This window comes from Nelumbo lutea, chromosome 5 (assembly GCF_056320005.1).
Source record: "Nelumbo lutea isolate HS-2025 chromosome 5, American lotus-T2T, whole genome shotgun sequence".
Taxonomy (NCBI): domain Eukaryota; kingdom Viridiplantae; phylum Streptophyta; class Magnoliopsida; order Proteales; family Nelumbonaceae; genus Nelumbo; species Nelumbo lutea.
The window spans coordinates 75,338,552-75,410,640 of record NC_142688.1 but is presented as its reverse complement, the minus strand read 5'-3'; the positions used below and the strand labels follow the sequence as shown (position 1 = coordinate 75,410,640).

Here is a 72,089-nt window from a genome sequence, read left to right as displayed (position 1 = left end):
ATCATAATAGCAGGCCTCACATGATCACTGTGATTACACGTTTTCTTTGTCACAGCTTGGAGTTTACAAGCTGGCCCCCGATTGGACTTTAGGTGACCCCAGTTTGCGAGAAGAAGCTGGGGCCGATTCGAAGACCCCTTTAACTACCCCCCACCTCTTGAGCCTTGTTTTGGACACAAGGGGGGTCTGACAAGGCCTCTACGTAAGACTCAAAAACAGCCTTAGGATGAGGATCGGATGGTCCTTTCTTGTCAAAGAAAAGTAATTTGGTACTCTTCTTTTTCTCTACCCAACTATTGGACTCCCATCGCATTTGACTGTTTACTGCACTCAACCAATAAACAGCCCCCACCTTATCTCCCTTGTGCCACCTCATCATCTTCTTCCTCCATTCCCTTCCAGAGTTTGACATCCATTGCTGAGATGATTCAAGATTTGTACACTACACCCTCTACTCACACCTCTACCATGCGCAGTACATTCTCCATCTTTACCCCCAACAGCTTAATCAAAACCACATGAAGATTAAAGGTGTTGAGGTCTGTCGTCACAGCTCCGCACAACAGAACAATTTTCTGGAAGATCGATTCAGTCCAAAGGTGAAAGGGTAGACCTACGATCTTCACCACAGGACTCTCGTCAAGCTCAACTAAGTTAGAAACTAGGCTCCACCTTCGAATATCAACAAAGCCTTCCCTGGTCTGGACTTGGATTGCATAAACATCTCTCAAGGGGACCTCAAGGTCTAATATCGCCAAACAGTCTTGGAAAGGCTTAAGTATTAGACCTCCTTCAATTTTTAGTTTCACCCTTAAATCTTCGGCAAGTTCCTTCCAATTAACAACCTTCAACTTGGTGGCTACAACAAGTCTTTTGTTCCATTGATCTTTTGTAACAGATGTCATGAGTTCGGGTGCTGTTACGCAGCAAGGCATCTGCACTTTTTCCTTGTCACCACCCTTCATGAGATTTTTTTTCTTCCCTGAGTGTTGGATTCCTTGTTGGGTTTTCACATTTTGCAGGACTGAATCCTTCCTCCATCTTCAGGGTTCAAATCTTAAGACCACCTTGAGAATTAGCATCAATTAGGAAACAAAAAATAGTATCCTACCTTGCCAAAATCAACGGTCCTGAATTCTAATTGTATCCTCTCTAATATCTACTCTCGAAGAGTGGGAAATTCTGTATCACTATCGCAAACTCAATAAGAGCTTACAAATTTACAAGGAAACTTCATGGATGTTGAAGAAAGAATACAAACTTAGAATAGAAAAATTACTCAAGTGTTCAGTATTAATTCTGAAACTTAAAGATGCATAGATCATCTCACTAATAACAGACATTGATTCCTTGATATCGCTACAGTAGCCATGTTTTCACTTCATCAGCTCAATCAAAGCATGCAAGTTTTTTGCTCTATCATCTATCATCTATCATCCACGCATTTAATCTTGTTTATGGAATTTTAAAGGAATGTCAAAGCAGAATAGAGAATCTAGATAATATAGTTTATAGATATAATGAAATAATACCAAAAGCTAAAGTGTAACTCTCTCTTTTCCTATTACTATTTAAAAGAAAATAAAAAGTTAGAAGGAAGATCAGATAAAACACATAAAATTCCCATTGTAGATTTGAGGGCATACAAACAATTTCTATGCAAATTTGCATTGGTTTCAGTAGATCAACCTTCACCTTCTTAAGTCCAAGCTTCTCTAGGTTCCAAGGCAATAGGAGCTACATGAATTAAAAAACGAAACTAATAACAAACGCAATTGAAGAGTAACATCAAAAATGAAGAGAAGAATTGTAAATCCAGTGACACTAAAGCCATGTGAATGAGGGACAGCTACTGAACTAAACAACAAAAATATGATCAAAGATTCAAAGAACAAAGTAACTATTTATTGGAATCATAAACATACGAAATAAAAAATAAAAATTGGATTACCTTTGCAGGATATGACCTAAGGATCTTCAGTTGAGAATTACATGGTTTAGTAACTACAAAGCGATTAAACTTGAAGCAATGAAGAACAGCAGGTAGTTTATCTGTTTAATAACATTTATTGTTATTATTAAAAAAAAAAAAAAGTTTGTAGCGAGAAAGTCCTGATCTTAACTCTAACCACAGTAACTCCATATGATTTCAATTGTTCTTTCATATAGATGAGCATGGAGTTGATAACTCTTTGTTCTCTTCTTAAAATATCAATTCCTTCAAGTTATTTGATTTTTCAAAGGAAACCTTCTATGTTCTATTCATGCATCCAACTGGCTAATAGAATATATTTTTGTTTATTAAGTGGGAATGTGATCAAGCAGCACAGGCATGTCTCCATGGGCATTAGAATCCAACTACCATATTGGAACCCAGTCTTCTTTTCTTTCCTTTTTTCTTTGATCAATACTTCCTTTTTTTGATGAATCATGAAGTATTTTATTAAGATAAATAAATAAACTGACAAGTGGATACAAAACAGAGTTCCCCCAGAAGGCGTGAGTTGCTGCCTAAAAAACAAAGTAAAATTACATTTGAGCCCAGAATAAGTGATCCCTATTCACCCCTTGCTTAGCTAGTAGGTCAGCCCATTTGCCGACCTCCTGACTCTCACTGTGAGATTAGAAGTAAGCCATTTGAATCTCCTCATCTCTCCCCTAAAAGACCAAGCTACTGCCTCTGGTTCTTTCCCCCTAACCTTTGGCGTCACAGGAGAATACCACACTTCTTTAGCAGGAAAAGAGACATACACAACAGAAGGCTGAGCTAAGGCATTGATAACAGAGGAACAAGAGAAAGTCCATAAAGGAGATTCTTTCCAAATTCTACTGTCTGGGCAAGAAAGATCTAGGAAAACTGAACTCAACACAGTGAACAACTCATCTGCATATTGTTCCAGGACCCTTCCGATACACCCCTACAGTGGGTGTATCGGGGCCTACAGTGGGTGTATCGGGGGTCTGACCGGTTCAGGGGTGGAGGAGCCCTAAACCGGCCCCCCTGAACCAGTTTCGGAAAAAAAACAAAAAGTAAAAAACAAGGTATCGATTCACCCGATACGCCCCTACCGGCATATCGAGCGTATCGATATTTTGAACCTTGCCTCAAACACACTAAGTGAGGAGATGATTTTGAATTTATTTAGGGAAAGAGAACATGTAATCAGGAATCTATCCTCAAGGGAGGGTGTTCCCAAGCCAAAGATCCTCCCAAAAGAGAATTTTATTACCCAAGCACACATCAAATCTGATGAAAGGCCGAAAGGAAGGCAAGAACCCAACAATGGCTCTCCAAGGGGAGAAATGAGAAGCCCTAGGGTCGACGCCAGCATCCCATCCATGTGACAAACGAACAATTAATAGAATTTCATTGATTTAAGTCCCAACATGTTGGGATGAATTGACTTGCATCTAGGAACACAAGACCACTAGATGTCATTTGGAGCCCTCATAACTTGTCACATCACATGTCATCTTGGGAACAGACCTAGGGTCGACGCCAGCATCCCATCCAGCAATGGCTTTCCAATGAGAAGCCAAATATCTGTCATGTGACAAGTTATGAGGGCCCCAAATGACATCTAGTGGTCCTATGATCTTAGATGCAAGTCAGTTCATCCCAACATGTTGGGACTTAAATCAATGAAATTTTATTAAAGAACGAAAATTATTAAAGTTGGTCCACTTCTTTCTCATCCTCCTCTGACGATTTAAGTCCCAACATGTTGGGATGAATTGACTTGCATCTAGGGACACAGGACCACTAGATGTCATCTGGGGCCCTCATAACCTGTTACATGACAGTCTCAGAAGATGAAGACTGAAGCAGAAGACTTCTAAATCTAACACACAACAATAGACTTTAGCTACAAATATAAACAAGCAAATAAAGAAGAGATAATAGAAGAGGAAGCAAGAAGTAATTCTATTATAGTGGCTGGCTATGGCAGAAACAGTAAAGAGAATTCTTTATTTAATTGAATGGAATAAATTGCTCTATACAAAACCTGTTGATGCCCTACTCCTACTTAGACTCCAAGACTCTACTGTGTACTTGTATTCAAACTTCAAACAAATGGTATAAACTTCCTTTTCAAACTAGGACACTATAACTCTCTACCCCACTAAACATAAGAAATTAGAAGTTACTAAAAATAGTACCTCATCTTTTACTATAAATGGTAATAATGACAAGTGCTATTTATAGCAATGACAGTTATGAGGGCCCCAAATATGGAATAAATTGCTCTATACAAAACCTGTTGATGCCCTTACTCCTACTTAGACTCCAAGACTCTAATGTGTACTTGTATTCAAACTTCAAACAAATGGTATAAACTTCCTTTTCAAACTAGGACACTATAACTCTCTACCCCACTAAACATAAGAAATTAGAAGTTACTAAAAACAGTACCTCATATTTTACTATAAATGGTAATAATGACAAGTGCTATTTATAGTAATGACAGTTATGAGGGCCCAAAATGACATCTAGTGGTCCTGTTAACTACAACTTTGACCACAACTTGCAAAACGCAAAAATCAGCCAATTTAAAGTCTTTTATTGGGGCACTTCCACATGTTAGTCTTGTTAGATTGAGTTGAAATTTCCAAGCATACTTAAGTGCCACAAATTTCAGCCAAATCAAACAAGGTTTGACTGGTCAAATAGTCACTTCTTTTCTGGTTGATTATGCATTTACAGGTCTATTATTTGAGTCTTTTTCTTAAATTTCCATCTTTGAGACCCACCACTGGATAACTCCTACCTATGAGAGGGCTTGCACCAAAAATCAGCATGATCAGATATCAATGCACAATCTAATGCATGCATCATTTCAGAGCTTTCAAATATAAGTCTTATGATTGTTCAATGGGGAAACAAATTACTTCCATTCTCCTAAAGTTTAGATAAGTCATTTTTTTAGTGGAGGGGGAATTTATAATGCATATTTTCCGGTTATGCCAAATGACGAGGGATGTTGTTTTCTCTTGAATTTGGAGTACTAAATTACTGATTGTAATGAAACATCTATTGTGTGGATGTTATTCATGTTTGTCTACAAAGAAAAACGGGTTTTCAACCTTGGTAATAAATAGGATAAGAAATTGAAGCAGAAAAGAAACCCTTGTTCAGGCAGAATATAACTCCTCCAAGATGCTTTAGATACCTATTTCCTAAACTACAACTCGAAAAGACCCAATCATATTCAACAACTTATCATGAACATACACATAAGAATCTATAATTAGTACATTCATCAAAAAAAAGAATCTATAACTAGTAGTCAGTTTCTATAATAATTCAAACAACTCCTTTGATGAAAGGGCTGATAAAGAAAAACGAAAAGAAAAAAAACCTCCTTTAATGAAAGGACGACTAAAATTATCATCTTATCAGTAAGTATTCCAACCTAGACTGGAGGAACAAAAAATAACACATGGGAACCCACTTTCTCCTTGAAAAAAAGGAAAAACTGCAATCTCGTTTGATAAATTACTCAGTTAAATTTCTTTCTCAATTTTTTCTTTTTCATTTTTTTCTTTTCAAGTTTACCAAAAATCTCGGCATGAACATAATCCATCTTTGAAATGATGAAATCGCTTGGCATCTCGGATGATGAATTCCCTGCCAACAAGGTTTGACATTATCTTCAATGCATTATGGCAATCCCCACAAACACGGAGATTCTTGATTATGCGAATTTGGGAACGAGCTGCACTGCTAATGAGGCCATAAGCAACAGCAAGTCTCTCACTGTGGGCAAGAAGGGCATCCTCCTTGCTTTCTTGGTCTATGTCATGCAACACGAACCTAGTCTCGGGTATATAACCAGACTCCCTCATTTGTGTGGCCATTCCTTTCAGCAGTGCATAAATCCTATCCTTTTCTGGGTGGGATGTATCTCCTGCCCTATACTCATGGACCCTACTCCTAACCTCTAGGAGGTTCTGTGCTGACAATTTCTTCTTCTCTTTTTCTTCTGCAAGATCAGAAGGTTTTACTGGCACAAGGCCTACCTTCAATTCATCTGTCATGCGAGAGGGATCTAAATGCCCAACAAGCTCAGCACAATGATCCCCAAGTTCCATGTGCCCATGAACCCTAGAAAGATTCATCAAGGTTTCCCAAACATCTATACTAGGCTCAAGTGGCATCTTTTCTATGAACTCCATAGCTTCATCCAGATATCCTGTACTTCCCAGCATTTCCACCACACTCACATAATGGTCCATGGAGGGCATGATACCATAATCTTTACTCATTGATTCAAAGTGCAGCATGCCCTCATCAATGTCACCTAGGACACCACAAGCATAGAAGACTCCAATAAACATTTGACCATCTGGCTTCAATCCTGCTTCCTTGAACCGAGTGAACATATCAATGGCGTCTTCTCCAAGACCATTTTTTGCAAGCCAGAAAATCATGGTGTCCCAAGATGTCAAATTTCGCTCTTGCATTTTTTCAAATAATTCATATGCATTAGACATGGAACCACACTTGGAATACATCTCCAGGATCTTATTATTAATACTTACTTTGACATGCCCCCATGATCTTGTGAGATGCTCATGAACAACTTTTGCTTCTTGAAGAGCTTTAAACTCTCCACATGTTTGTATCAACTGCAAGTACCTTTCCAAGTCAACATTAATGTGTTGTTTCTCCAACAAACCGAGAACCTCTACAGCTCCCTTCATCTTACCCTCTCTGCATAAATCATCCAATTCCTCAATAGTACCACTATACTGACTACTTTCAGCGGTTTCAACTGACCCACCTTCAGGTTTCAAACTATTAACCCCTTGAAGATTAATTGTTTCTCCTTGAAATCTACTTGAGCTCAGCTGGTGCTCTCCAACACTTTGTCTGTAATACCCACTTGGACCCTGCTGACAGCCTCCAAAATCTGATCTGTAGGAAGGACCACCACTCCCCTGATATGTTGAAGGACTTCCTTGGTAAAACCCGGTTGGCTTCTGTTGTGTTTCTCTAACTTCTTCCCTGCGAGACCCATGTAAATTCTGTTGATAATTATTTTGTCCGTAGTATCCACTTGGGCCTTGCTGGAGTGTATTAGAACTCTTTGAATAAAATCCAGTAGGATTCGTTGCCAACTGTTGAAAGTATTTCCTGTAAAAGCCATTGAAGTTCTTGTTTTGCTCAACAGGGTTCGGCTGAAATACTTCTTCTCTAGGGTTTTCCCTATAAAATCCGTTGGGATTCTGTCCACGGTTTTCCCCGTAAACACCACCAGGGCATTCTCTATAAGATCCATCTAAGTTCTGACTGGGTTTTTCTCCGTAGTGCTCATTTACATTGCTCTGAACCCAGCTAGGATTTCTCCCATGAGACCCACCAGAGCTAGGGTTCTGCTGAAACTCCCTAGGCTTTTGTGTTTCTTTGTAAAACCCATCAGAACCCTGCTGGAACTCTCTAGAGCCATCTCCGTAAAACCCATTAGCACTGCTATGATAATCAAACGAAGTTTCTCTGAAAGACCCATACCCAGTAAATTTATGCTGAAAACCAACAGCGTTAGCGCTTTCTCTGGTGCCATGGTGCTCTGCTTGAAAATCTGCTCTTTCGGTGGCATTGGTGCTGATTTGCTTCACTAAAGGTAGGGTTTTAATGGAATCCACGAAGCCATTGGAAGAGCTCAATTGAAGGTGGGAGGAGTGTACTTTGGAAAGAGTAGTTGCAACAGATTTGACTGCACGAAGCACAGATCTCTTTCTCGACATGGTAGCTTGTCTACTTGTTCGTTGATTCGTTTCTCCTCAAAAGGCCGACTAAAACCACTCAATCTCCTTAAACCCTCGCCCTCGCACTGATATCCCTTCTTTAAGAGTACGGAGTACAACGGCTGCGAGAAAAATGCATTGAAAACAGTCGGGACCCGTGCTATACACGGATTTTATTAAGAAAAATCGAGGAAGGAGGCAATATGATATTTCCAATTTTTCAAACATTATTTTTTGGGTTATGTTTAATTTATTCAATCACAACCACATTATACTTTAAATAAATTTATATTATTTTTATATCTTAATAATATTTTTATCAATTTTTTATTTTTATTGATTTGTTATTAGTTTTATATTATTGTTTGGGTAAAATTATAAAAAACCCTCCTCTTATAACAATTATATAAAGGGATCACCCTTGTGTTTTGATCTTAACAAAAACCTTCTCTATAGTATTGAATAAAGAAGTGTAAATACCTCCTTTTTCTAAGCTTTTCCATAATAAAAACGCTAAATTTATCAAAATACACTTATCATTATTAATTCCAACTTCACTCTCCACTAATTTATTTTATTGAATAACTTTTAAAGAGTAATTATCTCTATTCTTCGTAGACAAATTAAGGTCAAAAGGTTGAAGTGAAGTAAAAGAGAAAAATCCTTTTTACAAGGTATTTTAATAAATTTACAACTAAATGAAGTTGTTGATGGGTAAATTTAATATTTAAAAACTATATATTGCATTACATCACCACTTTACATTTGAAATGCTAAGGAGATATTTGCATCTTTTTTTTTTTAAAACAATATGGGGAGATTTTTTTAAGGTCAAAACATAGGGGAGGTTCATAGGATTGTTGGAAAGCCTAGGGAGGTTTTATAATTTTTCCTATTTTAAATGAAATTTAAATTGATTTTAAATTAATTAAACTATACTTAAAATTAATAAAATTTTATTATTTTTATTTTTACTAATCCTTACTAACTTTAATTAATTATATTATGATTTTATTTTTAGTGGAATTCAAGCTGGTTTTAAATTAGTAGAAATTAGTTATCAACTAATAATTGTTAGATAATTTTGTATTAGTTTTATGTTAATTTTAAATGGATATTAGTTTTTAATTTATCTCATTACTTTTTATGAATTACTTTATTTTTAGCATCTTATAAAAACATTATATCAATAATTACAATTAATAATTATTTTTATTTTATTTAAGCAATAAATTATTTTTACTATGGTCAATTAATTTTATCATTTTTGAATGGAATATAAATGGATTCTAATTTTTATGTTGTTTTATTCTATGTTTTCAACTCGTCATTGACTTGGATAGTTGAACTACCCAATGTTTTAAGACTTGGACCAAAAACAAAACTAGAATGTATGTCAGGTCACAAGTCAAATGGTTTGACCATTGGGTCAAACAGTTTGATCGTGAGTTGCAAATTTTCATAAAATCAATGATAGAATAATGGTTTAGCACTTATAGGTATAAGTTTAAGGTAGTAGGTTTAAAAATATATAAACTAGGATTAAAAAAAATGAAATGCCTTTCGGTTCCTTGATTGAACGGTTTAACCACCCACATTGGTTGAACCATTCAAATTGCGACTCTGCTCTATTTATAATTCTAGTCTTCTAGATTTCCTAAAAACCCACTATTTTGTTAAACAATGTTGATTTGGTGAAAACCTATTCGATTTAGGTAGTTGAACCATTCAAGTTGAACATACCATTACGTATGGGTTCCCAAAGACACTTTTAGGAGACCAAACGTCTCAACTCTTACACTCTTTCATTCTTCTCTTTCAAACATCTTAAACCCAACTCTCACACCTTTAAGAAACTAAAGACACCATTGCATGTACCAAACATCTTAGCCATTGTAGGTTTCAAATGTTTTAACCATCTCAGGTTTACACAACCTCCTTTCGTTCTCTTGTCATCTCATTTTTTACTGGTGGTTTTCTTCCAAGTTCCAATCTCTTTAAAAGTTGCAGGTTTTTCAACCTTGAAGGTATTTTTTTGGTTGAGCATATTCAAACTTTTCCAAGTTTCAAACCCTTCTAAGTTTCAAACTCTTCTAGGTTGCAAATGTTTTAGTTGTACCGACTATAACTATAATAATAATAATAATAATAATAATAATAATAATAATAATAATAATGATGATGATGATGACGATGATGATGATGGTATTAATAATAATTGATGGAGCACGATTTGACCCGACCAATGAAACAGTGACACGTGGACACTGACTCAGCATGAGCGACAGCTCAGCATTGTAGCCTACTGCGACCAAGTGATGGGCCCATAAAGCAGCTCGCAACATTGTAGCTCACAAAAGGAGGAGCTCACCACAATGCGAGCTCTAGGTTCCCCGAACTACCTTTGAAGGGATACTCCAAGGCAACTTTATTTCGTGAGCTAGGGGGAACTAGCCCACCCGAGCTCCCAAGCAGACAAGTCATCCCAAGGACCAATTCGATTAAGGGTAATCCTGAAGTATTCCGAGCTCGCTACAAAGTAGCTCGCGGATGAGCCGCGTGAGCACTCCTCAGGAAGCTTCTATCTGACAAACCGTACCGATCGGACTGCGCCACGTCCCTTAATGATAGCGCAGTCCCTGTCCTTTCGATAGTCTGCATCCACGTTTCTCAGCAGGCGAAGGCATGCCTGCCACTTTGGAGACATGTCACTCACTCGGGCGAGAAGTATGTCACAACGGCCACCTATGCAGCCCTGGCAGGTAACGGTTGTGGTAAGAGCCCAATGGCGGTTATGCCCGACCTGACAAGAACGTCACTATAAAAGCCCTCAGGGCAGAAGAGAAACTTCTTTTGGAGACTTCTAATCTCTCGAGTATAGTGACAAAGCGCCATCTGCACTCTTAGCCTCCGTCTTCTCCTTGCTTCTCCTATAAAGTGCTAACTTAAGCATCGGAGTGTTCCCGCCGGGTAGGCCCCTAGGGATTCTTCTTCATCTTCATCTCAGGTATCTTCCAAGAGCCATGTGAGTGCCAGGTAGGAGTGACCGGATCGCGCTACATCATTTGGCGCCGTCTATAGGAAACACTTCAAAAAGCCTTTCTCTAAACCTTCACAGCTCTTTCTTCCTCAAAAACTTGACACTCATGGCTTCCTCGAGCAACATCGGACGAAGCATGGAGATGGATAACTCCAGGGAACAGCCCCGGCTTCCTATTGTCTGCATCGGAAAGTTCACTGTCCCCTCTCAGCGGACGGGATCCCTAGTTTGAACGTGCCTCTTACGGGGGCACTCGGCTTCCTATTGTCTACATCGGAAAGTCCACTCCCTACTACAGTCGGAGCAACCTTCACCAAACCTTCGGTTGTGCCCCCAGCGGCCAACCCGAACCAACTGGAGGACTTGGTGCAGTGCATGCGGGCCATGCAGACCCAAATGCAACAGTTTCAACAGTTCCAGCTCTATTAGCAACAGGTGCTACACCATGTTTCCTAGTACCAGTATCAACAGCAATTCCCTCAGCTGCCTCAACCTTAGCTTCAGCAGCCGCAACTCCCTCCTCGGTACCCAGCCTCACAACGAGCTAGGTCTAGTCGTCAGGAGGAGCACCTTTCTCGCCAAGGAAAGGCCCCACCAGAACCCTCCTAGGAGCCAGGCCTCCTCCCGCTACAGACAAGAAAGACCGGCCACTCCAGTCTCACCGCGGGCAGTCAGGTCGGAAGGACCTCAGCTCGCCCAAGTCCACGTCGCCTCAGCCCTCCAAGCCCGATACCCCATTCCTAGAGAACCGGTTCGAGATTCTGTCCGCAGTCATCACCAGCGGCCTGAGCTACTTCCTGCACACACCATTCCTGACAGCACAGAGGTGAGTAGCACAAACGCCAAGCCCGCCAAGAAACAGAGACGTCGCCGCCAAGCTCGCCGATTTGCCACCCACGGCCTGCCCGAGCTCGAAGGCAAAGAAGAGGTAAGCTCGGGCGAAGTCAAGGCTCCCCTCCTTTCAGTTCAGTCCCCCTTATCTCCCAAGCTCCTAGCAGTCCCAATGCCTAAGGATTTCAAGTTCCCCCCTCTTGACAAGTACGACGGGTCGTTCGACCCAAATGACCACGTGGATGCCTTCCAGTTGCAGATGCACCTGGCGAGAGCCAGTGAGTCGTGCATGTGCGTGGCCTTCTCCACCGCTTTCAGAGGAGTAGCCCGCACATGGTATCGGAACCTGGCGCCCAGATCAATAAGAAGTTGGGCGCAGTTCGTGCAAGCCTTCACGTCCCACTTCTTTACCAGCAAGCGGTGCCCGCGGACTGAAGAAAGCCTCCTCAACATAGTGTAGAGAGAGGGAGAATCCATCCGAAGCTATGTCAAGCGGTTCAACAATGCTTGCATGCAGATATCGCGCCTGGACCCCGCCGTGCACCTCGCAGCAGCCAAGAAAGGCGTGACGCACAAAGATTTCAAATGGCACATGGTCATTAACCAACCGGCGACCATAACCAAATTTCTTATGCTCGAGGACAGGTTTATAGCCACCGAAGAAGAGATCAGCCAGAAGGGCGGGGGTGCGCCCGAAAAGAGGAAAAGGGAAGGAGAGCCTTCCAGTCAAGGGGACAATCAAAAGAAAAAGGATGTAGCTTGGGAGGCCAAGCCGGGTCAGTCGTTCTGAGCTCCTGTAGTGGACCGAACTGATTACACCCCACTGAACATGAAGCAGTTTGAAATCCTGATGGCGATCAAGGATGCCCCGTATGTGAAGTGGCCACCCCGTTTGAGGGGAAACCCCAATGAGAGAAATAAGAATCTGTACTGCAGTTTTCACAGAAATCACGGTCATAGTACCGAAAATTGTAAAAACCTCCGCGACGAGATTGAGGAGCTCATCCGTCACGGATATTTAAGGAGCTTTGTACAAAATAATAATAATAATAAAACATGTCAGCAAGGGGAGCACGGTAAGGATGCTCCCGAGTCCAGTAGCAGGCTAGCTGAACAGTCATAGAGGCAACCTCCGGAAGAGAGGCCGGTTCGGGGCACCATCCACATGATAGTGGGAGGTTCGATCATCACGGGTTGTACTTCAGCAGCAGCTCGTACAGAAGAGCCAAGTTTCTTCACAGAGGATGATGTGCGAGGGGTCCACTACCCCCATGATGACGCACTCGTGATAAAGCTGAGGATCAACGATTTCGAGGTCAAGCACATACTTGTTGACTCGGGCAGCTCCACAAATATCCTCTTCAAAGCCGCGCTCGACCAGCTTCAGTTGTAGAAAACTGACTTGAAGCCCGCGAACACTCCTTTGGTGGGCTTCAGCGGAGAAGAAGTCCGGCCCCTTGGAAAAATAACAGTACCTGTGGAAGTCGGCACATGGCCCTACGTAGTCAGACTCAACCACTAGTGGTCACGACTCCCTCCCCATACAATGCCATAATAGGTCGGCCGATCACCCATGTCCTATGGGCGGTGGTCTCCACCTATCATTAGGCTATGAAGTTCCCTACAGACTTCGGTGTAAGGGTAGCGCGGGGCGACCAACTCGAGTCCCGCAAGTGCTATGTCAAAGCCCTGAAGGGAAAGACCGAGGTGGCCGACGACCTCGAATTGGAGTGGCCTATAGAACAAGGTGAAGAACGAGCCGCGCCCATGGAAGAAATAGTCGCAGTCCCGACCTCAGCAGCAAACCCAGCTCAGACGTATGCTAGCTTTTCTATCTCTGGATATCTCATCTCTGCTCCCTGCAATACTTTACTAACATAATAGATGGATCGTTGAACCCGATCCACTTTCTTTATTAGTACCGAACTGACCACTTTGTCGCTTGCCGAGAGGTACAGTTCTAAAACATCGTCCTCCTCGGACCGGGTTAAGTTCGGCACGCTAGCGAGGTACTTCTTGAGCTCGTCAAATGCAAGATGGCAGTATTGGGTCCACTCAAACCCTTTGCTCTTAATTGCCTTAAAGAACGGCAGACAATGGTCCATTGACTTGGACATGAAGCGGCTTAGGGCGGCTATGCGGCCGTTCAACCTCTGAACCTCCTTCAACTTCTGGGGTGGTCTCATATCTAAGATGGCCTTAACCTTATCCGGGTTGGCCTCAATGCCACGCTGGTTGATGATGTACCCTAGGAACTTACCCGAAGTGACACCGAAGACACACTTGTTTGGGTTTAATTTCATGCTAAATCGACGCAGAATTTGAAAGACATAATGCAAATCTTGTATTAATTCATGCGAAAATTGTGTCTTGACGACCATGTCGTCTACTTAACACTCTATATTTGTGCCAATTAAGAGTTGAAACAACTTATTCACAAGCCTTTGAAATGTTGACCCAGCATTTTTCAGTCTGAAGGGCATAACCTTGTAGCAGAACATGCCCAACTCGGTTATGAAGGCGGTTTTCTCCTCGTCGGCCAAGTCCATCTTGATTTGGTTATAGCCCGAATAGGCATCCAAGAAATTTAGCAACTCATGCCCTGAGATTGCGTCCACCAAGCGGTCAATTCTGGGGAGCGGGAAGCAGTCTTTTGGGCAAACTCGGTTTAGGTCGGTGTAGTCGACGCACATACGCCACTTGCCGTTGGCCTTCTTTACCAGGACGGGGTTGGCTACCCAGCTCGGGTAATGGACTTCTCTTATGAAGTCAGCTGCAAGGAGCTTCTCGACCTCCCCGTTGACCACCCAACAAACTACCAGTTGTTAAGGAGTGAAAAACTCATATTTGTCCATATAAAAAGATCTTTTACTGAATAACAAGAAAATTTTATTAATAAAAAGAAAAATGGACCAAAAAACTGCTTTTTATAAGGCTCGACTTAACACCCACACAAGAATGACATTGTACCAAAGCTATCTTAAAAATAAGAAAGTATCGTTATTCTAACAAAAACTAATGAATGTATAGCAGTATCATGGATGTATACAAGCAAAAGATATCAAATGAAAAATGTACCAGTGAAATTTAGGAACAAATATAATGTCTGATAAGAAATACCAACCAAAAATTTAAGAATGTTAAGAATCCTAACTAAATTGATAACCAAGAAGTCATAGAAACCACAACCTTATATAGAAAATGGCATAAATTTAAGAATGTTAAGAATCCTAACTAAATTGATAACCAAGAAGTCATAGAAACCACAGCCGCATATAGAAAATGGCATGGGATACAGAATTGCTATTAAACCTCTATTGCCATCTTCAACCATAGTCAAGAGCATGAATCTCCCGTACTTCCAGGCTCACATTGTAATTGTCCTCACCGACAAACTTCTGAGGCAAGTCTTACTTAAACTTGAGGTCTCTGGTCGGTTGACGAAGTGGGCCATTGAGCTCAGCGAGTACGACCTCCAGTATAAGCCACGAACTGCCATTAAGGCCCAAGCCTTAGTAGATTTCATCGCCGAGTGCACATTCAGCTCCGAAGTTCCCAGGCCGGTTGAGCACGAGGCTCCCAGCTCAGGTGAGCCCGAAGCTCCCAGGTCGGTCGAGTCTGAGCCCTGTGAGGTAGCAGCCCATGTGGCATCTCTCCTAGTTTGGCCAAGCGTGAGCTGGGATGAGGAGCCCTGGATCCTTCACGTAGATGGCTCCTCGAACCAACAGGGCAGTGGAGCCGAAATAGTTCTGCACGGCCCCGAGTAGCATGAAACTGGAGTACGCATTATGCTTCGAGTTCGCAGCATTTAACAATGAAGTGGAGTACGAGGCGTTGATAGCTGGATTAGCTCTAGCCAAAGAAGTAAAAGCCAAGTACATCGTTATCTGCAGCGACTCCCAACTCATGGTCAACCAAGTCACTGGCGAGTACGAAGCTCGCGAGCTAACCATGGTCGCCTACTTAGCCAAGGTCAAAGAAGCCCTACTCAACTTTCAGTCACACTTTATCAGGCAAATCCTTAGGTCGAAGAACGCTGAGGCTGACGCTCTGTCCAGATTAGGCAGCGCCAACGACATCACCATGAGAATCGTGTACATAGAGAACCTGCCTCGGCCTAGCATTATCGGGGGGGGGGGGGGCAGAGGAGGTCGCTCGCTCCCATCGTTCAAGTAGAGCCGAGCTGGATTAACCCATTCGCGAGCTTTTTGCTACATGGGACCCTCCCTGCAGATTGTAATGCATCCAGAAGGGTGCAACGCCAGGCAGCCAAATATGTCATAATAGATGAACGGCTATACCGGAAATCCTACATGCTCCCCTACCTGTGTTTCTTGCAACCTACCAAAGCCGAGCTCGTACTCTGCGACACTCATGAGGGGTTGTGTAGCGGGCACTTGGGGAGCAGGGCCCTCGCCCAGAAGGCACTTTGACAGGGGTATTATTGGCCAACAATGAAGGCAGATGCTATTGAGCTCGTTAGAAAATGTGACAAATGCTAGAGGCACGTCAATATTCACAACCAACCCGCTGCCGACCTTAAGCATCTCACCAGCCCGTGGCCCTTCACATAGTAGGACATTGATCTACTCGGGCCATTCTCGCCAGCAATGGGTGGGAGGAAGTTCTTAGTTGTAGCAGTGGACTACTTCACAAAGTGGGTAGAAGTTGAATCCCTTGTAACGATCACAACTTGGAATGTCCAAAACTTCTTTTGGACATGGTGGGGCATTGAACATCGTGTGCCGCTTCGGGTTACCTCGGGTATTGATTTCTGACAATGGCAAGCAGTTTGAGGGCATCAAATTCCAAGACTGGTGCCAAGACATGAGAATCCGACATAATTTTACTTTAGTCACACACCCTCAAGTAAATGGTTAGGCAGAAGTCACAAACAGAGCCATCCTCCGCAGACTGAAAGTACGACTGGACCAGGCTAAAGGGTTGTGAGCAGATGAGCTACCCAGTGTTCTATGGGCCTACCGAACCATGGAGAAGACCGCCACGGGAGAAACACCCTTCAACCTCACCTACGACACCAAAGTAGTTATCCCCGCAGAGATCGAAGTCCCTACACTATGTCTAGAAGCATACAGTGACCAGACGAATGAAGATGAGCTCTGTACCAACCTCGATCTACTCGACGAAGTAAGAGACCTCACATACATCAGGACTGTAGCTTACCAGCAAAGATTAGCTCGGTACTATAACGCCAAGGTCAAGAAGCGGAACCTCTGCGTCGGCGACCTGGTCCTTCGCAAAGTTATGGTACCTGAGCTCGGCGCTAGCAAGCTTGGGTCCAACTGGGAAGGACCTTACCGAGTGAAATGAGTGCTCGGGGAGGGAACGTACAAGCTCGAGACTCTCGAAGGGAAACAAGTACCTCGAGCATGGAATATTGTCAACTTAAGACAATCATTAATGGAAGAACTGGGTATTGAACATGATAAGCCAATGATGTTATACTGTGATAATTAGGCAGCTATCAACATTGCTCACAACCCAGTGCAACATGACAGAACTAAGCATATTGAAGTTGATAGACACTTCATTCGAGAAAGAGTGGCTTCTGGTGAAGTGTGTCTATCTTTCATCACCTCTGAAGGACAGTTAGCAAATTTCCTCACCAAAGGCATTCCCAAGGCTAAATATCAGCATGATACTGGCAAGCTTGGCATGATTGATATCTATGCTCAGCTTGAGGGGGAGTGTAGAGAAGATGGGCCGAATGGCCCATAGGCTATTTAGCTTTTTTTATCTTTTATGTTCTTTGTTGTAATGGGCCTTACTCTAGGCCTACTCTTTCTTATGTTATGTTTTTAATTTTTTGCCCAACTAAGGGCCTCTCTGTAAATTATCAAAGTTTAACTTAATAAAATTAAATTAAGGGTGACTGAGTAGGCCACGAGCCACTGCCAGAGCCTAAGGGCCAAAATGCCAAGCTAACGTGACCTCGGCGCAATAGGACCCAGTCACCTTTATGGCATGGGCGAACTCCAAGAGTGGACTATAAGTCACTCCCAGAGCCTAAGGACCAAAATGCCGAGCTGACACGACCTCGGTGCAATAAGACCCAGTCGTCTCCATGATATGGGCGAACTTCAAGTGCCGAGCTGACCAACACCTCGGCATCAAGAAAGACTTAGCCATTTCGATGATGAAGGTAAAGTATGACAAGCGTAAACAGCTCGGGCTTAAACCCCACCAAGCATAGCTCGTTCTAGTACGATGGTCAAACTAGAGAATAACCGACCAGCATATAGTTTGGGCACACGTGGTAATCACTTCATCGTGCACCATAGAGATGCCTTAAATTATTTAAGGGATAGTTCGAGATAATGGTTATCGAGGAGTCCTACTTCGAGTATGTAGCTCTAATAGCTTGGGTGTTGAAATCGCCTTAGCAAAGACAAAGAGAGCACATCATACTTGGAAGAAAAAGGGAGAACTTTCATTACCATTTCAAAAAAAAAGAGAGAGAGAAAGAGAAAAATAACAATGCAATAATCGAGCTAAACAGCTCACAAAAGTTTGACAATCATAGGGCACAACCGCCCAACAAAAGACCTTTGAAAGACTGGGTTTATGGCACCTGGGAGCCATCAAAAGTCCTGAGAAACACCGCCTCAGGGATCCGCCTCCTCATCCTCATCCTCCAGGGAGTCAGGCTCCTCTTCCTCCGCTTGATCCGCCGTTTTAGGAGACATACCCTTCATAGTGATGCCGTCGAGGTTGATCCCGGAGAACTTCTTCCAAACCAACCACCGACAGAGTTTAAACCCAAAGTGGTACAAACTCGAGCCATATATCCACTTGGAGGTTGTGGTATTCCCGGGAGTCTCTGAAATCCCAGACTGCCTTCTCTCATTCAGTCTCCACCATCTAGTCAAAGTTTTGAGTCCAATCTAGAAGAGTGGACTCCAAGTCCTGCACCTGCTGTCGGAGGAGCTCCCTCTCCGCCACCACCCTCGACGACTCTTCCTTGTAACGCACTCTCTCTTCAGAAAGCCGGGCAATTTTAGCCTCCTGGTCGCGGACGAGCAGCTCTTGAGACTCACTCCCCTTGCGAGTGTGATGGAGCTCGCCCCGGATCCGGTAAAACTAGAGCTTCTTATTAGTAGCCCACTGGTCGAGGGCGTCGACGTGGTGGATGCGCGTCTGGAGAGCCATGGCATGGATGGCGGTATTAACCTGCCAATGGAAAAGAAGATCAGACAGTGAAAGGAATCAAAATGAGAGAAGAAGAAAGGAAAGAATCACTTACCAGCATGCAGCGAGAGGAGGCGAACGCGGCGAGGTCCCCGAGCTCCATATTCCCCCATTAAGCGACCTCGTCATTGTTAATCACCTTTTGGATGCTTCGGCGAGCCACGAGGTAGTCGTTCACCCCTTCCCAGTTCCCCACTGGGAACAGAGGGTAAGGGTATGGTTGGAGGGGGTTACAAGGAGCCGCCCCCTGCTGAGGGAGGTCATCCCCTCCGAGACCATCCCCACTAGTTCCCTCGGGTGGAGATGTCGGGATCTCAGGCGGAGGGGAGGATAAAACCAGCTCGGCAGATCCGAACTCAGTGCCCCCCGAGAAGGGAGTCCGGTTGGGGCGCGACCTCTTCACTTTGTGCCTCTGGTTGTTTGAGAGAAGGTGGCGCGAGTCGATACCAGACATGATGGCTGCCAAGAAGAAATCAGTGTTAGTTCGGTAAGAATGAAATGTATATATGCATATGAACACAATGTCATGACAAAAACCATGCGACCTAAAAAGGACAACCTACCTAGGCTCAGGCCGGCCTGCACGAGCTTCTCCTCGGCCAAGTAGTCCGAATAGAAGAAGCCTACCGATGCCCAGGACAACATCATTTTCCGAGTTTCGAGGTCCAGCTCGGCCTCGGGGTCCTAGAAGGTGCCCCTCCAAGAAGTTGGAAAGGGCCACCCCTCGGGGTTACGGACAACAAAATAATCCCGCTTCCAGGCGGGAATCTTATTCGGTAGCTCGTACAAGAGCTTATAGCCACGGCGGGGAGAGAGGTAGTAAAAGTGCCTCTCCGGTGGAACCCAGGAGTGACATTTTTTATACAAAGAATAGAGGCAAAAATATCAAGGTTCAAGGGAAGACAGTACTCATAACACAAAGATATAGTCCCAACCATGTTCTGAATGGCGTTGGGGTGAAGCTAATCGATTGTGACGTTAAAATGGTTTACCACCTCCACTATCAAGGGGTGTAGGGGGAGACGCAGGCCAACCTCGAGCTGTTCCTGGAAGATAACTATGTCATTGGGACCAGGCTCCCAAGGGAAGTTGCCAGTGGGGAGGTTGTAGGCCAAGTCCCCAGGGAGGCGAAAGTAGCTGATTAGAGACCTGAGTCTCTCCGCTGTCATGGAGGAAGGGCCAAAAGTGTCAGGCTCCCTCCCCCGAGAAGTAGATGCTACATCACCGGAGGCCTCCCAAGCCTCCGGGACCTGCTCCCAAGCTCCTCCCGAGCTCGAGGGAGCATCGTCGTCCTGGTTATCGCCCCGGTGGGAGGTGTGGTATGGGTACCCAGACATGGTTGACAGCAATTGGGACTCACCAAAAGAGACGAAACGAAGTAAACTGAGGAACTTGGGTAGACTAGATGAACGCGCGACCTCAGAATCTGAAGACAACAAGATGGAATGAGAGAAAATGAGGCCCAGAGGGCCCTCCTATTTATAGTCTCCACGCCTCCAAATCGACGGCCCAGATCAAAGCAGATCCAACGGCTCGCAGGCGCACTGACCGCACGCCATCTGAAAACTGAAGGTGATTGGCGGCACGTCTTCCATGATTAAGGTAATGGCGGACGCACGACATCCAGAGTTAAGAGCCACTTCAGCACGTTTTCGAAATCTGAAAGGTTAGGAAAGTTAGAAAATCTCTTGATTCCCGCAAATGCATTTAATGTGAGTAGTTAATCAAGTTTGAATTCTGGTCAAATCATTCCATCACGCTTCATGAACTCCTCGCACTAAGGCAACGCTCTCAGCTCGAGGGGTGGGGGGCAATTGATGGAGGACAATTTGACCCGACCTATGAAATGGTGACACGTGGACACTGACTCAGCATGAGTGACAACTCAGCATTGTAGCCTTGTGCGACCAAGTGACAGGCTCATAAAGCAGCTCGCTACATTGTAGCTCACAAAAGGAGGAGTTCACCACAACGCGAACTCTAGGTTCCCCGAGCTAACTTTGAAGGGATACTCTGAGGCAACTTTAGCTCGCGAGCTAGGGGAACTAGCCCGCCCGAGCTCCCAAGCAGACAATTCATCCCAAGGACCAATTCTATTAAGGGTAATCTTGAAGTATTCTGAGCTCGCTACAAAGTAGCTCGCGAATGAACCGCATGAGCACTCCTCAAGAAGCTTCTATCTGACAGGCCGTACCGATCGGACTGTGCCACGTTCCTTATTGACGGTTAGGCCCATCGCTACAAAGTAGCTTGCGAATGAGCCGCATGAGCACTTCTTCTAGAGACTTCTAATCTCTTGAGAATAGTGACAAAACACCATCTGCACTCTTAGCCTTCGTCTTCTCCTTGCTTCTCCTACAGAGTACTAACTTAAGCATCAGAGTGTTCCCGCCGGTTAGGCCCCCAGGGATTCTTCTTCTTTTTCATCTCAGGTATCTTCCAGGAGCCACGTGAGTGCCAGGGAGGAGTGACCGGATCGCGCTACATCAATAATCATAGTACTCTTATAATAATAATAATAAGAATAAAATATAATAATAATTACAAACCATAAAGTTTTAAAAATTAATAAAAAAAGTAGCATTGAGATAAGAAAAGTAATACAAATTTATCTAGAGCATAGGAATTAGCCATTCTCACTAAAGTGCAACTTGAATTGTGATTGAATAAACTAGACATGACCCCAAAAAGATGCTTGAATTGGACTTAGATTAGCACCTTTTTATTGGAAATGTCATAAAGCTATTTTCTCAATTTTTCTTAATAAAGCCCGTACATCGTATGGGTCCCGACTAGTGATTTATTGAAAGATAGAATTAACGGGATAAATGATAAAAGATAATTAAAGCAGTTAATGAGAATGGGGAGAGATAGTTAATGGTGAGTTAATGAGTTAAGATAGAAGTCTCAAAAGTTGATGGCTACTTGAGTTATTTTCTGGAATGTTAAAATTAAAAACACTCAGAAAAAAATAGAAAAAAGATAAGTTCCTTTCAAAAACTACCATGTATAAAGCAAGGAAGTGCCAACTGGCACATTCCATTTTAATATATAGATATAGATTTCTTCTATGAAACTTGAAGCTATGTGCATATATATATTTAAGGATAAAATTTGCGTATAGGTAGTTGTATTTGTGGTAGTCTCACTTTAGGGCCTAAACTTTAAAATATGCCAATTTAATACTTAAACTTCCAAAAATATATATTTGAGTCCAACAAACAAACATTATGCTGAGGGTTAAGATTATAAAAATACCAATGTTCTAACTCTTTTCACTATTCATCTTCTCCTACCTTTGGACTTCGGATGCAAATCAATGGAAAAAATGTAAGCTCACTCAATTTTTTCATTAGGGGTAGTGTCACTTTTAAACACTTTGTCGTTGTTGGTTTGTGTCCAAAGTCCAAAGGTAGAAAAAGAGGAATAGTGAAGAAAAAAGAGAGTTAGAACAATGGTATTTTCATAATCTTGCACATCACCGTAATATTAGTCTAATAGAGTTGGACTTAAACATATATTTCTAGAAATTCAAGTACTAAAGTGGCTCATTTTAAAGTTTAGGCCCTAAAGCAAGATTACCCCCAAAGTAGGTGAGGCTAGATCAAATTTGAGCCATTTATTAACATAACATATTCTTTCACTCTTAATGGAATTGAATTGGAATTAGAATTCAAACAATCGAATATTTAAGCCCTAGGATAAATTACAAATATCCCCTATACTTTCATTTGCAACAATGACCCCCTCATCTAGGCCTATTAATGATACCTGAAATTCTGAAATTCTGTGGCTTGATCCAATATCTGTTTCGATTATTCCAAATTTAGATGTAGTGTTAATTAGATTGGATTCAAATTTATATTAAAACCCGAATCAGATTATATTAAAATATTTATTGATTATATAAAATTTATATAATTATATGAAAATTTATAAAAATTTTATTTTTATATATTATATTTATAAAAAATTTATTTTTAGATTGGATTCAATGCATTATATTTACATTACTTTAATATATAACTAATTGAAACTAAGCTTCAAGCTTTGTTGTACCTATGGCTAACTCAATTTTACACCTAATAAACACTATGGATATCCCCTTTTACTCGTTGCATGGATTTAATGGCCCCAACTCCCATGGAGTTGTCTTGTTAATTAAGTTAATCATTTGGGTGCATGTATGGAATTGCCTAGTGTATGTTTGTATATATGTATGTATGTATGTAATAAGAAATATTTTTTATATATATAATATTTTTGTGAATAATATTTTACATATTTAATTTTTTATTTTTCTATGAAACTTGGCTCATTGTTGAGCTTGAGCTAAGTCAAACTTGAACATATGAGCTTTTGAGTCGAGCTGAATTCAAGCTCATGTTTTTAACTTGAATCGAGCTCAAGCCCAAATTCAAGCCTTATGTTTTTTGGCTAAGCTAGGCTTGAATAGCTAGATATTTGGTTTTGTTGAACCTGAATCACCCCTAATTGATGTATTATTGGAACAAGGTTGACACTACTGCCCATAAACTTAGAAGATCTTTGGGTTTTAGATGATTCCTAAACCTTCGATTAAACCTGGCCTATACAACTTCAATAAAAACCTATTGAATCTCCAAAAAAAAAAATAAAGATAAAATATAAAACAAAGAAATCATACTCACACACTTGAGTTCTCATTAGGGTATGATACTGATACCTATGATGCAAGAGCTTCTCTCCTTAAAATTGTGACCTCCATGCTAGCACCGAGTCATCATTAAGAGCTTCTCACCTTATTCATTCCTCTTTAAAACTTAGTTTCCCTCCTTAATGAGCGAACGAGATTCTCCTTGATGATCAAAAGAAAGGGAAAGAGGAAAAAAGGTTTTCTTCTTGAAGCTTTAGAGATCCATTTCAACCATTCGAGTGTGTTGGGTGGAGGTAAAATGGAGGAAGGAGCAATTTATGGGATAAGAAATTATAGTATTGTTTTAAAAAAGAAAGAAAGAAACGGTAGAGTATGAAAATAAGAGAAGGTTCCTATAGGTGGGAGTTTTTAGGGGTAGAAGGGAGGGAGGAGAATCGAGTGGGGGTGGGTGGGGTAAGGGTATTATTGTCATTTTTGGTATTCCTATGCTAATATGGAAAAGAAGTCAACAATATAATTTGACCTTAGCAGGGATGACAAAATTTAATTTGTGAAGGGGTGGGAAAGGTTTGAGTTGAATTTGTACTACGACCATGGGCATTAATTTGTTTTTTTGGGGCAGTTTCGAGTAAAAAACACATTTTTATTTTTTGTTCAATATCTTTGTAGTGATAATACCAAAAAAGACCATTGACAAAAAGACCATTGACACCTAACCACCACTCCTAACCACCTCCCTCACCTCCCTAGATTGATCAAAAAGACCATTGACACCAAGAAAGTATTATTGTACTAAATGGATACATCCAAGTTAGGGTGAAACTAGACATTCATAAACATCACAAAGTGGGTAGAAAATTTTGATTATGTAGTTCTTTTGATATTAGTTGGGTGGAGTTTAGATGTGAATGCCTTCCAAAAGTTTGCCATTTATGTGGATACATTGGTCATATAGAAAATGGTTGCCTCAATAAACTTGATAAAGATTCAAAATATTCTTTTGGCCCTTAGTTGAAGGCCGATTACTGAGTTCCAAGAATTCATGCTCTCTCAGTGAATACTATTTACAAATCACTCAAGGAAGACCTATGAGTAGTACCACCTCTACTTTTGTAGCACTTCCATCACCACCTTAGTTGGTAAAGACACATGGTGTTGGGGAAGATGGGGTCATTGTAACTTAGGAAGAGAAGTTCTGAGGCACGTCTGAAGACATAGTCTTTAGAACGTTATTTTCCCCCACTCAGTTTTACTGAGTTTGCTGTTGGGTTACAAGCAAATTCGTTCCCAGGATACAACTGAGCCTTGGGCGAGAATCTGCAACCAGCAAAGTTGAAGAGTCTCCAAAGAAACCTTCTGTGAGACTGTAGCAAACCGGACTGAGAGAGAGAGAGATAGTGAATTTCGAAATTGTGTGTTTTGGAGCCTGATTCATGCTCCTTAAATAATTTGTGAAGAGGTATAAGGAAAAGGTAGGTGCTGGTTTAGAGAAGGTAGGTGCTGGTTTAGAGAAGGCACCTTGAACAGTCACAATTTCAACCATTGTAACTGTTTAAAAAGTTGTTAACAGTTAGTGACTGTTAATTTTGAATTGTGCCTCTTGATCACACCCGATCGAATTGTGACCGTTGATCTCATCAACGGTGATCAACGGTCATCAACGCACCAAAATCAGAGCTGCCCATCGCGAGCCACGCAGGTACGAGCAAAGTGCACCTCTAAAGCACCTCATTGCGCCACATGCCATGCGTGCGCACGCGTTGCGCAGTATCGAATCCCCATACTCTCCTCTACTAATTCTAAGGAGTGCAAATCAGCTCCTATTGAAATATTGAAAACAAACCTTATAATTATCCAATGTGGGACAAGTTCAAAACTGGGTTTTTTTTTTCTAAGAGAAAAACTAATTTTCCAACCAAGTGTGCGGGTGAAATTTCTCATGTAATTGACCAATCAAACCCATTGGATTTAATCTCTTATGAGAATAAAACCCAACACATGGTACATTAGGGTTGATGTTTAGAGAATCAGATCTGTATAAAACTATGCACTTGACTAATAGTAGTGACAATAAAGCTATGTCTAGCATTCCCTTTTTTGTATAGAGACATGCTTTGGGGTCAACCCTTAACAATCCTATTGTCACCTCGAGATCCTCCTTTAACGACCTTAGTTTAACCCATTTGTCACCTTATTAATGTTCTAATGACCCCACCCAGCCTTATAGCTAATGACTTGAACCCAAGTTCCTAGACTCGAGCTCGACTCCTACCATGCCTTCAACCAAAACTACTCAAAAGAGTTTGGATTACACATCGAACCCAACTAGTGCATGAACAAATCATCACCTCTTACTGTGTGAAATATACTATGAAATAGCAAAGAGAAATCATCCTCAAGCTAGAAAGACTATGCCTCCATGTTGATCGGCAACTAAAAATCCCAAAACATCATCGCCTATTGTTGCCTTGAAATCTTCCTCTAACAGCCCTAGTTTAACCTATTTATCACCTTTTGGATGTCCCAATGACCCCACCTGACCTTTTAGGCAATGATTGAACACAAGATCCTAGATTCAAGCTCAACTCCTATCATGCATTCAATCCAAGCTACTCAAAAGAGAAGAGTTCGAACTATACACTGAACCCAACTAATGCATGAGCAAATCATCACCTCCTATGTGTGAAATGGCCTATGAAATGGTAAAGAGAAAGACTAATTGAAAATTCTAGAACTCCTTTTCCTTAATCAAGTTTCTATAGAGGACAACTCTCAACACTCCTCTTCCTCTAAGGCAATTAGCCCATTGGGCTAGACTTAGCATACCTAATGGACCCGAACCAATTGGGCTGGTTCTAGTTCTAGGAACTAGAACTAATGGGTTGACTCCTATTCCTGATATATTGTCATTATTCTTATCTATTTGGAACTAATTCCATTTGTTAGACAATGTATGCCCCAAGCTCCAATTAGATTGATGTGCATAAACATTTATTAATAAATGAATGAAGTACATTAATGTTTTATGTTCAAATTGATGTTTCTATGAATTACTCTTTAAACTAGACACTAATGAGACTCATGTTAGTTTAGAATGTTTTTAACTATTGGATAAAGTTAAGGAATTTATCCTGACAAGGTTGACACTAGTGTGTTGCCAAATTGGTGGAGCATCTTGTCTCAGCTACTAGGGTTAGACCCCAAGCATAGCCAATGGGTGTTTTGAAGAAACACTAAATCCTTATCAATTTCCAATTATGCCATTGACCTTGGAGATAAATGGGAAAAATTGGAAAGTTGTACTTAAGCTCAGCCTTGATTATGATACTACACTATCTTTTAAACTAAGTTGTCCTTAATATGCCAACCAGAGAGATTCAATAAGGATTAAATATCTGGGTATGTTGGGGTAATTTAGGAAATTACCTGAGTTTGTGATCATAGTGATAGGATCGTTCCCTTTGTTAGGCAAGGTGAATATCAAGGTTTACACTCTTTGATGGAAAACTAAACTACTGACAATGGATTTCAATTGTATTTGAAATCTGATTTGCAAAATATATTTATATGTTATATTATTATTTTATGAAAAAAGTTTGCAAAAAGTTTTAATCATGAGATCCATCTGAGCAAAGAGTGTGACACTACATTTTATAGTCAGCGGAGAGGTCATTCCCTATAGGTAGTGTTTTAATGATTATGGGCCAAGAGATTGTGCAAATGTTAGGCCCAAACTGAGCCTAAGCTAATTTGGTCATGATTGCCCCTGAGCAATGAATTTGGACTAACCTCTTCTAGAGGTGGGGCCAAATCCTAGAGTTGTGTGAGACCTTTGTGGGTCCGACGCAATATAATATTTAGGCCCAAAATGGCCATGCAACACCTTGAGTGGGACCTTTCAATTTGAACTAATATGGTTTGAGAATTAGCAACGCTTTTATATCATTAACCAAGCATGACAGGACTCCTAGACTTTCCTTCCATGAACAACTTTATGGTGCTTAATAGTAAGTGAAGAGATATGTTGCTAAAGTGAAATAAAACCCATTTTGGAAGCAATTTTGCAAGAAAGTGAGGTCTCATGAAAGAGATAAAGGCCAGGTATACGAATTATTAGAGTAGCCACAATGTAGAACTTTAAGTCAAGCATAAGGATTTGGCCTCTCTTTTGAAATGTGAAGATATACACTAGCATAAAAAATCTAGAATTTAGTGGATCTTTGCTAGTGATTAGAACTCAAAATTATTTCATAGGGTCACTTTGAATCAGTGCAGTAGAAACCACATTAGTCGACTTAAACTCCCAAACAATAAGTGGACATATAATGCTATCTAAATTGAGCTTACCTTTATCATTTATTTTGATGATCTCTTCTCTTCAAATGTTCTAGACTTCTCAATGTTTAAAAACCTTTAGCTCCCACAAGTTTCGTAGGAAGTAAATTGTTACTTTATTGCCTTATCTAAGCTACAAAAATCAAGGAATCCTTCTTTCAAATGACACTAGCTAAAGCACCAAGCCCAAATGGTGTCCCTCTTAAAACATATTAGCATTGTGGCTTCCCGACCCGGAGGGAGGAATGAATTTGTATATTTTGAGTCGCTACCTAAATTTTTGGAGTTGTGAATTTAAGAAAATTCGGTATTTTTCAAGAAAAACAATTTGTTTTCTTGGTGACTTGTTGCCCAATGGGAATGAGGTTCTTAGGATCCGGGGACCAAGGTACGGTGGAGGAAGGTATTAGGCACTCCACACACGCCTGATTGAACCGGCCTCTACTTCACTAATGTTCCAAAGAAGATTTTTTCAATTTTTGGGCTTAAAATAAAAAGATTATCACACACTAATTTTCACAAAAAAAAATCAATTAATGACTAGGAAAAGCAAATAATTGAAGACAAAAAGTTAACTATAGAAAGTCGGTGATTATCAACTAAAAAATTAAACTTACATCTAAATGGAACATCGGAAGAAAGATTAAAAGTTATCTATAAAAAGAGAACCAAAGAGGGCAAGATAATCAAACGTTAATATGAAAAGAGGCAATTATCAATGTAACGAAATCCTAAAACAGTAAATGAATTGCTATCCAATAGTAAACTAAGATATGCCAAAAAAAAGAGACTAATGCCTAGGTGAATGGGGGGGGGGGATTTATTAAATGAGTTGGTATGAGTTGGGTATTAAGGTGGAATTATAAGCGGTCTATTGGGCTTCACTAATGTCAAGCAAGATCTTCTATAAAAAACGCTAAAGTGATTGAGCTGCTGAGAAAAGAAAACAGAAATATTGAAAAAATGTCGTTAGGGAAGACTAATAGTATTTAAAGAAAAGGATGGGAATGATGGGACCATGCAATATAAAAAAACAAAATAAATTAATCACTAATATGATGTGATGAGAAGATCCTATATTGCTTTTAACATCTCTAATGGAGAAAACTAAGAAAAATATCGGTATTAAACAAAAAAAACTTGAGTATGGAGATCTACCCATTATAAATTACTTATAACAAATACCAAATTAAGATGAAGCACCTAGGGGAATTTCTAAAGTAGACAGAAGTATAGAGATGATCAAAACCACTCTAGTGGAGATTTTTTAATGCAATTAATGAGAAACTAACCTAGAGGATGCAGACCAAATTAACTATTTAAAAGATTGTCATGCTCATGATAATAAAATCTGAAAATTTTTCGATAAGAAGTGTAGTGGAAGCTTTCATAGACATAGAAACATAAGACAAAGCTGAATGTTACATGACAAACCATTTCTACTTTGATGCTTCAGCATGAGAATTGAGTAAGATGTCATTTATACTAACTTGTTAACGTATTCCAGAGATGAAGAAGAGGCGCCGCATAGATTCTTCTCGCCACAGAACTCTTCTTGTTCCAAGCACTCATTGATGATTATCTTTGAATGTGGAATGTTGCCCAATAAATATGAAATGCTGTTGGAAATCTGCAAGCTCCTTACACCATTTCATAGAATTCAGACAATCTTCAGCTTTCTCTTCATGAATATGGCTACAACCCGAGTAAGTTTTCTTGCTTCAAATTGGATTGGGGCAAGGGCAAGAGTACAGGAATAGCATTCTTCAGGCTTAGGAAATTTGGGATAGGGAGAGAGAGAGAGTGAAGACATGTCTTGCACGTGGTGGGGGGGCTTGGGGTTACTTGGGACGTAAAGGGGGTATTCTCCACACTTGTGATTGTAAGTTCTTTAGACTTTCTTGTGTGTCTTGGATGTGAAAAAGGGCTTTCTTGTGTGTATTTATAGATTTTTTGAGAGGGGAATGGATGGCTGAGATGGAAGATAAGGGAGATAAATGGCTGATGTTTGAATGGTTTTTGGAGGGAGATTGATTGAGAGAATGGGCTGTCAAGACAGCTTTGTGAGAGATTCTCTCAATCAATCAAGACAAAGAGTGAAAGATTTCACCAATTTACCTAAACTGGACATTCCAAGTTTAGGTGATTCGCTTGAGTGATTGGAAGCTATAGCTGGTCAAATCTTTAGATTTTTAAGATGTTTCTAAAGGCTGAGAGGAAGTTTGGGTTGTAGAATGCCCTAGGTTCGAAGTTATTGTGAAGATGATTCTAAACGGAGGGCCCAGATCGAGTCTAGCTTTGGGTCTCAAGATGGAGGGGCTAACGATGTCGGAATTGGACGATCTTGGTATTGTCGGACTCAGAATTTCGAGATTTATCCATCTATAAGGTTAGATTTCAGATTTTATGGGGGTTAGGATTTAGGATAAGAGATGATCCTGATTGGACGATTGGAATCGGTTTCAGTTTTGGGTCTTGAGATAAATGGGTAAGCAGTGTCAGATTCGAGTGATATTGGTGTTGTTGGATTCAGATTTTTGGGCTCTACATATCTATGGTCTTGGATTTTGGATTTTATGTGAAATCTGGATTAGGATTAAAATGACTATGATCGGACGATTGGAATCGGTTTCGGCTTCGGGTCTTAGGATGATGGGGTAAATGGCGTTAGACTCGAGTGATCTTGGTGTCGTTGGATTCAGATTTTTGGGCCCTATGTACTTATGGTCTTGGATTTCTGATTTGGTGTGAAATGTGGTTTAGGGTCAAAATGACTCTGATCGGACGATCGGAATTGGTTCCGACTTCGGGTCTTGGGATGAAGGGGTAAACAGTGTCGGATTTGGGTGATATTGGTGTCATTAGGTTTGGTTTTTCGAGCTCTACATACCTATAGTTTTGTATTTCTGATTTGGTGTGAAATGTGGTTTAGGGTCAAAATGACTCTGATCCAACGATTGGAATTAGTTCCGACTTTGGGTCTAAAGATGAAGGGGTGTCGGATTTGAGTGACATTGGTGTCATTAGGTTAGGTCTTTCGGTCTCTACGTACCTATCATTTTGGATGCTTAAAGCCCTAATTTTATAAAATTCAAAAAATACCCCCAGGTCGACCACGAGATTAGCTAAAGCATGCTTGAAACTCAAAATTCTGTAGAAAGACCGAAGAACACAAAAATGGGGTGTCTACAAGCATTGTTAGAGCATATTAAGCGATGATATTACTAAGGTTGCCGCTCACATGTTCAATGTAGAGTCTTTAGTTGACGATTTAAATCATACATTTATCTGCCTTGTATCGAAATCAAAGACCCTTGAATCAATTACTAACATTTATCATATTGCCCTATGTAATGTTATTAATTTTTTTGCTAAAAGATTTAGAATACAAGCTCAAGCCTTGTCTTGATGGTCTTATTGATAAATCCTAGAATGCTTTCATTCTAGAGTGCCAAATCTCAAATAGTATCTATATCTCTAATGAAGCATTTCATTTTGTAAATTGAGAATCAAAAGATAATTACAATGATATGATAATCAAGATTGACTTAAACTAAGATAATGACAAGGCTGTGGAAATTTATTGAAAAAATTATGCAAGGAATGGACTTTTTAGATCAATGGACCAAGCTAATTGTGAAATCTATATCTTTTGTCACATACTCTATTCTTATCAATGGAAGTGTTCCCTCTCCCCATATAACTTTCTAATGGTCATGTAGGGGTTATCTAATCTTATCAACAAATATGTGGAAGAAAGTCCTTTGAAGGGTACCTCCCTAGCCAAGTTTCCCCCCACTCTCTCATATATCATGTTTGCAAACAATTGTATTCTCTTCTCTATGGTTGATGGCACTAACACAACCCAACTAGTCACCCATTTTGATGGTTTTTGTAGATCCTTTGGTTAAAACATTAATTTCCATAACTTAAAGGTTTATTTTAGCAAAAACACCCCTATTCATTTTAAGGCACATGATTTCTTATTGGTTGCACATCCCAATTGCCAAGGGTGTTTCTAGGTGCTTATGTACTCCTTCCAAAATTGGTCATGACAAATAGGAGGCTTTTGCCTCTCTTTGTGTTTCCTAGAAAAGACATCCAACAAGTTGCTTTTCTTTTATTTTCTCCTAATTGACTAATTGGTATGGTCTAATATTCTAGAGTTTGTGTTGCTTTGGCCTACTTTTGATATTTTCTTCATCAATTTGAACTTTTAATTTGATTTTAGGTTGCATTTGGCATTCCTTATTTTAAGGACTTATCTCTTTTTTTTTTTTCAATTAAAAACTCAGTGTTCATAGAGACATTTTAACTACAAAAAGGAGATAAGTTCTTAAAAATAAGGAATCAAATGCAACCTTAGAAGGATTTCGATCCTTTCTTTGAGTTGGGAGTCCTCTAATTTTCCTTTTTGGGACCATCAACTCTTAAACCTTGCAATTTATGCTTTTTTCTTGGAAAACTCTTTTTTTTTCAGCGGTGGATTATCCTTCCTCATGCCTAAATAGGTCTTTGATCAAGTTTGGTGATTAACTACTCATTTTCTCTCGATTTTAGCATCCATTTTAGTGTTGTTATCCTGTTTCTAGATTTTGTTTATTCTTTGAAATGATTGACAATGTTGATATTATTTAATGAAGTTTGATGGAACCAATTATAGCATGTGGAAGGTTCATTTTGGTTTCTTTGTTGAAGAAAAATGCCTAGAGGGGTTTTTTAAATGGGATAGTTACCAAATCAAGTGAATATAAAGCCAAGGCTTTTGCACAATGGAAGATGGATAATGGGAAACTAGTCTCTTGGACTCTTAATTCGATAGTGTCCCATATTATTGTACCTATGAGAAGAATGCAAACAATTTATGAGATGCATGCTTATTTGGAGAATGTTTTCTTCTCCATCCAATATGTCATGACAATATCAAATTAAATCTAAAATATTTGCTTTTTGCTAAGGGGATAAGAAGATATAAAAATATTATGAGATAATAAGATCTAATATTATGATTAAAGGAACTCTTCCTGATTTGGAGTTAGTGATGGAAAAACAACTAAGGGAGGATACTAGAATTTTAACTACATTGATGGGAAATTAATAGACTCTGGGGTTGAAATTGCTTTTATAGCACAAAGGAGTAAAAAATCAACTAGTAAGTACTTCTCCGGAATACAATATTATGAGTACAAGGGATTTGGGCACATTGCATCCTATTGTAAGAAGAAGAATGTTTGCACTTATTGCAAACAACATAGTCACATTATTTTAGACTATCTCGTTTGGCCACCCAAGGGTACTCAAAGTAAGAAATAGCCACGTGCATATTAAGCAATTGAGGGACGGATCATTGATGTCTCTTCTACTAAAGGTGAATCTTCTACACCAATGGATGAGGAAAAGATTCAATAATTGGTATCTTTTACTATTTTTTATACTTTCATTGCTATTGGCTTGGTGAGTTCTCTAGTTGTTGTTCGTCTCCTTTCATTTGAATCATTGATTTTGGAACTACAAATTATATGATAAGAACCTACCCTAAACCTTGTAGCACTTTTACTAAATCCCATAATAATCATAATGTTATTTACTACCAATGGTGAAAAATTAAAATTATTGATAGTAATGAATTGTCTCTTAGGATCTCGCCCACTATTCCCTTTCCTTTTATCATTACCTTTCTTGTTCCTAACCTTACTACTAGTTTGATTTTAATTGGTTAACTTGTTGATGGTCATATTCTCATATTCTTTCATGATGGTTGTTTTATTCAAGATTAGTACAATGGAAAGGTGAAAGGGAAGGGGCATAGGCTAGGCCGTCCATTTACATTAGAATTCTAGAAGTCCCAAATAACAACATCATCAACTTATTTTAATTAGTGGTTCTAGTTTTGTTTTAGGTCAAAGAAACAATGCTTAAAATTTATGACATAAATGTTTGGGTTGTCCACTTTCTAGCAAATTAAAAGTTTTTGTTTGACTCCTGTCTAATAATAAAAAAATTCTTTATTTACAAACTTTGTTAATTCACATGTTTCTTGCTATTTAAGTAAGAGTCATACTTTTTCTTTTCGTTACACATCTGAACATCCTATATCTCCATTTGAAATTATTCATAGTGATGTTTGGATTTGATCTATTATTTCTCATATGGGATATAAGTATTTTGTATTGTTTATTATTAACTATACTAGGTACACATGGATTTACTTTCTCTTATACAAATCAAAAGTTTATCCAACATTTTGGCTATTTTATGCTAAGTACAAGTTTGATTTCAATCATATGTGTGCATTCTTTTTACGTATTCAAGGCCACACATTAATGGAGATTATCTAATATATCTAAAGAGCCTTAGAATACAAGTTCAACAAAGCTATCCAAATACTGAGAAAAATGGAGTCGCAAAGTGTAAGAATAAAATGTACTTAGTGTTGTGAGGACCTTACTATAGGAGTCTCATGCTTCATCTTCTTTCTAGGTAAAGGTAGCAAGTACATAGTGCTTTTGATAAACTATGTTCCTTCTATTGTTCTTTGTATATATCTCACTTTCAGAAATTGATTGGTTGTTCTTAAGGTTTGTCTAGTATGTATATGTTTTTGTTCAACTTCCTTCTCGTGAATTCTATAAGCTATTTGCTCAATATTCTATGTATGCCTTTATAAGATATAGTCCTAACCATAAGGACTTTTTATGTTATGATCCATTTAGTCATCATATTCATGTCCCTTGTAATGCTATTTTCCTTGAACATATCTAATTTTTGTTGGAGTTGCTAGATTGTTTGCACCATATGTTTCCATTTTGTAGAAATTTGATTCACAAGATGTTTCTCCTTTAATTGCTGTAAAGGATCTCTTAGTCTTCTCTCATAAATGAATACATTATCCCTATCCTACACCCGTGACCCCCTTCCTCCCAAGTTAGACCATCATCCTACTATTGCTCCTATAAGTAACTCTCCCTCTTTAGAAACCTATCCACCAGATCCCACTTTAGTTCATTTCATCTTCAACCACTATGGTTTTCCTTCCAACCATATCTCATTGTTTGTTATTTTATCCTCCATAGATATTCCTCACTTATACAGTAGACTATTAATAATTCACAATAGAAAGAAGCCATAGATATAGAAATTCATGCTTTATATAAGAATGACACTTGGAATCTTGTGTCTACACCCACATATGCTTGTCTTGTTGGGAGCTAGTGGGTCTACACTATTAAGTTGAAGCATGATGATTTCTTGATAGATATAAAGCTTGTCTTATTGCTTAGGGATACACAAAGAAATATGGTATTAATTATGAAGAAACATTTGCCTTGGTTGCTATGATTATTACAGTTCATGTTCTCTTGGTTTTGTCTATTGCATTCTTGCTCCATTTTCTAGTTGGATGTGAAAAACGTCTTCTTTCATGGTCAACTAAAAGAGACAGTGTATATACAACCCTCTCCAAGATATTGTAGTGATCCCTCTCTTATCAGCCAACTAAAGAAGTCATTATATGATCTTAGATATACTCCCTGATATTGGATTGAGAGATTCAAAGATGTTGTTGTAGCCAGATATAGTCATAGTTCCTCTTATCACACTCTCTTTGTCCATAGATGGCCTTAGAGTATTATAATTCTCCTATTGTATTTGATGATATGTTGTTAACTGTGGATGATGAAGGAGTTCGAGAACTTAAGTCTCTTCTTTATAGCTCTTTTCATAGGAAAGACTTATGATCTCTTACCTATTTTCTAGGACTTGAAGTCCAACATAGTGATCGGGGATACTTCATTTGTTAACACAAGTATGCTGCTAATCTTGTCAAACTTGTTAGTCTTATTGATGACAAGCAAGTCAATACTCCTTTGGAGTTGAATGTTAATTTATCTAAGTCAAAAGGTTCATTGCTTCTAGAGATCACTATATATTGACATTTTGTGGAGTCTCTCATTTATTTTACTATGACTCATCCTAACATAGCTCACACAGTTTAGGTTATTATCCAGATTGTTTCTACCCCTCACCAACCTCATATGATTATTGTTCATTAGATTATTCATTTCATGGAAGATTGCCTTAACATCCTCCATTCTACTATTGGGTGGTCTATTTTTATGGATGATGCCCTCATTTTTTGAAAATGCAAGAAACAACAAATAGTCTCCAAGTCATATACTGAAGTAAATTATAGGGCCATGTCATTTGTTCATAGTGAGATAGTTTGTCTACAACCTCTCTTTGCAAATCTTGGTGTCCATTCCCTATTTTTATTCCTCTTTATGTAGATAACTTTGATGCTATCAAGATTATTTTAATCTAGTTCCATGAAAGTACTAAACAAATTGATGTGGATTGTCACTTTATTAGTGATTTGTTTCTTGTTGGTTCTATCTCTCTTCCACATGTAGCCTCAGAGTCCGATATGCAGATTACTAACATTTTTATTAAGGCTATGACAAGATCCAAACATCTCTTTCTTGTGGAAAAACTGATGCTTACAACCTTGCATCAATTTGTAGGGGAGTGTGGAGCATTTTGATGAATTGTATTATTATAATCCTTATTGTACTATATACATATTCTTTTATCTCTTTCTTTCAACCTCAACCCTATAAGGGCTTTATCGTAATTGTACTTGTCATTAATATATATAGGACTCTTTGGGGGTGAGGGTCGATTCATTCCATTGACACCTCTAAATTTATGTTTGCTCTCCTTATACTAGGTTAACATTTTAATCTCAAGCTACCATATAAGGAATGAATATATTATTATCTCTCATTTTCCCAATGAGGAGGCCCAAGCTATTTTCAAGATTCAATTGAATTGGCAACCCTGTCTAGACAATTATATGGCCCTTGGATAGATTAGGTCTCTTTAATGTAAAATATATACTTACCCATCACTCTAAGTTTCATCTAGTGTCCCATGCCTCATCTAGTTCCTGAACTTCTAGTGAGGATTTATGGTAGGATATGTAGAACCTAAATTTTTAGCCAAAAGTTTCACCACTTTTTTGGTGTTGATGTAATATTGTTGTTGCCACAAATTCAAATTTGGCTAAAAGGATGGTGGGGACTAACGACTCCTGCACCAAGTAACATGGTTCAATTGAGATGATTAGACACCTTCTCCTCAACTTCCCATTCTCTAAGGCTATTTGGTTTGGTTCTTCTCTATCTCTCAGACCTAATGATGTCAATAATCTCATACAATGATTGAAATCTTAGTTGGATGTTTCATTAAACTTTGTAATATCTCATGCCTCTTCTCTTATAGCCTTTATTTGTTGGACCTTGTTAAGGGTGGATTTGAGCCAAGCCGAGCTGAATTGAAGCAAGAATGAGGCTCAAGCTCGAGCTAGAGCTTGCCAAGAAAGTATGAGGCTTGAGCTCGAGCTTGGTTCGAGCTAGAGATTTGAGCTCAAGTTCGACTCAAGCCAAAAGCTTGTAAGCTTTGGCTCGGTTCGAGCTCAACTATGAGCTAGATGTTTTATAAAAATAAAAAATTATATTTAAAAAAAATATTTTTTATTTGATATTTAAAAATTAAGAACTATAGTAATTTGTTATTATTATTATATATAAAAATAAAAATATTATATATATATGTATATATGTATTTATTTATGTATACATATATACATATATGTAGAAGCTTGATTAAGCTCACAAGCCTCAAGAACTGAGCTTTATTAGGCTTGAGCTCGGTTCAATTAGCAATTGAACTTGTAAATTAGGCTTAAGCTTGTCTTGAAGCTCGATTTAAACCATGCCAAGCTGAGCTTTTCACGAGCCAAGCTCGTGGCTACCCCTAGACCTTGTAGAAGAAAAGGAATTTGCTAAAGCAAATTGATAGATCTTGGAAATAGTGGTCCTTGACTAGGTCCATTACTCCCTTCTGGTTGTTGCCTTCGCCTAATTGGTATAAGATTAACTTGGATGCTACACGAATTCAAACTCAGTGTTTGGGAAACCGGACTGGACCGGTAATTTGAACAGTGGCCCAGACCTATGTCCGATTCGGTTGTACGCTAGAAACTAGACTATATAAAAACTGCTTAAAGCTAGATGACTTGTTGGTTTAACCGAAAAACCGATGAACTGGTCCTGGTTTCTTAAAACCGCCAGGTTTCAATTGTATAGAATTTTTCAAAATACAAATGATAAGATTTGAAACCATGGCCATTTTTTTCATGTATATTGTGTTATTACCATTAATTCACTTCATTACTTGTGCTCTTTTATGAATATTTAATGCATTTATTACTTTAATACATATATATTTTAAAGAAAATGCAAATTCCACATCATCACGGTTCTCTGTCTGGTTCAGTCGTTGAACATTGTTCAAATTTCGAGAAAGTCAAGCCTAAGTGCCATCATCAGAGATAATTGTTGTAACCTAATCATTACTAGACATGCCCACCTATCGTTCTAGCTCCTCCTCAATAGCCAAAGCTTTAGCTTTGAGGACGGGGTTTAGTGTTGCCTTGCTTTCGGCACATCTCACCTTCTTTTGGACTCAGATGCATTCGATTTGATTGAGGATGTTCTCAACCCTTCAATCTTTGCAGTTTGTGAATATTCAATTCTCTCATGTATATCGGGAGTAGTAGAGTTGCCCACCATTTAGCCCACTTGGCTATGCATGGCATTTCAATTCCCGGACCTTCTTCTTAGTTTCGTTTTATAGGGAGCATTCTTTTTCTGGATTTTGAGAGGGAGGAATATTGGTCAATGGGATTTTGATTCTTATTGACCAAGAACCCCATGTTCTTTTTTCAAATTTATGTAGGGACTAAGGAAATTTTATTTTTTTGGGTATTACTTACTTGGATAAGTGATGCTCATCTCTTAGGTGGGTAAATAACTTTTTCACCTGAGGGAAAATTGCCAATACTTGAATAAGACAAAAGTACCCCTTTAATAATGGATTTTTGTGGCTAAAATGATCATTGCCCTATTTACATGGTAAATAAAAGAACATGGATAAATGCACTTACCTAGGTAAGTCTTTCTTAGAAAACACTTACTCAGCTAAGTAACTTATCAAAAAGCAAACGAGATCTTAGATGTAATTGCTGCTTACTCCCGCTCTGTTTTGAGTGGAAGCTTTAATCAAGTATTTTCTTACCAAAATCAAAATCAATTAACCACAATTACCTAGTGTATTGATAAGTTGGAAGCTGATATGTATTACCAATTTTGTGATATTTTGAACCTTGATTGCAAGTGTCGAAGGCTCAGTTTCAAAGGAGTACAAATACAAATATGTAGAGTGCAAAACCCTATATTTTGTATTATTTTGTATGCATTTGCATCGTACATATTTGTATTTGTCTTCTTTCCAAACTGAGCCCAAGCGCCTTGTGCATCTATTACAAATGCAGAATGCCTTGCTCTAGCATGGGCCTGTTAAGATCTCCTCTAATTCCCCACTATGTTTATCTATAATTAAATTTGATGTTAGAGCTGTTATAGAACTCATCCTTCACCCCAGTTCCCCACCGCCTACAAGGTTGCCGTTGTTATACACCCAATACTTACAAACAAATGTATGTATTGGGTGTTTGGATACCTAAAACTTTTTTTAGTTCTTTTTTTTTGTTTTTCAAAATTGCTTTAGGGGGTTGGTTTTAGGCCTGTCTTCACCTTGAAATTGATCAAAATCTAAAACATTCCTTATTTATTAGGCAGGTGGTCGATTTTAGACCTACCTACACCTTGAAATCGGTCAAAGTCTGAAACACCCCTTGTTTATGGGCATCATGTCAAAAATTTGAACTTTGGTTTCTTTCTCAGCCCTTTGTTCCTTCGGCTTAGTTGGAAAGGAGTACAAATACAAATATGTATAATGCAAAATCTTATATTTTAAATTATTTTATGTATTTACATTATATATATTTGTATTTGTACTCTTTCCAAACTAAGCCTTTATGATTGTTGAATGCCTTTGAAAGGACATTTTGTTGATATATAAACCATGACTGGCTTCTTTTTTAATAATAATAAATAGTAGGATTGGCTTTGAAATTTATTGCCCAACCAACCAAGGGCATAAAAAAATACCTCACTATTTTAGAAATTTCGATTTTTTATATCCTGTAAATTCAAATTTCCGTCAACTCCACTGGCTCACACCCACATCAGCCCAACATCCTGTCATATTATTAAAATACCCGAAATACCCTTGGTACCCCTTGACTGTCGGCCCTTCATAGAAAAACCTAGAAATGCCCCTCATTGAACCCGAAAATGCCCCACTTTAAGTTTTCTCTTGTCTTTTCTCTCTCCTCACATATTTACCACTCAACCAACCCAACTACCCAAATAGTTATTAGGTAAATAGTCCCTATTCACATTCGTTCCTCCCATCGACGAACCCAAAGTTCTTCATTTATTCCGATCCCCAGTGCTCATCATCTCGGATTTTTCGATAGTTCGTCAACATTCGCGCGTTGCACAGACGGAGAAATGAAGGTAAACTTTCTGTTCTTCCCCGGACTACAGTGAAAGAAGGTATTTAAATCAAACTTGCTACTTAAAGTTCATCTTTGAATGTTAAACAAATGGGTGATATTTTGTTCTTGGATGAAACATTTGAGCTATAACATATCTTGTTGCTGGACAAAATAGATCTTACCCGCTTGTAACTTTACATCGGAAAAATTAGTTGTCTGTAACCATTGTTTTTTGTTTGAAATATTGTATCTGATACAACCAACCCAACGTTCCATTGAGTATCCTGTAACCACAATCGCATTCAAACCCATCCACTCCGACTTCATGTTTCTTACATTTATGCATGTTTTTTTTGTTTTTTTGTTTTCTGATGACGAAGTTTTTATTTATATTTACAATTTGTTGAAGGTAAACATTTTGAAACCAATGGAAAATAGGGGAGTTTGCACCAAATGTTCACCAAAACGCTTCAGTGACTTTATTTCAGAATTGCCGTTAAGGATAGAGCACAACGAAGCTCTTAATGGCACCCTTAGAATAGTTAAAGTGTCCCATTTCCCCGTTAAATTTAATATTGTGAACTCTAAGGGTCTTTGTGCAAACATTGTGAAAAACTGGGAAGTTTCAAGGCTAAAATGCAGTTTTTGAGAAACTGGTGTGGAGTCCTGCTGAGAGGGGGTGTTTTTGGGAAAATCTGAGCATAGGAGGGCGCCTCCTATCTGCTAAACCCAGAATGGCGCCCGTCCTACTGTATTAGCATGTTCTAACTCATTCTTTTCATCCTTAACGAAGCCTAGGCGCCCCTAGCTGCTAAATCTCCACCTTCTATTCCATCTAATCTCCATCATTCATTCTAGGGCACCCTCTTTTGAGCTTTTTAACCCTAGGGTGCCACCTACCTTCTAATCCTCACCATTCAACCCCTAGCCACTAGATTTTTGCCCTTTATTCCATTCTCTATATTAGTCATCCACTCTAGGGCACCACCCACTCATTTTAATCTCCACCTTTCAAACCTAGGAGCCTCGATCTCCACCATCCATTTCTAGGCCCCCAAATCTCAGCCCTACATAATATTGGGTGCCCTCTCTTTTTCTTCGCCAAGGGTTCTTGAAGAGGGGTTGGATTCTACCCCTAGGTAAGACGAAAGACTGATCTTGAGAAGTTCAAGGATAGAGGAAGATGACAAGGCCCAAACAAGAGGAGGGGTTTCGACTTGCAGTTCACCTAGCCACTACTGCCACCTTTGGATTCGGATCCCAACCAGTTTACTTTCGTTTTAGATTTAATTTCTGTCCTTTAATTTTCAGTTCTTTTTTTTTCCTTTCTACAATTTACTTTTATCTATTTTAATTTTTGTTTTCTTTTCTGGATATCTGGGATTCGGCCAGGTAAGATGGAAGGCCTAGCTCGAGGAGTTCGAGGGTTAAAGGAGAGATTCAGAGACTGCTACCTCTGACCGAGTTGCAGACATTTTATTTAGTTTCTTTTATTTATTTATTTCTGTTATTTATTTATTTTTTTCAATTTTCACTTTCATCATTGTTAAAATTTTATTTTAATGGATTTCGATTTAATTAATTAAAGTTTTGTATTTCTGCAACTTCCCAACGTGTTATTTTGTCCGGATTAAAGTACGTAGTGATTTTTCCCTCGCTTCCCTGTGGATACGACCCCTTTCTCACCATTAACTGCGTTTGTAGTTGTTTTTAGAATCAAAGAATTTATAAATATTGAAATTGGTGTTCTGAAGTGGTTAACGACACGCTTTCGGACACACCAAGTTTTTGGTGCCGTTCTCGGGGAAGCAATGGAGAATTTTTTTTTATTTGCTTTGTCTAGATCAGTTTCATTATTTTTTTTTTCATTTGATTACCTGATCTGTAATCTCATTTTAATTTTTGTTTCTCTTTGATTTTACAAGACGTAATAGTGAAAGGTGGGGTATCGGAGCATTACCGAACAGTGGCAAAAAAAGAGAAGAAAAGAGAAATTGGATTGCGTTTTAGGTGTAGTCATCCCATTTTATTTTTGAATTTTTTTTGGTAAAATAGTGATTTTTGAATTTTTAGTTAATTTTTTATATAGATCCGATTTATTTTATTACTTTTTTAGTATTATTTTTCTCTCATTTTGTTCTTAGATCTATTTTTTCTTTATTTTAATTTTTGAGCAAATTTCTGTTTTATTAGATTTATTTTTCAAAGAAAAAATTCACTTCATTTATTTTATTTTTTTAGCATAATCTTCTTTTTTTATTTTCTATTTAATCATTTGACTAGCGATTTTCCTTATTAGAATTTATTTTTGCAGTTGTTAATTTTTTAGCATAATTAATCCTTTTATTTTCTGTTTGCTGTAATTATTTGTTGCTTTATTTAATTGCCCTTTAATTAGTTATTTAATTGAATAATTAATTGTTAATAGGAAATTATTCAAAATTTTGAATTTGAGTTTAAATTTCAAAAATTGAATTTAAATTTAAATTTTAATTCATATCTAAATCTGAATTTTAATTTGAATTTAAATTTCAAATTTTGAATTTCAAAAAAGAAATTAAAACCTAAAAAAATTTAAAATTTTAAAAAATAATTCAAAAAAATAATTAATATTTAAAAATTTTTGCATTTCCATTTCAACATTTATGGTTTGATATGCTATAGCATGTATCATATAGGATTATTTAATTGTTGAAATTATCTTGTTAGTTGTGAATGTGTTAGGTTTTCTTTTTTTTATTAGATTAATTACTTCTTTTGCTTAGTTTATTTTATTGTTTTATGTTAAACTAATTAATTGCATATTAGAAATAATTGTTCATGCATTATAATTAGTTGCATTTATTTTGTTTATTGTGTATTTTCGTTAGTCCATTTAAGGCAATCAAATTTAAATAAGATAAGGTGGGGATTTTATCACCCTTTCTTGGCCCAAAAACCACCATCCTTTCACATGCAGTTCACCCTACACCCTAATTTAAAATTTGGATAGCAAGATCCTTTAGGGAGCTTGACATTTGGTTCAAAAGTGTATTGAATTTTAGGAAAGAAAGGTTGTAATTACTTTCCATAACCGGCGGTCGGTGTCTAAAGAAAGAGGTTAAATGGCTAAGCCTAAGCGGGTTTTGTGGTTACTTAATTAGGTTCTTGCGAGAGCAAGGGGATCCTCCCGCATCCCCACCTCTTTCCTGGCTAACCAAAGGAAGTGGTGTAATTCCAATTGAACCTAAGAGGATTTACAATGGTTGAACCACTACTTTAGGAAACCTTAGATTAGCCCGTAGGTAATGTGTTTGAATTGCTTTCAAATAAAAAATAAAAAGGAGAAAATAAAAAATTTAAAATTTAAAATTTAAGTTTAAATTGCAAAATTTAAATTTCAAAATCAAAATTTGAAATTAAAATTCAAAATTTAAATTTAAATTTTCAAAAAAAAAGAAAGAAAAAGGGGGGTTAAAAAAAATAAAATAAAATGAATTAAATGGCTGGAGTTTGTGGAATGAGAAACTACTTCTAACTTGAGCCACAGATAGATTGGAACGATGTGTCTCAACAACTGGATAAGATTAATGGGATGGCCCAAAGACTTGATCAAGTCCTTGCATTTTGTCAACAAAGTGGCCCATACCCAACCTTGTCATTCTATCCAACATGTTCCATCTGTGCAAGCCCGGCCCATCATGTCAGCCACTGCCTTGCAATGGACCCATGTCAACCATTCATTCCAGAACAAGTACATGCGACCAATAGATTTTTCCAACCCAATGCTAACCTGTTCTTTCACCCAAATAACCCTGGATGGGAAAATCAACCCAACTTCACTTATAGAGCCCAAGTTCAAGAAACCACCCTACTAGATATGCACTCTCAATTGTCCGAAGCCCAGACTCACTATGAGTACAATGATTACCCTGGGACTCAATAGGCTCAACCATATCAACCCAACTTACAGTCCCAACAGTATCATCAACCATCTAACTCTATGGCCCAACAATTTCAGGGGCCACAAGTACAGAGTCAGTTCCAGCAGGTGTATCCTAGGAACTAACTAACCTAAACGTATCAAACTTACCCACAACCTCCTCAAACCCGTACAGTAGATGACCAATTCATGCAGTTTCAACAACTAATCCTAAATCAACAGCATCCCATTGCCAGACTAGAAAGCCAAATAGGACAGCTAGTCGAAGCCAATGCGAGGAGAGAAGTAGAGCAATTACCGAGTCAACTGGTTGCAAACCCTAGGAATCAACTACTGGGTCTTCCTCCACAACAAATTCAACCACCTCCTAAGAATGCTCAGTTTGAAAATGCCAAAGCTGTTACAACCTTAAGGAGTGAGAGGATTTTAGAAAATCCATATGAGAAAAAGAAAGTTGAAGAAAAAGAAAAGGAGCAAGAAGACCCTAAGTTGGGGGGGGGGGGGGAAGGAGGAAAGGAAACTTTAGAAAAAGAGCCTATAGTGAACCAACCTATGGTATCCTTTTCAACCGCACTCACAGCCGGAGCCACTGCAAAAGAAGAAAGAGATTCGCAACGAGGAGATCAGGGAGTTATTCAAGAAAGTACATATTAACATCCCTCTCCTCGATGCGATTCAACATGTCCCGACCTACGCCAAGTTTCTGAAAGAGTTGTACACTCAAAACTGGGTGCCACGATCGGCCCCACAAAAAGTGATGCTCTCAGTAGACGTTAGTGCGGTCGTCTTAAACCAACTTCCATAGAAAATGAAAGACCCTGATGGTCATCTCATAAGCTGTGTCATCTTTGGAATCACCTATGATTGGGCCCTATGGGATCTTGGGGCTTGTGCAAATCTGCTTTCGTCCGTCATTTATGAAAGGTTCAGGATGGGTGAGTTAAAACCTAGCCCGGTAATTTTACAAATCGCCGATCGGTCAGTCAAGACTCCTCGAGGTGTTATTCAGGACGCCAGATAGAAGATTGTTATTTCCAAGTAGATTTTGTTGTCTTAGACATGACCCCAACCAATGAACTAAACCATAACCATATAATCATAGATGGTCGATGCAAACATCAACTATAAATCAGGAGAAATGGACGTCTCATTTGGGAGGCAGAAAAACCAGTTAAATGTTTTTACTACCTCTAAGTATCCAAACCTAGGGGAAGATGAGTTCAAGATAGATATAGCGGATGGCTTTTTAAGTGACCTGTCTACCCCTTGGTTAGCCTAGTCTGAGCCCTATTTGTATGAAGAATAAAGTGAGTCTGAGAGTTTGGATGGAAGAATTGAATGAATATGTCTGACTGAAGATGTTAAACTTAGCGCTAGTTGGGAGGCAACCCAATGAAGTTTTTAGTGTTTTTGCTGTTAGGATTTGAGTTTTGTTTCTTTTCTTGATTCGAGACTAGTTGCCAGACCTTGAACCCCTCAAGAAAATCCTACTGATTGTTTCCTTTAGCCCAAGTCCCTTTTGCATCAGTCTAGTAATGCCATTGGGGACAATGACACTTATGTTGGGTGGTGAGGAAGGAGAGAGAAAATTTGAAAAAAAAAATTGAAGCTAAGCCTTTAAATATGTAGAATTAAAATTTCATTAAAAATTTTAAAATTCTTTCTATTAAAAGATATTCCCAAATAGAAAATGTTGAGGAAACTAATAAAAGAATATTGAATTTTGTAGAAATTGGTAGCAAGTGATAGGAGTAAAAATTAGTCTTATTTGAATATTGTCAAAACTGTTTAAAAATTGAAAAATACTCCCAAGTTTGCCCCTGAAAAAGATAAGAAGATAAAGATTGAGAAATTAGACAAAAAAATTCTTCAAATTGTTAGAGATAGTGGACTACATTGAATAGTGTTTCAAAATAAATAAATAAATAAATAAATAAATAAAAATAAAAGGTCAATGGACACTCTATACTTAGTAACCAGGTCTCTTTACGTAAGCCAAGTGTCGAGATTCACGTCAAACGAAAAAAGGAATGCCAAAGACAATCACCTAACACTTAGTAACTGGGTCTATTCACCTAAGGCAAGTGTCGAGATTTGCGTAAAACGGTGGAAGGTAGCCATAAAAATAAGTGTGCATATCAAGTTCAGGCGTAGAAATCCATTGTCAGAAATGATGAGAAGAATACCCACTTAATTTTAAAATCAATCTTAGCTTATCAAGACAGTTTGCAAATGGAAGGGTATATAAGATTTTTAAGCCAAGTTTTTGTAATGTTCAAAGTAAGATGATTTTACCCCTTAAACCCAATACTGATCTATACAAAGTTTGAGAATTCTAGAATCAGGATACTTGACTAATTTTGTTAGGGATGATCATGCAATGGGAATAATCTCTTTACTCAGTGTAATTTTAAGGCTGCATTGCTAAGGGACTAGCAATGGTTAAGTTGGGGGGTGTGATAACTCTGTTGTTTGATGCCTTAAGGGCATCATTTCAGGGGTATTTTGGGCCTTAGAATAGTTAAAAAGTCTAGTTAAATTCAATATTGTGACCTCTGAGGGTCTATGTGTAGATCTTGTGAAAAAGTAGGGAAGTTTCAAGGCTGAAATGCAGTTTTTGGGAAGCTGGTGTGAAGTCCAGCTGAGAGAAAGGGTGTTTTTGTGAAAACTGAGCACAGGAGGACGCCTCCTATATGCTAAACCCAGAATTGCGCCACTCCTACTGTATTAGCATGCTCCCCTCTCCTTAGCAAACCCTAGGGTGCCTTCTAACTCATTCTTTTCATCCTTAACAAACCCTAGTCGTGCCTAGCTGCTAATTCTCCACCTTCCATCCCTTTTAATCTCCACCATTCATTTTAGGGCACCCTCTTTTTAGCTTTTCAACCCTAGGGCGCTACCTACCTTCTAATCCTCACCATTCAGCCCCTAGCCACTAGAGCTCAGCCCTCTATTCCATTATCTTTCTCACTCACTCCTTTTAATCTCCATCAATTTCTGGGTGCCCAAATCTCAGCCCTACATAATATTGGGCGCCCTCTCCTTTTCTTCTCAACCTTAGGATCACCTTAGAACCATCCTAACCCTTCATTAGAAACCCTAGGGCGCCTAGATCTTTGCTAAAACCTAGCTGTCGGTCCCTTCTTTCTCTCTAATCCTAGTTGTATCAACCCTTCTGTATATAAAGGACCCAAGGGCTCCTGGAGAGGGGTTGGGTTCTGCCCCTAGGTAAGATGGAAGACTGATCTTCAGAAGTTCAAGGGTAGAGGAAGAGGAGAATGCTCAAGCAAGAGGAGGGGTTCCTCATTAATGCCACCTCTGGATTCGGATCCCAACCGATTTGCTTTCATTTTATTAACCAAGTCTCTTCATGTAAGGCAAATTTCGACATTTGCATCAAACGGTGGAAGGGAGCCATAAAAATAAGTGTGCATATCAAGTTCAGTGGTAGAAATCCACTATCAGAAATGATGAGAAGAATACCTGCCTAATTTTAAAATTAATCTCAGCTTATTAAGATAGTTTGCAAATGGAAGGGTATATAAGATTTTTAAGCCAAGTTTTTGTAATGTTCAAAGCAAGGCGGCTTTACCCCTTAAACCCAATATCGATCTATACAAAGTTTGAAAATTCTGGAATTAGGATAATTGACTAATTTTGTTAGGGATGATCTTGCAATGGGAATAATCTCTTTACATAGTGTAATTTTAAGGCTGCATTGCTAAGGGATAGCAATGGTTAAGTTGGGGGCTGTTATAACTTTGTAGTTTGATGCCTTAAGGACATCACTTCAGGGGTATTTTAGGCCTTAGAATAGTCAAAATGTTATATTTTCCCAGTTAAATTAAAAAATGTGACCTCTGAGGGTCTTTGTGCAAATCTTGTTGAAAACTGGGGAAGTTTCAAGGATGAAATGTAGTGTTTGGGATGCTGGTGTGAAGTCCAGCTGAGAGAGGGGGTGTTTTTGTAAAAAATTGAGCATAGGAGGGTGCCTCCTATCTGCTAAACCCAGAATGACGCCCCTCCTACTGTATTAACATGCTCCCCTCTCCTTAGCAAACCTAGGGCGCCTTCTAACTCATTCTTTTCATCCTTAACAAACCCTAGACGCCCCTATCTGCTAAATCATCACTTTTCATCCCTTCTAATCTCCATCATTCATTCTAGGGCACCCTCTTTTTATCTTTTTAACCCTAAGGTGCCACCTACCTTCTAATCCTCACCATTCAACCCTAGCCACTAGTTCTCAGCTTTCTATTCTATTCTCTATGTCAGCCATCTAGTTATCATATGAATCTCCCTATCACATGCACTTATGTTTTTCAGGAGGGAATGAATAATTATGCCCTAGTTTTATTTAGGTGAAACCAAAGTGGCTCCCACTAACTTTCATAAAGCCAGATTTAGATGGGCCCTAAGCGGCTAGAGTTCCGCACGGTTCCTCTTGAAGAGGAAGCTGATGTGGGGCCCACCATGCAGGGAGATCATCCAATGATCTTTAAGGACACAATGACAATGATGTGCATTCAGCCATGGTGTGCAAAAGAGTCACTATCGTATCAGCATGGGCTAAGTACTTATGGCCCATGGACGTAGTACATCACACATCCATACATCACATGCATGAAATCCATAATTGATCCAATCAATTAAATAACTATAAAACCCATAAATAAAGCCCATTTAACTCCATAATATTACCAATTAATATTATCTAGGTATATGGGCCGAATTGCAAAGAGTAGTTCAGCCCATATAACATTTATGCTGAATTAGGCTAAGTCAGTTTTAATAGTTTAAAACTGGGTTTTATAGATGTGGGTCGAATTGCATCTTGGAATTAACCATCAATCCCTGGGCCCATGAAGGAAATTTTAGGGCTGAGAACAGCCCCCATCGAATCACAGATTCGGTCCAGCCAGTTTGGCCCAATCTATTTCGAATGGGTCTAGGGTTTGATGTTTAATTCAAGATTCAATTCAAGAAGATGATCTGAAATTAAATAACTAATAAATGACATTCAAGAATCATTGAACAAACACAAAAGGGGGGTGTTCGTAAGGCTGAAACCCTGCAAAACAAGAAATTAGTTCACAGATTGCAGTTTCCATTATTGCAATTCGTAGATTGCATATTTCTTATCTACGCAAGCCGTCTCCTGCATGCTAACCAGCTTCGTCTTCAATGAAATAAAAAAGAAAAAAAAATCTTATTTTTTCTACTAATATTACATTAGAAGCAAATCCTATACATCTCCTCTGAAAAATAAAATAAAAAAATATATTTACAGACCAAGAAAGAATAGAATAATCAGTAGGTGCGTAGATTTCTTGTGCCAAGAAAAGAATTCGATCTCCACCATTTGAACAACCCAAATTTCAAGAAATATAAATAGAACAGTTCTAAATATATTACAAAAAATAAATGATTGAATTTCAGATCAATCGCTCATGTCTGAGAACTAAATTCTCAGAAAAAACATAATCTGTGCAAATTGGGTAGAACCGATTCTGCCGAATTGCGCAAGTTTAGATCATATCTGATTTTGGTTCAAGAATGTGAACTCGACTCTGATACCATTGAAGGGATGAGAGATCCATCATATAGATGGTCAAACCCTACAGGAAGTAAAACCTTTTGCAAACATTCTGAAACCATAATATATATGTATATCTCTGTATAAATATATTTTGCAAAAACCAAATTTCAACGTTTGAAATCAACTGCCGACAATTTAGGTTTCCATCAGAGATAGTGCATCCCCGATCATTCACTTTGTCCGACAAAGGGGCTGATACTATCACTATGATCACCCACTCAGATGTATTCTCGAACTATCCCAACATACCCAGGTTTTGACCCCCTCTAAGGATCTCACTGATTGGCATATTAAAGACAGGCCAATCTGACACCTAATGTAGTACCATAATTGAGTATAGGGGTCAGGTGTAACATTCTTGTTTTGCTCATCTGTCTCTAAAGTCTAGACAATTTTGGAATTTCGGTCTGGTTCAGGGTTTCAAGAAAACCCACACTGCATGTACCTCATGTCTCACCCTAGCAACTGAGACAAGCCAGCCCAACCAACTTGGCGACACATCAGTGTCAGCCTTGGTAGGATAAATCTCGCCAGATCTATCCAACGGCTGTGAAGATTCTAAACTAACACGAGTCTCATAAGTATCCAGTTTAAGGGTATTATACAAAACCATACCAAAACACATGAATCAATTATGTACTTTTATTCATTTACAATAAATGTCATCAAGTACATCAATCTGATTGGAGCTAAGGGCATACACTATCTAACAACAAATTATACTTAACACTGCATCTGGGTGGAAGACAATACACTCTCGTTGTGACCTTGGATTGTCCCTTAAGTTCCTAACACCACAAAAGATCACAAACAATCTTTGGCATTACCTAGTGGATCTCCCCTTCAACTTGATTACAGAGCACACAATAATTCGATTGTTTTTAAGAATTTACAAGCCTAGTGTAGTCCACCTTTGGATTGCTCTATGCATGTCGAGACGGACTGACTCAATGTTCATTATAGTGCACATGCCCTAGGTCTCAGGGACCGAATCAGCCTACATTCAGCCTCGTTGACCTTCAGACACTTGCGGATGTGTCTCATAGGTTTGGAAGTATGGTTTGCATCACAATAGTATTGTTGTGTGCTTCAGCCTAGTGTGGTAGACATCAAATGGATTATTTTGTGCACATACCGAGATGCTCTGGCCCAATAGTCCTTATAGTGCATGTGCCGGAGGCCTTGAGGTCCTAACCATGTGAACCCCGGGCCCATTTTCCGTCAAAGGAGGGCGGACATGGCCGATATGTGTGGAAGCGTGGTTTACATGAGATCAGTATTGTTGTGTGTTACTTCCAGCCTATCGTGGAGGAACATACCGAGATGCTCTAACCCAACAGTCCTTATAATGCATGTGCCAGAGGCCTCGGGGTCCTGGCCGTGCAAACCCTGGGCCCATTTTCCTTCGGACGCGAGCGATAAGTGTGGAAGCATGGTTTGCATGAGATCAATATTGTTGTGTGTTACTTTCAACCTATCGTAGAGGCACATACCGAGATGCTTTGGCCCAACGGTCCTTATAGTGCATGTGTTGGAGGCCTCGAGGTCTTGACCATGCAAACCCCGGGCCCATTTTCCGTCAGACGTGGGTGGACGCGACCAATAGGTGTGGAAACATGATTTGCATGAGTTCAGTATTGTTGTGTGTTACTTTCAGCCTATCGTGTAGGCACATACTGATATGCTTTGGCCCAATGGTCCTTATAGTGCATGTGTTGGAGGCCTTGGGGTCCTAACCATGCGAACCCCGGGCCCATTTTCCATCGGATACGGGCGGACGCGGCCAATAGGTGTGGAAGCGTGGTTTGCATGAGTTCATTATTGTTGTGTGTTAATTTCAGCCTATTGTAGATACACATACTGAGATGCTCTGGCCCCTAAAATTTATAATCCTAGTTGTGCAAATTGCAATGTATTATACTCTACAAGGAGCTGTTCACATAATTTGGAGTATGGTTATTCCCATCCATTTGCTACGAGTCACGATCTGCTCCTCACAAATGGGCGCCTCACATTCACATGCACATCCACCATGCATTAGGAATCTCCCGTGTGTAATAAATAATAAGTACAGGAGATGATCCCAATGTGCGTGTGAGGCACCAGGTGTGAGGAGTACATCCGATCTCATTTTCCATGGGGGCCCATTTTACTGTTCAGTCGAGTCATTCTATTTCAATTCTATTCGAAAGTTGAAACCCTAAGTATGAAAAGGATATTAATATATTACTGTAGCCACCAGAGGGAACAGGTAACACTGTCAGAGGCTGCCGGGGACGTGACCACCGACAACCCATCGACTAGTCGGTACTCTTGCGTTTTCCTTTTTTCGATTTTCCATTTTTTATCTAGTTCATCTTCCGTTTTTTTTTTTTTTTTTTTTCATTCATTTTCTATGTTCTATCTAAACTTGCTCAGTTGTTCTTCTGCATTTTCCATTGTGTATGTGAACTTTTGTTTCTCCTTCTTTTCCTATTATTATTGTAAATATGATTTATTTGCGTTTTTAGCTAGTTCGTGAAAGGTTAGACATGCACACACACAAAGAATTCCCAACAAACATGGCATGTTCTATACTTGTCTTTTGCCAAATACTGTGCTGCACCTGTGTTTTGACCAGCGTAAATCCGGGGGAGAGTACCAAAATTGCAATAATATGGAGTTTGTCTCCTATTTAAGACATCTCTCTGTAAATTACCTCATTTATTATCTATATATGTAAGCTGATAATTAATAACATTCTATTAAATGATATGTACCTATATTTTATTCTAATTACTTCTTTTTCTATACTTTGTGCATCCAACATGTGGGTTTGTGCAGTGGTGCGATGCTCATATTGAGAAGTTACAAGATGATGAAAATAGTCAGCGAAACCAGATTGAAAGTTCGATGGCTAAGACGACGGAGTTAGCTAATACCATTGTTAAAATGCAAGCTGAAATTGTCCATTTGAAGCATGTGTTGAACATGCACATGGCAGGCTTGATTGTGCTATTTGTTTTACTGGCTATTTTATATTTACATCTGTAGGACATGTGTAAAGCTGTGTTTGTTAACGGAGTCAGTAGTTGACATTTTTTGTACCTTTTTAGTAGAAAACAATGTATATTTTTGGAATTTACTAGTTGGGAATTTGTGCGATGCACGAGAAAATCTAATGTCTAATTTGCTGGTGAAAAACAATCAAAAGGATATATTAAATGTCGGCTCCTGGTAAATTTTTACAAGTATATATACTACATTATTGATTTCTTAAATTTTCCAAAATTATTTACTACATTTTAATGAAATTTTCGAAAATTACATTAATATATATTTTTTATTTTCTTCTACAAATTTTTCCAAAATTATGATATTTTGATTGCCAATTTGCAAACTCCACCAATTCTTTCCTATAGCTATAATTGTTGAATTTATTTTTCAATTTTATAATTTTTAATTATTTTTAAATGAAATTTATAAAGAAATTATTGGTTGAAAATTTTGTATACTCATTGATTGCTAGTAATTTTTCTGGAAAATAACACAATTTAATTGTTAGTGTAATAAAATTAATTTTAAGAAATTGTAACTATAGTAAAAAATTTATTATTGGAATTACAGTTATTTCAAAATTATTTTAATTATTTTGAAAAAATAATTAATTTAACTACACTAATAATTTTTATTGGAATTACAGTTATTTCAAAATTATTTTAATTACGGCATTTTGAAAATAATAAATTTTACTATAATAATTAACGTAACTTAATAATAATTATTACACTAATAAAATTACATCAATTACTTTCTAAAAATGTAATAAGATGGAAATATATTTTAATGACAGGGGTATAAATGGAAAAATGAAATCAGGGTCCTTTAACGATAAAATTGAGCCATTCTTATTTTTATTAATGGGTAAGATATCTTTGGAATGCACTTTGCCAATTCTGTTGGGTTGAACCGGCCCGGGCCTGACATTTCCAATAGTTTATTTTCATACATTCGCATCAAACAAACATATACGATAGTTAGTTTGTGCCTTGGTTACTCTTCACCTTAGGGTTTCAATTATAATCATGCAGCCAAATCCACCTTAGGCTTCCCATCTCCGACTTGAATCCTCGTCGAAGAGAAAAGTTAGCCTCCATATCCGATCCGTAATAGAGATGAGTTAGCCCGGTTTGGTGAGAACCGAACCGTGCTAGAGCCAGACCGAATCAGTCCTAACAGCTTTGATCAAAGCCCAGACGGAACCAGATAGAACCGGGTCAGAACGGTTTGGGTAGGGTTGGACACCCTGGTACCCGAGCCACGAACTTACTTCATCTTATCGAACCTAATCTGGTGCTACAATGTTCAGTAGATGGATGCAATGACTCCCATAATATCGATATCACTTAATTGCCAATCATGACACTATCACACACCTCAATGAATACACCATAGTAGCTATTTCTGTGGCCAAAATACAGATATATGAGTTAATGAAACATTCATGGGGACTTTCCGACATATAATTAACGAACATATTGTACTAAATACAACAAGTAAACAATCTTAAACAAATTCATACCGGGAAAATAACTGACATGTAGCAAATTCAGACAATTCAGAAATACTAATGCAGGGGTGGGTGCCTTACACGTTCGCGCATAGTGTCCCGTTCCGCCGCACCTACTGCAATGCACCACCCGCTTCTTAGGTGGTGGTGACTCAATCCTCTTCGTTCGTGGCTTGCCGGATTGTCACGGGGCTAAACGATGGGGTCCTGTGCAGCGCTCCATTGGGATCGAGAAAGCCTGCAAATGCAAGCAACAACATATAAAAGGAAACAATAGTGCATACAAATTAGACAAAAGGCAACTTGTATTATATTAATCAGTAGTAAGCACAAGCACACAGTACAGTATTGAGGGGATCTCATGCTTAGCCTTTACACGCTTATGAGCTCACTCGACTACCTACCTCCCCTCAAAGAGTACGTTAAGCTTTTGGGAGAGTGACAAAATGGTACATCAAAATACTGTACATGCATACTACTATTTACATAATTGCCATATGCATACCCCCCTTACAAAAAGAGTACAAGGACCCAACCCAAAACACTTAGATGGCGTGCTGGTGGCGCTAATGGTGGCTGAACCGTCATAGTCTCCCCCACTCAATTCAATCTTCGTCCTCAAAGATTCTTCCTCAGGTACTCGTCCAGCTTCACTGCGAACGGAAGGAGGTCTTCTGCAATCTCCCAGGTGTCTTCTTCTAGAGGTCCCTTCCACTTCACCAGGTACTCACATTCTGATGTTTGGGAGGATTGGGACAACATATGGTTGAGGATGGAGTCGAGGGATCGGTTCTTGGGTGGTTGGTAGGATGGGTGTGTGCGTTGACTTTGGTTTCGGGAGGTATCTTGGCTGTCGGCATGGTAGGGTTTAAGTTGGCTTACATGAAAGACGGGGTGTACTTTTAGCCAAGGGGGCAGTTTGAGTTTGTAGGCTGAAGCTCCTACTTTGGCTAGGATTTTACAAGGTCCCTCATATTTTCTCACAAGCCTGGGTGTACTCTTCGAAAGAACCTAAGGCAATGGGTATGGAGTTTTACTAAGGCCAGGTCACCTACTTGGAAGTTCTCGGGTCGTCTACCCAAATCGGCCCATTTCTTCATTCTTCTGGAGGCTTTCTCTAGGGAAGCTCGAGTGATGTTAAGGCATTCTTTCCATTCCCTGGTGAAAGTGAAGGCTCGAGGGCTTCTTCCTTGATTGGTCGTTGACGATGTTGTGCGGACATCTTGGTAGTTGGTCGGTGATGACTTCAAAAGGACTTTGATTGGTGGAGGAGCTCTTCTGTGTGTTGATGGAGAACTGTGCAATGTCCAACAATCGAACCCAATTCTTCTGTGTAGCTGATACAAAATGGCGGAGGTACTCTTCAAGGAGGGAGTTCATTCTCTCTGTCTGCCCATCTGACTCTGGATGGCTGCTGCTGGAGAAGTTCAAGTTCAAGCCAAGAAGCTTGAAAAGCTCTGTCCAAAAAGCAATAGTGAATCAGGGATCTCGATCACTAACAATGTTCTGTGGGGCTCCCCAATATTTCACCACATGCTTGAAGAAAAGGTATGTTGTGTCTTCAGTTGAAAGGTGCTTTGGTGCTGGGGTGAAAGTGACATACTGAAAATCTATTGACAACAACAATGATGGATGCATAGTCTCTCACTTTAGGAAGACTACTGAGGTTGTGAGGGAGTTGGAAGAGGTTGTAGGAGTCCAAGAGGCTTGGTACGCTCGGGCTTGTCTTGCTGGCAAATCAAGCATGTCCTCGTGTATTCTCGAACATCTTGCTCCATATGAGGCCAATAGTAGGCATGTTGTAGAAGTGCCAAGGTACGCTGCCACCTAGGGTGTCTTACCCACAAGCCGTCATGACATTCACGTAGGAGAGTCTTTCTCAAGTCTTCAACTCTCGGTACAAATATCCGCCTTCCCTTTGTCAAGAGAAGGCCTTCTTCAACCCAAAACCGCCTAATCTTCCCTTCACGAGCCGCTATCGATAGGCTCTGAGCAATGGGGTCCTTCTGGAGTCCTTCCTTGATAAGCTTAATGAGGTCCAGTCTGATCTGGCTTTGAGAGGGACCTTCACTCGTGGATAGTGCTGCAAGCTCGGCCTTCCTGCTAAGTGCATCAACAACCTTGTTCATCGGCCCTGGCTTGTATTCTAGAGTCATGTCAAACTCCGCTAAGAAATCTTGCCATCGAGCTTGCTTAGGGCTCAGCTTCTTCTATGACTAAAAGTAACTAGTAGCTATGTTGTCAGTCTTGACCACGAACTTGGAGCCAAGTAGGTAGTGTCGCCATGTGCGGAGGCAGTGGACAATGGCTGTCATCTCCTTCTCTTGCACAGTGTACCTCCTCTCTGTATCGTTCAATTTGCGGCTTTCAAAGGCGATGGGATGCCCTTCTTGCATCAAGACCCCACCAATGGCAAAATCAGAAGCATCTGTGTGTAGCTCATACGGCTTGCTTGGGTCAGACAAGTCGAGGACAGGTTCTGCTGAGACAACTCTCTTTAAATCATCAAAAGCTGTTTGGCAACATTCACTCCAGGTCCACATACTAGTCTTCTTCAGTAAGTTGGTGAGGGCGGTGGCTCGTGCTGAGAATCCTGAGATGAATCTTCAATAGTAGTTCACGAGGCCAAGGAAGGAGCGAAGTTCGATGACCCTGGTGGATGGTGCCCAATCTTGAATGGCCTTGACTTTAGTTGGATCCATGCTGATTGTGCCTGCTCGGATTATGTGTCCGAGGAAGGCCACCTCTTCTATGGCGAAAGAACATTTCTCCTTCTTAACAAACAAGTTGTTGTCCCGCAAGACCTGGAAAACAGTACGGAGGTGGTCAACATGTTCCTCCAAGGTTATACTGTAAATTACAATATCATCAATATACACAACAACAAATTGGTCTAGGTAGGGATGAAATATTCTATTCATCAATGTACAAAAGGTGGCTGGAGCATTGGTGAGCCCAAAGGGCATGACACGAAATACAAAGGACCCATATCGGGTAACACAAGCTGTTTTGTGTCCATCTCTTTCGGCTATACGCACTTGATAGTACCCCGACCTCAGGTCTAGCTTGGTGAAGTCAAAGAGGTCGGCCACCAAAGGTATGGGATATTTGTTCTTGATAGTGAGCTTGTTGAGAGCTCGGTAGTCAATACAGAGCCGAAGAGATCCATCATGCTTCTTTTGAAATAGGACTGGTGCTCCAAAAGGGGCCTTAAAAGGCTGAATCAATCCAGCATCCAACAACTCATTCAATTGCTTTCGTAGCTCGGCCAACTCAATCTTGTGATCAATTTTTCTCCTTGGGGGAAGCTTCTTCGGCAATGTGGGAGGCATGACATCCTGGAATTCTTCTAGTGCCATTGTAATCGCTGGCAGGATATGCTCGATTGGTGGGTTAGACAGGTCGGAGTCCACCAATGTGGCTAGGTAGGTGGTCTCTCCTTTCCGCACTCCATCCTTGAGTTGCAATGCTTAGAGCATCTTGGGGGTGGACGTGGTCTCTAACACAACAAGAACCATGCAAGGAGCCTGATCTTCGAATATGCACACTTTGTTGAGGAATGGCATGGGCACCGCCTTTACTTGAGATAAGAAGTCCATGCCAAGAACAACCTGAAAATCATCCATGGGCACGACTGAGAGGTCTGTCATCCTTTCCCAGTGACCAAGTTGCAAAACCACCCCATGAGCTACACCTTGTATGGGTTTGGCATTAGAGTTCACAGCCTTCAACCATCCGACTTCCTTGGTAGGTGCAAGTTCTACTCGAGATGCCAACTCCATAGAGATAAAGTTGTGGGTAGCACTTGTATCCACCATGGCTCTTGTGGGCTTACCATTCAAGCGAATGTCTACATACATCAGTCCCTTCGGCTTGAACTTCGATGCTCTTTGCGGGCTTGTCTTCTTCTTCATTGCATTGAGTCTTCGTAGAGCCCCCATTCTTGTCTCCCCTGGTTCCTTCTCCTCCTCGCTATGCTCATCATCACTAAGTTTTGCAAGCAAGACATTGACCTTCCCTCGACTAGGACAATCCTTAGTCCAATGTTTTCCCTCACAGATGAAGCATGGTACCAGAGGTGTTCTCTTCACAAACTGGCCACCCCTGTATCCAGAGTCTCCTTCGGGTCTCCTGTAGAACTTAAAAGTGTTGGGTTTACTTGGCCCAGAGTCTCCATTGGACGCGTAGTAAGGTTTCCTATCACCTCCAATCTTCCTTACGCCCTGATATGAGTTGGGTTTGGGGCTGTCTTTGCTTGGTCGCCTGTTGTCTACCAGTTGTTCAACAACGATCATGGCTGTGGCGAGGTCCTTCACACCTCGTCTCTGGAGTTCAAGCTCGGCCCATTGTTGTATGTCGTCCATAAGTTGAAGAGCAGGTCTTTGTTTGACATGTCCGTGATCTCGAGCGATAGTGCAGAGAATTCCTTCACGTACTCATGCAATGAGCCCGTGTGTTTTAGGTTCTTGAGCTTCCGACGAGCTTGGTACTCCACGTTCTTTGGATAGAACTGGTGCTTTATCTCGCTCTTGAACATGGACCAGGTATTAATGGAGCATAATCCTCGCACCGCATCGACACATCTCCTGCGCCACCATAACATAGCAACATCAGTAAGATACATAACAACAGTATGCACCTTGGCCGCCTCTTCAACGAGTTCGGCGGCAGTGAAATATTGTTCCATTTGCCACAGGAAGTTGTCAAGTTCCCGGGCATCGCGGGTCCCTGCATATGAGGTAGGCTCGCGGACTTTGATCTTTGGAGGGGCTGGAGCAGCAGGTGTGCTAGCTGTACTGGCCATCAGCCTCTTCAGAAGGGTCATTTTGCCCTTCAAGTCTTCGAGCTGGATCTGTAGGCACTTCACCAGGTCTTCTAGTGGGTTGTCTGGCCTATTGGAGCTGTCACCGGACTGGTCCTCCAATCTTTCCACGGCCGATGCTACGGTCTCAAGGTTGAGTTGAAGCTCGTCCACATGGTCACGAGTTTCGCAAACTACTGCTTCACAGCGCATGATGCACTTGTCCATGGTCGCAAGCTTGTCAACTGACTTGTCACGCTTGCTATGCTTTGAGCTGATGCCTTTGTCTTTGGGAGAGCTATCTCTAGGCTAGTCCTCATCATAAACTCGTGAGATCCCTTCCTGGATCTCCTCTCGCGTATCATGATTCTTCATCGGGCTGGTGTTGTTGCGGGGCACGACAGGGACTCGTTGGGCTTGACAACCACTAGTGTGAAAGAGGCTCTGATACCAACTGTCACGGGGCTAATCGACAGGGTCCCATGCGGCGTTCGATTGGGGTCGAGAAAGCCTACAAGTGCAAGCAACAACACACAAAAGAAAACAAGAGTACACACAAATTAGACAAAAGGCAACTTGTATTGTATTAATCAGTGGTAAGCACAAGCACACGGTACAGTGTCGAGGGGATCTCGTGCTTAACCTTTACACGCTTATGAGCTCACTCGACTACCTACCTCCCCTCAAAGAGTACGTTAAGATTTTGGGAGAGTGACAAAATGATACATTACAATACTGTACATGCATACTACTATTTACATAATTGCCATTGACATATCCCCCTTACAAAAAGAGTATAAGGATCCAACCCAAAACACTAAATGTCTCGGCAATTTTGTACGACATCTGGTCATATCTCTTCCCTAGAAACATGGCATTAGACCATCGTGATGGCTCAGTTGTACTAACCCAGCCTACCACATATGGATTCAACATTGCCAATCTCTTGAGAAATGACTTATACTTGGATGTCGATCGTGCGTACATCAACTTGTGCCACGACCTGTTTTATGGTATGTCTTCAAATTCTCCATTAGGTGACCGCAGCAGTATGCATTCAAATTCTCCGATATGCTAACAATGTCGCGTGTGTCTATAAATATGATATCACATCATATTTATAGACTAAATTAGCAGTCAGGTTTAGATGGGGCATGAAGACAAGTACAGTTTGTGTACTTTCTTCGACACGATTCAGATGATTTTATGCAAGCATAATCAGCTTATCCTAAAGGTAGCATTGGATGCCCTTCGTTGCAATATGATATAACCAAAAGTTGGGAACACAAGTTCTCTGATTAACCCGAGACCACAAGGTAGAAAACAATAGACAGAGGGGAAATCAGGGGTGTTGCTATATAATTACAAATGTCAATCAGCACCATTTCTATAATTATTGCATTCCTATTTCCTACCCTCCGCATGCAATTTTTCACCCTTATCGTGTATTGCATAAAGCTATTAATTGACTCCCAAGCACTTCCTAGTACCAGCCTCAATATGTTGTTTTCCCTTCCTTTACTACTATGATCTCTAACTCAATTCTATTTTGACATCTCCAACCTGACCACTCTTCCATCGTGTAGAGAATCTGCATTATTATTTCCTCCATCGTGTATGATCTCTAATTTTGATGACAAGAATATACATATTCTGTCCAACTAGCATGGGGAGCACCCTCTTCCCCTTTGATTGTTCCTGCCTGAATCTTGTGTCACTGAAGTTTCCTCCCACAGCCCAGGGAAACTATCATGTTCATGTAAAGAAGGCAACTCTTTCCATAACCTATTCCTATTTGATGGATTATTATGGCCATAAAATCCAGATGAGATCATCTTCCTTGTTTGACCATTGTGTCTTGTGAATGGGTCAATTGTCATGACCATGTATAATTCTTTACTGGGATGATTTGGCTCCTATTTATGAGTACAAAACCATTTACTTGTAGAAAAAAGGGGTGCTTCATGTGAAGAAGGCAGAAAGAGAACTTTCAATTGAAATTCCCTACTATATCCAGCTATCTGAATCCCACCTAGAACTCTTTCGTGTGTGCTGGTGCTATCTATCATAAAAGGGTATGAAGTCCAAGTATCCTATATATTTACTCCAAGTATCCTTTAAAAATAACAATAGCATATTGTTGCTTTTAGAACTTAAGGTTGGGAATATAGAGTTCATTGACATGCCAACAAATAAATCTTAAATTTTTATTTTTTTTTCTCATAAAATAAGACTTCTATTAATATCAGAATATATTGAATTATAAGGGTTTGGTTTCAACACTAGAATGACCCATGCTACAAAAACATACAAACAATTATTTTTCTACCCAGAACAAAGTTATATCTATTTGCCCCATGTTATGCTAGGGTATCTGCCAAACCATTTCGGTCATTTTTACCCATCCAAATTGAGAGTTGGGCCTCCTTCAAGGTGCTGATGTGAGTTGTTTAGCCCAAGAAATGACCAGTAGTGAGTCTCTTTCAAGGTGCTGAATTGAGTCCCAAATAGTTGATGGTTTCTATGTACACTCCCTATACCAGCCTTTCCAGTGTTGCCAGGTGAATGTTAGGCAGTTATGCCCTTAAACTGGACACTTATGAGACTCGTGTTAGTTTAGAATCTTCATAGCCGTTGGATGGATCTGGAGAGATTTATCCTGCCAAGGCTGACACTAATGTGCCACCAAGTTAGTTGGGGTGGCTTGTCTCAACTGTCAGGGTGAGACCTGAGGTACACTCAGTGTGGATTTTTTTGAAACCCTAAACCGGACCAAAATTCCAGACTCAATTATGCTATTGTACTAGGTGTTGGATCGGACTGTCTTTGATATGCCAATCAATGGGATACTTAGAAGGGGTCAAAACCTAGGTATGTTGGGACAGTCCGAGAATTTATCTGAGTGGGTGATCATAGTGACAGGATCGGCCCCTTTGTCGGACAAAGTGAATGGTCGAGGATGCACTCTCTCTGATGGAAACCTAAATTGTCGGTAGCTGATTTCAACCGTTGAAATTTGTTTTTGCAAAATATATTTATATATTTATATATTTATATATATATATATATATATATATATATATATATATATATATATATATATGCTATGATTTCAAAATGTTTGCAAAATGTTTTAATTCTCGGGATCCATGTGAGTAGAGAGTGCAACTCTGTTCCTTGCAACCAAGGGAGATGTCCTCTCTTGTCGGACAGTGTTCGATCATTATGGGCTGAGAGGTTAAGTGTAAAACCAATGAGGATAATACCTGATGGGATAATCTTGCATCTGCCCATAGTCCTTGGGTTTTCATAAGATGGTTGGACCCAAGGACCATTTAATGTAAATGTTGGACACATTAAGAGTCCATAGTGATGGACTCAGAGGCTCATTGTCTTCTACAATGAATTCATCCAGGCCTTGTAACAAGGGCTGAGCTCAACCCATGTGACTGATGTGTAGATCAATGTTTGGGTCCCACGCTATACAAAGAGAGCCACTAGGCAGCAGGTTAAGAAGTTAAGTGAGCACATAAACTTAATGGGCCTAAAGCCCAATTCGGAATGTGCTTTTGTTAGTTAATTAAAAGGAGGCAAGATAGGATTTATAATCAGATAGGATTTATAATCTAATAAAGAGTCCAGGTCCAAATATCAGATTTGGATTAAGAAACTCTCTCCTAATCGGATTAGGAGGCTGATCCTGAGAATGCTGCAAATAAAGGGGGCAAATTCCTCAGTAATACACACCACAACAATCTGCAGAGCTCTTCCCTGTTCTTGCCGCCCCTACCCAATTCGATCTCCACTTGTAGGAGTGATCAAGAATTGTTTTTGATATTACTTCTTGGTAGAACAAGCAATCTGAAGTCATGCTCACTACACCTCTACTCCATTCTTGCTAAAGAATTTGGTTCTTGCTAAAGAGCTGTCCTACTGACCCTGCTTCACCACACACTGTGTCATCTTCAGTGGAGGCGGGCTTTGGTTTTCTCCTTGGGCGTGATCACCTTCATTGGGAGTTACTGTTACTTCGAATCAGGTATATCCCTCTCCACCCTTTTGGTTTTAGATCTGGTCTGGTTTGGTTCAAGATTGATCCTTGAAAATGCAGTTTTCTAAAATAGGGAATGCGATTCCCAAATGGGAGAGAGAGAAATTTTTGAAATTTCGTCCAACCTTCCTATAGGTTTCAGCTATCCAGATGATGAATCTCTCATCTCTTCAGTGAACTCCCATCAAAGTTTAGATTTAGTTTATTTAGTGCAAGTGGCTTCAACTCCACTAACACAATTTCTTTGGGTCCATCTGTTTATGGCATTTTAGTCCAGTTCCTTAGAATGTCATTCATGGAGAAGTTTTTGAATAATTACATGGTCATCATCACACATTGTGAAGTTTTGATTTTAATGGCTTTAGTGACTTCCTACTTTGATTTGCTTGTTTCAAAGAAATTTCATTGGTGTCATCTATTAGGTGTTTTGGCTATACTTTCGGCCAAATATGGGTGCATGCATCATGGAGAAGATGCTTTAGGATAGAAGGCTTACATACAACTGGTTGAAGTAAAAATACAGAGCAAGAGAAGGGGCTAAAAATTAATTCATACGTTTCTGATTTCTCCCTTGGGTAGTGTCATTAAAGAATGGCTTCTTGAGCAAGCCAACTAGGAATCTTACTCAATTACACATTTTCAACTAACCCACATTTTTACAGAAAGTAGAAAATACCCAACTAAAGTTACTTAGTACCTATTGTAGAGAAGGCAAAATAAAATTATTTTATCTTTCTAGCACATTAGTTGTAACATCTTTCCTCCCATATGGTCCATACCACAACAGCTCTTGCTGCCTTCCATAAATCTTATATTTAGGTCCCAATATATATTCTTTTGTTGATCAATAACAATGATATGTTTCAATATAGTTTGACTATCTGAGTATTATTTTATTACGCATTCTTATTTACATGCAAGGGCAAAATTCTCCATGAATGCATCAACATGAGCATTTAAATGGATGTTGTTCACTATAGGGAACTAGGAGGAAAATGCATCAATGTCAGCATTTAAATGGGAACTATTCAGTATACATTCATCATACTAATTATACATGAAAAAGGGAGGCGCAACTAGGAGGAAAGAGCTAGTCATGCCTTCAATTTTTGTAAATTTCCAAATTTCTCTAGGAATTCCACTAGAATATTTGAGGAAAGATCAATCTACACCATATCATAGGCACGATCAGTACATTATAAGATTACAGCTAATTTGAAATTAAAATCATATTCCCATCTGAAATACTTATATCCATTCTCTTATAATTATTAGTTAAAAAGAGAACAATATAAGAGATTGCATCAAAATACCACCTCACTCAGTTCTTTGCAATTCCCTATGCATGAAGGAATGGAGCTTAACCTGCAGCACATGGCATAATGGCACTTGTTATTAAAAGTAGTGAACAGTCTTGATGCATGAGCTGGCCATGACTTTGACAATTTAAACCAAATATATTCAACAATCATGTACCCACATGCTCCCCACTCCAAACAGAATGTGTAAGTGTGCACACAGTCGTGCACGCACAAGCAAAGAAATACAAGAACAACTAGATCCCAAAGAACAAAGAACAATAATATAAGCAACTTATGCAAAGAGAAATGTTGCTCCTTCTCCAAACTCGTGTAAAGGGTCATTGGTACCCATTGTATTTAGCTCCAGACTTTGCCCAATGCTTCTTCCCCAAATTGAGATCCTTGAAACCCTAATTAAAATATTCCAATTTTGTCTCATGAAGTAGCATAACTGTATGACAAATTTAATCATGTAATAGAACTTTGCATGATAAACCAAGTAAATGTGGAACCTGGGTTCTTCATACCAAAAAACCGAAAACAAATAAATAAAAGGAAACGTGCGATGATTTCTTGCCATTTGGTGCATCGATGAGCGAGTTGTAGCTCCATTCGACTTCAATGAATTGTCACACTTTTCTCAAAATGTGGAATGGAGCTTGGATCAGTCAAATTTTCCACAGGGAGGGGTCTTTCAACATTGCTTTTGCAGTATTTACCTCTAATGTTAGCCAACAGTATGCCCATATCCATTCGATTGTAGTGGCTAGTCACATATTGATGACAATGTGGATGGACGATAGATCATATCGAAGGCAGGGAGTGGTCATTTCTCCCTGATTTCATTGTAGAGTATGGACCTAGCGAGAGGACAAGGCTTACCTCAATGGTTCGCCATTCAGATTGCACAAGAAGTTCACAAGGCTATAGCTCATGACTATAGCCCTATCTTTAGCATAGAGATTGGTATATATGGGGAAATACAGAGGAGGGCGAACCAGTCATTGAGGTAAGCTTGTTGCAATCATTGTCTGTGATATCTTTCACTCGGCACGAAGGTGTTGCAAGACTTTCTGACACACATTGCTAGAATTTCAACTTCGGAGGTAAGAATGTGCAACTTCAACAAATGTATTATGTTTCTTTCGTTTAAGCTTTGTGCAATCCTTATCTCAGTATTTGCATGTCTTCTATCACAATCCCAACCCGGTTATGCATAGCTCTCTTGCATGTCCGGTGTGGACATATCTTCTCTCAAGCAGCCCACATTCAACAAGCCCGGGGGTTCAGATAGTGCAAAGCCTGTTCGACACCCATTGTACAAATCTAAAGGTATGTGGATTTGTTCCTGATGGTCCAAAGTATATGCTACTCGGAGGATGTTTGAATGGGCTTTGTATTGACTGAACCTGACGTCCGAATTTAACATGTCTTGCATTTTTTTGGCTTACTCTATATGTAAATCCCTATAAATACATGTCAACACGCACACACGCACTGTAATTCTATCTAACCCGTGTTCAGATTTCCCCAGCTAGTTCAATGGACAGCGATATCATTGTAGTTGAAGAATCTCATTACGATATGCTCAAGAAAAGTGCCGTTGCATGTAGGCTCCCATGACCGACAACTTTCAAGCGACAGTCCAAGTGCACATGTGGGGAGAGAATATGACATTTTATGGGGATATTGCCTCAATGCTAGAGCCATCATTGCAAATGGCAGCATAGTGGGCCATATAACACTTAAAAATGACTCGCCTCATCCATGTCAAGGATGCAAACTATGATGAGTGTAAAAGGTTGTACCATCAAAGTTAGTATTTAGAGAAGGAAATTTAGGCAGCCAAGGCCCAAAATCGGGCATTGTAGAGGGAGAACGAGGAGTTGTATGAATTGCGTGATCGACTAGAGAATGATGCTGCATCAAGTGGGTCGAGCGGAAACAATGTATAGCCCATCGAAAACAATGTTTGGGGATGGGCCCCATGGGGGAACTAAATATGGGAGAATGATTTGTTTGTTATAATTTTGATTAGAACTGCAACTATATATATTTACACAATTATATTCGGCTTTAATTGACCGGTTATGTTTAAATCTTTAATTTGGTAATTTTAGTCGACACTATTTGTTCCATGGTTCAACCCCAAACCGATTATTTGACAACCTAAACCGAATATATTTATATTGATACATTAACAAACTAAATATTGTACTGATACGTTAACGTAGCATTGTTATTTGTACATGTGTGTCAATGGCGGAGTAGCCCATTGAAGTGGAGATATCACTTATGGAGGTCCTAAAATGCGTCACTGATACATGCAACTTGTGACGGCCTAGTTTGACCATGAGGGTGGTGGGTGACAAATGTTAGGCAATCATCAACTTGCACACATGGGGTGAAGAAATGCTCATTGAAGGGGACATTTGTGACACGATGGAACCATCCGTTCGATCAGTTGCCAAATCAACTATTGATTATCTAAAAAAATGGTGCCAAATTAAGATAAGAGACACAAACTTTGAGAAAATAAACCATTACAATCAATAAATAATTGAACGAAAGGCCAAGCTAAATGATATCTGGAGAGAAATATGGCAGTTGACTTGCGAAAATGGACATCTCTGATGGGAAATTGAGCGTCTAGAGAATAAGGGTGACTTGACAGTGTCTAGTAGCCACCATTGGTAAATAGTATTTTGGTGATAATGTTGTCTCATTGCAATTAATGTTACTACGTAATTTCGTTCTTTTTTAGTGCTCAAATTCTCTTACATTAAGAATTTGATGTGTGTTACCTCATCGATATACTGATCGCATACTAGAAACAATCGTATCAGCCACGTCCATCCGTATCCCAGGGATGTGCACATTCCATTCCGGTATGTGCACATCTTAGGATGCGCACAAAATAATATACCAAATGTCTATTAGACTATATTGTAAACACACAACAATATTGCTATCGTGCAAACTACAATTCCACACATATCAGCCACGTATACCTGCGTCCGAGAGAAAATAGGCCTAGGATTCAGATGACCAGGTGCCCGGTAACCCAAACAAAAGCACAATGCTAACCATTGGTCGTTCCATTCCAGTATGTGCAAAAAATAATCCACTAAGTGTGGACTACACTAAGTTGAAACATACAACACTAGTGTTGTCAAGGAAAACACAATTCCACATCTATCAATCGTGTTTGCCCGCGTCCAAAGGAAAATGGGCCCAAGCTTCTAATGGCCAGGTGCCCGAGACCCCCGACACAAGTACTATGCTAACCATTAGGTCATTCCATTCTGCTACGTACAAAAAATAATCCACCAAGTGTGAACTACACTAAGCTGAAACACACAATAATATTGTTGTCATGCAAACCACAATTCCACACCTACCAGCCGCATCTGCCCTCGTCCGAAGGCAAATGTATTCGGGCTTCGAATGGCCGAGTGCCCGAGGTCACATACATAAGCACTACGCTGACCATTGGGTCATTCCATTTCGGTATGTTCAAAAAATAAGCCACCAAGTGAGGACTACACTATGTTGAAACACACAACAATACTGATGTCATGCAAACCATAGTTCCACACCTATCAGCCACGTCCGAAGGCAAATGGGCCCGGGCTTCAGATGGCCAAGTGCCTGAGGCCCCTAACATAAGCACTATGCGGAAATTGGGTCATTCCATTCCAGTATGTGCATCCACACTAGGCTGAAACACACAACAATACTACTGTAATGCAAACCACACTTCCACACCTAGCGGTCGTGTCTGCTTGCGCTCAAAGAAAAATAGACCTGGGATTCGGATGGTCGGGTGCCCGATGCTACTGATACAACTACTATGCTGACCAATGGGTCATTCCATTCTGATATGTGCAAAAAATAATCCACCAAATGAGCACTATACCAAGCAGAAACACACAACAATACTACTGTCATGCAAACCACAATTCCACACCTATCAGCCACGTCCACCCATGTTAGAAGGCAAATGGGCCCGGGCTTCAGATGGTTGAGTGCTCGAGACCCCCGACACAAGCACTACATGGACCATTGGGTCATTCCATTCCGGTATGTGCATAAAATAATCCACCAAGTGTGAACTATACTAGGCTGAAACACAAAACAATACTACCATCATGCAAACCATAATTCCACACCTATTAGTTGCATCCGAAGGCAAATGGGCCTGGGATTCAGAAGGTTGGGTGCCCGAGGTCCCCAACACAAGCACTACGCTAACCATTGGGTCATTGCATTTTAGATTGTGTAAAAAATAATCCACCAATTGTGAACTACATTAGGCTGAAACACACAACAATACTATTGTCATGCAAACCACAATTCCACACCTATCAGTCACGTCCGCCCACGTCTGAAGGCAAATGGGCCCGGGCTTTAGATGGTCGGGTTTCTGAGGCCCCCGACACAAGCACTATGCTGACCATTGGGTCATCCAATTGCGGTATGTATCAAAAAATAACCCACTAAGTGTGGGGTACACTAGGTTGAAACACACAACAATACTATTGTCATGCAAACCACAGTTCCACACCTATCATCCGCGTCCGCTGTGACCGAAGGAAAATGGGCCAGAGATTCAAATGGTTGGGTAACCGAGGCCCCTAACACAAGAACTATGCTAAACATTAGGTCAATCCATTTCGGTATGTGCATCCACACTAGGCTGAAACACACAACAATACTGTTGTAATGCAAACTATACTTCTACACATATTGGCAGCGTCTGCGTGCATCCGAAGACAAATAGGCAGGGTTTCGAATGGCCGAGTGCCCAATGCCCCCGATACAAGTACTATGCTGACCATTGGGTCATTCCATTTCAGTATATGCAAAAAATAATCCACTAAATGTGGACTACACTACTCTCAAACACACAACAACACTGCTGTAATGAAAACCACAATTTCACACCTATCAGTCGCGTCCGCCCACATCCAAAGGCAAATGGGCCCGGGCTTCAGATGGTTGGGTGCCCAAGGCCCCTGACAAAAGCACTACATTGACCATTGGGTCATTCCATTCTAGTATGTGCAAAAAATAATCCACCAAGTGTGGACTACACTAGCCTGAAACACACAACAAAACTGTTATAATGCAAACCACAACACCACACCTATCAGCCGCGTCCGCCCACATCCAAAGTCAAATGGGCCCGGGCTTCGGATGGCTAGGTGCCCGAGGCCCACAACACAAGCACTACGCTGACCATTGGGTCATTCCATTATGGTAAGTGTCAAAAAATAATCCACCAAGTGTGAAGTACACTAGGATGAAATACACAACAATACTATTGTCATGAAAACCACAATTCCACACCTATCAGTCGCATCTGCTCGTGTTAATGCAAATAAGCCTAGGATTAAGATGGTTGGGTGACCGAGGCCCCTGACACGAGCACTATGTTGAACAGTGGGTCATTCCATTTTGGTATGTGCATCCACACTAGGCTGAAACACAATAATATAATGCAAACCACATTTCCACACCTATCAGCACGGTCAACTCACATTCAAAGGCAAATCGGCCCGGGTTTTAGATGGCTAGGTGCCGAATACCCCCGACATAAGCACTATGCTGATCATTGGGTCATATCATTCTGGTATGTGCATCCACAATAGGATGAAACACAAGCACTGCACTGACTATTGGGTGATTCCATTCCATTATGTGCGAAAAATAATCCTCCAAATGTTGACTACACTAGGCTGAAACAACAACAATATTGTTGTCATGCAAAACCACATTTCCACACCTATTTGCAGTGTCCACCCTCGTACGATGGCAAATGGGCTCGGGCTTAGGATGGTCGGGTGCCCAAGGCCCCTGACACAAGCACTATATTGAACATTGGGTCATTCCATTTTGATATGTGCAACTACACTAGGCAGAAATACACAACAATACTACCATAATGCAAACCATACTTCCATGCCTATCGGCCACGCCCGCACATGCCCGAAGGCAAATGGGCTCGGGCTTCAGATGGCCAGGTGCCAGATGCCCCCGACATAAGCACTATGTTGACCATTGGATCATTCCATTCTAGTATGTGCAGCCACACTCGGATGAAACACAAATCAGTACTGGTATCATGCAAACCACACTTCGAAACCTATTGGCCGTGTCCACGCGCTTCCGAAGACAAATGGGCTCGGGCTTGGGATGGCTAGGTGTTCGATGCCCCCGACTAGAGCACTATGTTGACCATTGCGTCCTTCCATTCTGGTATGTGCAAAAAATAATCCTCCAAATGTGAACTACATTGGGCTGAAACGCACAACAATACTACTGTCATGCAGACCAAAATTCCACACCTATCAGTCGCGTCCGCCCGCGTCCAAAGGAATATGGGCCCGGGGTTTGGATGGTCGGCTGCCCGATACCCCCGACACAAGTACTATGCTGACCATTGGGTCTTTCCATTCCGGTATGTACAACAAATAAAACGCTAGATGTGGACTACATTAAGCTGAAACACAGAACAATACTATTGTCATGCAAACCACAATTCCACACGTATCAACCGCATCCACCCGTGTCCGAAAGGAAATGGGCCAAGGCTTTGGATGGCCAAGTGTCCGATGCCCCCAACGAAAGCACTATGCTAACCATTGGGTCATTCCATTCTAGTATGTGCAAAAAATAATCCACAGAATGTGGACTACAGTAGGCTGAAACACAATAATATTGTTGTCATGCAAAACAACAATTCCACACCTATCGGCCGTGTCAAAAGGAAAATGGGCTCGGGTGTTGGATGGTTGAGTGCTTGAGGCCCAAAAAACAACCACTATGCTAACTATAGGGTCATTCCATTCCGCTATGTGCAAAAAATAATCCACCAAATGTGGACTACACTAGGCTGAAACACACAACATTACTACTGTCATGCAAACTAAAATTCCACACCAATCAGTCACGTCTGCCCGCGTCGGATGGCAAATGGGCCCAAGCTTCGGATAGCCGAGTGCTCGAGGCCCCCAATGCAAGGACTACGCAAAAAATAATTGGTGGGTGTCGAATCCATCCAAAGATAAAAGTCCCACTCGAATTAGATATTTTTTGTATATAGTGATGAGCAATATCGTCTCCATAGGGATTGGGTGGATTAATTTCCAAGAAAACACAGTAGAGGGTTGTTGTAAAGATAAGGAAAATTAAACAAAATAAAAATAAGAATTAAATCGATAGGAGGCAGCTTCTGGTTGAAGAGATAAGTTCAGCTTTGACTCTTACAATTGATCATCGATGCAAGGACGAATTCATGTGCTTATGAATAAATTGGTTATAGCTATTAATAAGCTCTAATAGCCAATCTCTACTTTCAACAACCAAAACAAGCTCTTTGATTGCTTCTCTTATTAATAAACAGTCCTAAACAAGCTCTTAGGATTTAATCTATTAATAGCATTAGAGAGACCCAATTCTAGTTAGTGAACACACAATCTCGATTCATTTAAACTAGATCATATATTCTCATAACATAAATAAAAAACTTGTCCATAATGGATTATGTTATTTGCCACAAGGATTAAATCTACCAATCATGTACGAAATTAGTGATCTA

The 72,089-nt window shown here is 39.8% G+C and overlaps 1 protein-coding gene and 1 long non-coding RNA gene across 2 annotated transcripts; one reads left to right on the top strand and one right to left on the bottom strand.

Annotated features, from left to right (window-relative positions):
* Window positions 1–5,207: 5,207 nt before the first annotated feature.
* On the bottom strand, window positions 5,208–7,860 carry LOC148852956 (pentatricopeptide repeat-containing protein At4g32450, mitochondrial-like). Its single transcript, XM_088942677.1, has one exon. It carries the CDS (start codon window positions 7,747–7,749, stop codon window positions 5,554–5,556), a length of 2,196 nt encoding a protein of 731 aa, XP_088798803.1. The 5' UTR covers window positions 7,750–7,860; the 3' UTR covers window positions 5,208–5,553.
* Window positions 7,861–40,135: 32,275 nt separating this feature from the next.
* On the top strand, window positions 40,136–52,940 carry LOC148852955 (uncharacterized). Its single transcript, XR_016098953.1, has 2 exons — window positions 40,136–40,321; window positions 52,608–52,940. It is a non-coding gene; the product is annotated as an uncharacterized LOC148852955 (long non-coding RNA).
* Window positions 52,941–72,089: the final 19,149 nt, after the last annotated feature.

Bases quoted from the DNA above. Each gene is read 5' to 3' on its own strand.
- LOC148852956 (XM_088942677.1), bottom strand. From the start codon at position 7,749: ATGTCGAGAAAGAGATCTGTGCTTCGTGCAGTCAAATCTGTTGCAACT.